The following is a 72,089-nucleotide window of genomic DNA, read 5'->3' on the forward strand; positions in this document are numbered from 1 at the left end:
AAACGAGAATTGGACTTTGAAATAATTTTCCAGACGAAAACTGGACTTTGAAAAGGTTTGCCAGACGGGAACTGGGCTTTGAAATAAATTGCCAAACGAGAATTGGACTTTGAATTGCCAAGCGATGTTGGGCTTTGGTGTCAGATTTTGGGTTTCAAGGCTTTTTGATGTCAGGTTCATGTTATGGGTTATGCCTGATAAATGATATGATATGCATGGCTTTATGCTAGAGCAAAGTGACATGACTAATGCATGATGATTATTTATGACATGACTGAAAATGAATAAAAGTCGGGCAAAACTTTGCTCGAAAAATTAAACCGGATACATTAAAATGATCAGTGTGAAATATACTTATTGAAAAAATACAACGTTTCTTTTAATTTTGAAATAAATTTTCACCGGTTAATAGGCTCAGGCGGGTCAAAATACAACCGAAATAGTCGCTGAAAAATATAACGGGCACACCAATTTAAACTACATGAACCGTAGGTTAATAATACTGGCGTCTGCAATTTTAAATTTGAAACTTTTTATCTACTGATTTTGTCCGTACTTGAGGAAAAATTCAACCGATTTGTTTGTATTTTCAATAAATTTATCCTGACTGATATTTCAGGTATTATTAATGATAAAATGAATGTTATGTTGTACATATGATATAAACTGAAAATTAAATCGAATTTATGAAAATTTAAAATGCCCGAACAAAATTGGGGTATGACAATGCGCACTCAATTTCCAAGAGAATTTCGAGGTTCTAAAGGTGAAGATAATGGTTCGAGAACTAATGAGATTTTCTTGAGGTGGCAGTCACCTATTTTTTTTTCCTTTATTTTTTTTTATATGGTGGTCACATAATCCTGTTTTTTTGTTAAGGATTTTGGTGACCCTTCTTTTCGATTTTCTTTTGCCTTTTGCTTTTCTCTTTTTTTTCAATTTTTCGTGTCTCATTCTTTTTATTTTTTTAAACAATTTCCATGAGATTTGTTCTTTTGGCTTTGTTGAAAGGATCGTGACTGCCATGTTATTGGTTAGTGAGGAACAACCACTATAACTTTGGTTATTTTGTTTACATTATCCTCCATCTAATATTTTCTAAAACAAAACTTTGATAAAGAAAACTTAAGTGAAGAAATATTTATGTTTCTTTTTGCTTTTTTTTGTAAAAAAGGAAGAAAAAAAATGTAGAAAGAGTGAACACAAAAGGATTAAATCAAAAGATGCATGATCATGAAGCTCGTCGTTCGAAGAACAACAAATTTAAACGCAAATAGGTACTCAACAAGCAAGAAAACTACAAATGAAAATGTTGAAATAGTCAAATGATCATCGGCATCGAGGACAAACTCTCATGCTTGATTCATTATTTGGTTGGCCTTTTACCCACTCAGAGATTGAGGTTGATGTGTTTGCCAAGAAAGAGAAGGTGTTTCAGGTTTCATCATGATTTGATATTGAATCCTTCAAGTCTTCTTGTTATTGGGCTCTCGAATTTAACTGTATCTGGAAGATTGTCGTTGGTTCTTCATGTCCTTAGTTTCTTTGGGAGCAGGCTTGCGTGATGCAGTCTTTTTTCCTTCTTTGAAAATTCCTAACTTTTTCCTAGATCTCTCTTTCAAGTTTTTTATCCACCAGAATGCCTCTTTTTTCCTAAGTAGCCATTTTGGGTTTTTGATTTAGCGAGATTTTCTTTAACTCTTTTATCTCTATCCCTAATTTTTGTCGGGACCGCTCTTTCGAGTTTTCAGTCCACCGAGATGCTCCTTTTTTCCTAAGTCGTCCTTCCGGGTTTTCGACTTAGCGGATTTTTTACTCTATATTTTAGGCATAATATTTTTTGACTGCGTCAAAATTCATGGGGAGTGGAAACTGCTCTCCATTCATCGTTCTGAGAATCAAAGCTTCACCAGAGAAGGCCTTTTTCACAATGTATGGGCCTTCTTAGTTTAGGGGTTTATCTCCCATGTGAATCCTTTTGAATAGGCAGTATCTTTTTAGTACTAGGTCGTCTTCCATGAATTCTTGGGGACACACCATTTTGTCGAATTCTTTATTGAGCCTCTTCTTGATACAACTGACCATGACATAAGACTATCATTTTTTTTCTTCTATAAAGTTCAATTTGGTCATACCTCGCTTGGACTCATTGCCCTTTGAAGATAAGGATGAATAAAATTGGCTTTATATGAATATAAAACCTAATTATATATAATACTAGTTGCAATTAAATTCACATGTTGTATTGTAGTCGAGCGGTGGCAAGGCATTTTTGATAGTGAAAATACCTAGGTTCGATGCCTACCACATGTAATCGTTTTTTAAATTTATTATTTCATAATAGTTGTGAGATCTTGAAATTTTTTAATTTCACATTGTTGGTTGCTTATTAAATAAAATACTTTGTTATTAATATTGTTGAAATTGGCATAATAGTGTGAGACCTTGAAATTTTGTAATTTCACATTGTTGTTTGTTTATTAAATAAAATACTTCGTTATGACTATTCTCGAAATTGTTCAAATATTTTTTTTCCTTTCATTAAATGTTATGGATATAAATCTAGGATTGTAAGAGTAGAAAAATACAAAAAATTAAACTTCAATGAGTCAAATTTCTACATAATATTTCTATATCATTTTTGTTTATATATTTAATTGTATTTACAATTTAAATGAAATATGATTTTTTTAATGTATTATGTTCTCATCTGGTAAGGGCCTAATTTTAAAATAGAATAGGGCCTCCAAATTGTTTGGGACGACTATGATATTAAATAGCTCTAAATAGTGGATCATGAACCACAAGAAAAAAAATTCTCTTTGACTAGTAACACATGTGTTATCCCCTTGCCCAAAAATAGTATGTGCTAAAACCTTTTGGACATAATGGAAACACAAGTTTTGAATAAATGATGATTTGGATAATGCAAAGTCATGAATGGTTGTTTTTCTGGTAATTTCTTCCAAAAATTTACCATCATCAAATCCAATTGGTCTTGACTGCTTGGATCCTAAGAATCGGATAAATTAGAGGAACCTGTGAATTAGGAATCTCTCCTCCGACATAATTCTTTAGCCTCTGTCTATTCACTTTTGAATTGTAAGCTTCACCAGGATCCTAAATTTCCATAATATCAATTGGGAAAACCTCTTTAACAATGAATGGACTGGCCATTTTGATTTAAGCTTTCCAAGGAAGAGTCTAAGCCTTGAGTTGTAAAGCAATACATGTTGTCCTCGATAAAACTCTCACCTCACCAGGTTTTTATCATGATTGTTTTTTATTTGTAGATGACCAAAATCGGTCATGATTTGAGTCAAAAGAATATGTGACTTAAACCATTTTTCACATCATGCTCATGATTTGAGTCATGCATTTCATCCATCCAATTTCCATCCCTAGTTGCGCTTTACCAAAGTGTACTTAATCACAAGACAAATAAATTATCTCAGTTCATAGTCCCTCAAGCACTAGTCCTTGAAAAGGACAAACTTATTTTAATTATGGCACATCACCATCCTGAAGTTCAGCGAATTTTCTCCTAAGAAGTGTGGGGCGAGTCCCTCGGGCATCATCTAAGGAAAGTTCCTCAAGAGAAACATGGGGAATTTTGGAAAACCTTTGGAGGTGTCTAAGGGGAATGGGGAACACTTCTAAACACCTTCAGTTTGTGTGGCTCATAATTAGATAGTTGGAGATATTAGGAAACACTTGGGTAGAAAATAGAGTTTGTTCTTGAAAACTTGGGTGATAATTTTCTTGTAACTATTTTGTATTATCTTCGTTAGATCTTGCGATAACGAAGGGATCGTCTTTGTCCTAAGGTTTTCCTCTAGATACTCGCAATTATCGTCATTAGAATGTATAGCCATATCAGGAAAGCTAAAGGAAGATTTACTCTGTTGTAACGTTAGATTTGGAATAAACATTGGATGCGGGTTTTTTTTCGGTTTGCTTTTGGATCAAACGAGGTTTGATCGTGAAAATTCATGGGAATTTGATGTCTATTCCGACAAATGAAGCCAATGTTCCGTATTGTAACCATAACTGGTGTTGATCGATGTTTAAATTCTACTAGGAAACTAGTTATTGCAAAATTTAACGTTGTTCTGAATTAATTCACATTTTACTTAAATGAATTGAAAAAAGTTTGTTTTCGACTCTACATTTCAATGGTTTATATTAGTTAAATTAAATTCTTACTATAGTTGTTTTTTTATGAATTAAGAGCATCTTGACATCCAAAAGAGATACAAAAATCCCAACTATGTTAACACTCCTGGACTCCCTGTTGGATTCTCATTGAGAAATCATTGACGTCCTTTGAGGCAATAAAATGATGGATCCTCTTGGAAGAATCGTTGCCACCCTTGAAGGCGATAAAACACAGATCCTCATGGAGGAATCTCTACCGTCCTTGAAAGTAATAAAATGCCAAATTGTCATAGAGGAATCTTTGTCGCCCTTGAAGGCGATAAAATAATAGATCTTCATAGAGGATTCTTTAGCACCCTTAGAGACAATAAAACGTTAGATTATCCTAGAAGAATCATTTTCATATATATAAAGCGTTAATATATCATTTTAAAAAGTAAATTAACTGAACCATTAATTTCATCAAATACTAAAAAAATATTAATCGATAATGTTATCATCCATACATTAACTTAAAAACTATCGACTATAAATTCATCTTAAAAATTTAACTAACATATCAGCTATTTTTATCATATAGCATTAAAAGGGACTCGAAGCTACTAATCTGGATGGAGATTAGAACACCAACAAATCTGCAGAGTAATTGAGTTGTAGCCTTTCTCTTTCATAGCCCTTAATCTCTTACGATAAGGGGATCAAAAGAAAAATGACAATAGAATCAATCGCACATATAAAAATCATTAAACTATAAACGTAAAAGTAGTAAAGTCGAGGAAAATTCTCTTTCCATCCTTACGTGTGCTCCCACACCATCGTGAAAAGTCCATAATATCCACATTTTATCCATTTCTCATACCAAATTGAAGAGACGCCCTTTTTACGTGAAAATCTAATCCAGAGATGCATCTTCGTATGTGAAAAAAGTGTGTCCGAAGATGCATCTTTGTAAACACCATTTATTCAAATGTTAGTGGGTGGCCTAAAGATACATCTTTGGACGCTTTTCTTTTCATATCACGCGTCAATCACGGGTTTTTCTGGAGATGCATCTCCGGATTTGCTCTACATTGTTTTCGGAGATGCATCTATGGATTTGACTCAGTCAAAAAATTGGAACATTTTGTGAATTTCTCTCTGGCATGTTGTTTATATGTGTCTCTATTTTATAATGCATGTGCAATGGCTGAAGATAACACTGGTCGTATTAGGCTCGGGCGTGTGTCCCAATCTATGTCGGTACGGCATGATAGGACCGCAACAAGGACCACGAGGCCATGAGTTACTAATAACTCGTTTGATGTTGCATCTACTTCACAGACCCGACTGTCTGATTTTCATAGTCAACTCTCTCAGGCATCTCAGGCATGTGATGCAGCAAAACTTGAGGATTTTGAGGGCCCTGTTGACCCTGAAGCCCATGAGGAAGCCCATCAGGATGCCCCTTTAGAGAGTTATCCAGTAGATCCATATGACACATCTTTACTTTATAATTATGCAGAGCATGCTGCTAGGCATGTCTAGAATGGAAAGGTATAATGATTTTCTTTTACAATATATATGTTGTCAACTAATTAAATCCATATTGATTATGTTTTCTTTTTTCATGAGCGTGATTGTTTGAAAATGATTAACCACAACAGGAAGATACTAGTGTTGCCACAGTCCACTAATCATTGGTTCGGCGATGCTATACGTTATTTTGGTCTTGCCGCTTTATGTTCATCTACATATGTGACCATAAACCACGACATGCATACAGCTTTTGCAAAGAGGTGGCACTCAGAGACGTCATCTTTCCACCTACCTATAGGCGAGATGACCATCACTTTAGATGACGTTTCTTGCCCCTTTATCTTCCCATCAGGGAGAAATTACTGGACCACGAGAGGATCGGGCGGCAGGAAGGAGTCGATCTAACGGTCACCCTGTTGGGGGTTGACCTTGGTAAGACGTCGGAGGAGGTAGGTCGCACTAAAGGTTCTCATGCACGGTTTAGATTTTTGGAAACCAAATGGTCATGTGAAGGGGGCTACGGATTTCGTAAGGGATGATGTGCAGCTTGAGTACCGTCGACATTACGCATTGAGGTGTTACCTCTTGTTCTTGGTTGGCACGTCCATGTTTGTGGACAAAGTGCAACGTATGTTGATGTGGTATACCTCAAGTACTTCACAAACCTGACTACGACTCACGAGTACAACTGGGGAGGCGCCTATTTGATTTACTTGTATTTAATGTTGGGCGAGGCTTGTCTTTGAAAGACGAAGCAGTTGACGGGGTGTTGCATGCTGCTTACGGTAATTTCTTGTTACTAATATTTTCATAATTAATTTGTTACACTTGTTATTAATATTGTATTCATAACATTTTCAGGGATGAATCATCTCCCAATTCCCTCGTATCATCGGGTGGGAAGTTGCGCCTAATTACACAGAGAACTAGCAGTGTGTAGCCGCTTTTGTTCCGTACAGGAGGAATTGTGTGTGGTCGAGCTATTCAGAGTCTCTCTTGACCGTACGTATGGTATCAGATGACATTTGCCTCAGCCCATATGAGGGTCACCGCCAGACACGTCAGTTTGACGTCATTTCCTTATACTTCAACTGGTTAGGATGTCGGGTAACTCTTATGTATCTCTATCTGCCCGAGCGAGTGATTCGTAAGTTTGGCTACTTGCAGATTATTTTGAGACATCCACGTGAGTCCGCTCCTCTCGACGTGTGTCGCAGAGATCTATATGACATACTAGATAATTTCGATAGTCATCTAATACTATATGAGTATCATCGAAAGTCAACTCATTTACACTGGGCTTGTGATGAGGGCTACATGGCATGGTTCTATAGGATGGCACGCCCTATCATAACACCAGACACTTTTGGAGAACCACCTAGGTTAGCTAACCAGGAGGTACTTAAGGTTCGGGATGAGGAGGTGGAGAGCGTGACGGCAGTATGTCGACGTGTGCAGAGATAAATAGAACAGCCAGAGTCATAACTCTTTGTGAATGGCAGTCCCCAATTATCCCTAATGACCCTAATGAAGCGCATGGTTTCTAAGTTATGGAGTCCCCAATTGTCCCTAATGAAGCGCATGGTTTCTAAGTTATGGAATGTCGTGCAATACAGACGGCAGAGAAGGCAAGTGGTTAGGAATACCTAATTATTTATATTGTGATGTATTTTTTTTTGGTATTTTCAATGTATTTTCAAACAAATATTATGTATAAATTATCTTGATTTTTTTTATTTATGACTTTTCATCCTCTATTATCTTTAATGTAACTAATTTTTATTTTTATTTTATGTTAATATAAATTGGTTTCACAAAAATTGAATTTTTGAACAATAGTGTAAATCTGATATGATTCATAGAGGATTTTAGAGATACATTTCTAAAATAAATTCCCCTTTATATATACCACATTTTCAAAAACTTTCAAAGGATATTTCAAACATGCATCTCCAAATATACCAAATACCTATACGAAAATGCATCTCCAAATACATCAAATACTTATACGTAAATGCATCTCCGAACTACAATTTGGTCAAAAATGTGTGAATGTGGCGCATTTTGATTGTGATTTGGATGCATCTAAAGATATATCTCCGAACGCTTGAATGACATGTTTTGAATTTTCAAAGATGTGGAAGACGCCAAAGAGCATGTCCCGAATCCAAAGGCAGGTGTAATAACTACACTCTCAGCAAGTAAAATGAGTTATCTACAATAATTTGACGATCCAATGACTATCACATCTAAATATTTAGCAAATCCAAGAACATAAAGCAAACAGCATGCTTCACAAATTATTTTTGCTCTCGTATTATCGGTATGTTTTAAAACCCAAGAGCACCAAGAAACATTGTGACTTCTCATGAGTATGATACAGATTTCAACAACCAGCCTATAGAGCCCTCCTTTTCCAAAACAATTGTTCTACGTTGTACTTTTTCTAGAGCCGTCTTCACTGTCAGCTCCAGCCATTGCCATGCTTATCTGGAATCACAACATTGATATCTAATTCAAACGGTGAAATCAAACCTTGACAGAAAGATTAAAATATATTCAGTGTGAAGAATAAAGAGCTTTTTATAGTTCTGCGCTACCAAAGTTCCAATCAGCACAATACTGAACTACAAACTCTCCAAAAAAAACACAGGAAAACATCAAGTTCCCAAACTCATGGTTGTTCCTCAGCTGAAAAACCTTTACCTTGGGATGCGGAATGCAGTGTTAGACTCAGTATGAACTAGAAACATTGACCTCAGTTAGATTTCCAAGTTCGCAACACTGAAAATAACACAAATTACTTATAAGTTACATAACCGGACAATAATCAAAAGAACTACAAATAGACTTGAGTACAACAAATTATCAAGAGAAAACAAAATATCATTCATTGTAATAAAAAAAGAAATCAAACCAAAGAAATCCAAATCATTCATTATAAACAATTTTTTCTCTTCTATCTCTCGCATTTCCTTGTTTCACCATCTGGATTTCCGCTTAGTTTTCTATTTTGGAAACTTCAAACGGTTTCAAACTGTATCTATAAGCGAGGAAAATGATATTAACAAAAAAAGTGACGAAAATGATATGGGCTTAGTTGTTTTTTCTAGTATCATTTCATCCGGCATGTAAGAAGCATTTGAAGTTTTTGATGTTTCTAGTGGAGGCAATCTAACATATGTTTATGTTTTACTTTGTAGCCGTTAGATGAAAACATAATCATATGCGTTAATCGGTGGAAGACTAACTCTGAGATTGATCAGTAGTCCTATATGTATATTACTCAAACTTAACAAGTGAAAAACAACAGAAATGCTGGTTTCTTGGGAGAAGTAAAGTTTGCTTGTATCTGAGCCAGAGGGCTGATAACTTCAGAAGGTGGGAAAAAATTATTTGAATGTAAACCGAAAGAAACCACAAAAGATTATTTTCTCAAATCAATTTTTTAAATCCACTGAAAGCCTCTGAAACAAAAAATGGAGCTCAGTACTATTGATGTGACCGGTTAAAATAAATCCATCTAAAGATGTGAATACAAAAAGACAAAATAACATAACTTCCAAATACTATTAGTATGTTCGTGTCATCTATATATGTACAGTAAATCCAATATAACTAATCTGTTAGAATCTAACATCCATGACAAGTAGACCAATTGATAAAACCATAAGAATAAGATTCCATCAAAATTATAAGTTCTGACAGCCATTATTTGTAAGAAACTAAAGAATATGAACGTAGAGAAATAATTCTGATGCATTAGTTTACAGTATTATATGCCATTCGTGAGAAGCATAATAAGTATGAGAATATATGATTAAATCTATTCTGAAATTTTAAGATCATGCAATAGCAGCACACGAAAATAAAATATAAGTCAGAAAAAGACACGAAAAAAGGCATTTAAACTCTATAGTGCACAAAGCAACTTTAACTTGATGAACACCAGAGAAAGAAAGAGTTCATATCATGAATCATTGCATTACTCTTGTTCATTTATTAAAGATTGAAAAGCTCGAAATAGTTATATTGCCTAAACAAAGATGATACCTAAATAGGATGTCCTGCTAAAAATTTAAAATCCAAAATTGACTTGCTCGGTGATAACTGCTCCTGAAATTACAAGGAAAGAAAAAAAAATCAATTTCAACTTAGAAATAGAGCAAATTGAAGAAAGTACGCATTCAAAGTAGAAAAATCAGAAGAGAAATCTCGAAGACTAAACAAATAATGAACAATAATATGAGAAAAGAACCAAAAAGTAGACCCATAGGATTTGTTTGGGAGTTTAGGAGCGGAGGGGAAAGCTTCAAAGAAAAGAAAGGATGAAGTGGAAAGAATGAAGAGTTTTGGGAGGGGAGGGCTTTAGGGAATTAACTTTTCTTCTTAATACAAAATCCCCCTAGTATGGGGGAACTCAAAAATTGTATTGGAGGAGGATTTGAGAGCTTTGATAAATTGTCCAAATTCAATCTATCTATGTTGTTATAATTTTTCTAGATATTAAAAATATAATAATCACACGCATTTATTTATCATTATGTAAAAGCACTCTCAAAAGATTTTAAAAAATTATCTATTTTTCTCTTTTCTACTCTCCTCCCAAAGTTCTCCCTTCCCCTATGGAGCCACCTACCATTTATTTCCACGCTCCAGATGTCCAGTCCTGAGCGCGAGAGGTGTGTTAAGAGTCTCACATCGGACAATATATGGCTTGAGCATGTCTTTATAAATGGAGACAAACCTCACTCTACAAGCAGGTTTTATAGGATTGAGTTAGACCCGACCACATTTCTTAACAGATATAAAAACATTATGACCACAAGATGACAAATTAACATGGAGGAGAGTGTGCTTCTGAGAATATGTAGGGCAAGAGAGAACATTGGCAATAGGAAGATGTAAGTCAAAAAGATGCATTACTTGGAGTCCTGCAGCATAATATAAACAAATACCAAAAGATACTATCTAACAAGAGAGACTACAATACCTATAATGAAATAATAGGATATTTTTGGTATAGAAAACAAGATAAGATGCCATCTTAAAGTAATTACCTATTACTGTGCAGAAAAGCTCACATAATCTAACATCACCGTCATTGTCCAAACTGCAATTGTTGAGAATAACCCACAACCTTCTGAAGTAGAGGGATGAGGCCAATCAAAGCAATTTGAAGCTGTTCTGAACTATTTAATCGAATGCTAATTTGTCCAGCCCCGCGATTGTTCAAATTGGCTCGCGCAACAAGGTTTGAATACCGTCCAATGGGAATTTGTGATTGTAAATTGCACCCAACAGCAAGATCTCCATGCCAATCCATAACAGAAAGCCCAAGAGTTGATAATGAGCGTCCTAAAGGATAATTTTTATCTCTCAAGTTGGCCTCCAAACTGCCACCATAAGCAATATCATCACGCCCTGTCATTGCACCACCAGCAATAACCAACTCGAATTGCTTATTCGCAATCAACTTATCTTCGACTTTAACTCCAGCTGACAAGGCATCACCCAAGAGAGTAAATGAGAGACCAGCAGTTGCTTTATTTCTCCTAAAATTACAAAATTTTGTCTCGCTCCGTAGTGTGTAAGCTAAGTCTTTCCCAACAGTCTGCATATCAAAACCTAACGAAGTTGCTTTCCCTTCTCCATACTTAACTGAACTTGCCATTTCCATCTGAAGATTAACATCCTTTTTATCCTTGGTAACTTGACCACTAAAAGACACGGGTATCTTCTCTTTAAGAACAAACAGCCTCTCTACATTTAAGCCTTCATAACCCACATCATGATCCCATCCCTGAGTTTCTAGGACAGGTCTTACAAGCCACTGGTTGGATGAATCAAGACAACGATACCGGTGAGTGGGAGTATCAGAATCAAAGGAAGCAGGCAAGGACATATCAGGCATGGGAACAGGAACAGAAGCTCCACCACCAATTTCTTCCACAACATTTTCACCATAATCACTTGGCAGATCTTTCACTGATTCTGCCATTTCCTTCATCATCTTTCGCTGTATTTTTTCATACTTTAATTGTTTCTTCATGAAGAGTTTTTCTCTGTACTCAACCTCATCCAAATATGCTTTCTTTTGAGCTCTAGAAAGGTTTCTGATTTGGGCCTTTGTCAAAGGTTTAAATGGTGGTAAGTCATCAGGGTCTGTTTCATCACCAGAATCTGATGGTTCATCAAGATCATCATTGAGACTGTCCTCATCATTGAATTGCTCCTCTGGCAATTTTAATTGTGGCCTTGACTGCAGAAGGGAAGACAAGAGAAATGGTAATGGCGGCGCTCTTGCACGAGCTGTGTAGGGCTTTTCATGTGGATTATCTTGTAACTTAAGAAGAGCATTTGCTTCCGCCAGAATTTTTGACGCAAAAGATAAGAGTAACAAATGAGGTTTCCAAACCTGATCATTAGGCAACACTCTTTGGCCGGCCGTATTAATTCTACATGCAGAATGGTTCTCCACCAACGATACAGGATTCATGAGACGCATATCACCAGCTGCTTGGCGAATGGCTTGCTGCACAACATGAGAGCGCTGTGTGACAAACATGTCATAACTGGAAGGAGTACCATTAGGTCCATCAGGTGGAGCAGATGCTGCATGAGTCAAAACCACAATAGCATTGAACCATATGGGTGGTCCAAAAATGTCAGTTATCGTGCGCAAGAGCGGCATATCACTAAAATCCCGGCTCTGCATATCTAACCTATCAAGATACAGCACAATATCTGGTGGTGTTTTCTTAATAAAGTGTTTGACAGAGTGGAGAATCTTCACATTGTGTTGCTGGTCTGACCAGGAAGGTAGAAGTCCCGGTGTATCAATGACGCGGACTTTAATGCCCTGTACTGTTCCCACAACATCCTGAACCTTTTTTGTTCCCACACGAAAAGCATCAGTTTTAAATTTAACCTCATCAAAGATAGAATTGATAGTTGAACTTTTTCCAACTCCTGTCTTTCCAATAACCATTATTGTACAAGAGAAATCAAGTGGCTCTTGACCTGCTGATTCAAGTTGCTCGGCCATTGCACTTGCACGATCAAAGCTAAAAGAGCCAACACGGCCCCCATTCCTCCCTCTAAGTTGTTCGGCGAGTCCTAATCTATAAAGAACTTGTGCTACAACAACATTATGGGGTGTCTGCCCAAACCTATTAGCCAGCCGCAAAAACTTCACCCTAATCATTTGAAGTTTCTCTCGAGTCTCATCATACTCCTCAGCCTCCACAGTTGACGAGTCTTCTATTTTTTGGGACTGTGTATTAGAAACAGTATTATTCACCCGTGGCTGCTGCACTACCCTGGGAGCAGGTTCCAACAAAGAAGTTGCAGGTCCAAGGTCAACAGGACGAACATGAGGAGTGCTAGTAGCAACAGAATGTCCAGATGAGGAATCAAGCTCTCTATTCTGTTCTTTAGTGATCTGATTGGTTTGCTTTTCTTTAGTATTATTCATCCGTGGTTGCTGCACAGCCCTAGGAGCAGGTCTCAATAATGGAGCTGCAGATTCAAGGCCAACAGGACGATCAAGAGGGGTGCTAGCAGCAACAGATTTTCCAGATGAGGAATCAAACTCACTATTATGTTTATTAATGATCTGATTGGATTGCTTTTTTTTGGTACTATTCACCCCTGGCTGCTGCACTACCCTAGGAGCAGGTTTCAACAATGGAGCTGCAGATCCAAGGCCAACAGGATGGTCAAGAGGGGTGCTAGTAGCAACAGGTTTTCCAGATAAAGAATCAAGCTCATGTTCTTTAGTGATCTGAGTAGTTTGCTTCTCTTTCGCATTATTCTCTGATATCTTTTCAGGTTCCTGAACGAAAAATGACTTTTCATAATTTCCTTGTTTTTCTTCATTCGAAATCTTAGACAAGTAAACTTTTGTACTCCCCTCTTCTGGATCAGCTGCAGCAGCCTGAACAGTTGGCATCTCATTAGCAAAAGATTTTTCTGATGGAGATGAGCTTCCAACAGTTTCAGTCACTGCTCTTTCGTCCAAGGCCGGAGAAGATCCTCCTGTTTCAGCTGCAGTAGCCTGAATAATCAGCGTCTCATTAGCAAAAGATTTTTCTGATGGAGATGAGCTTCCAACAGTTTCAGTCACTGCTCTTTCGTCCAAGGCCAGAGAAGACCCTCCTGTTTCAGCTGCAGTAGCCTGAACAGTCGGAGTCTCATTAGCAAAAGAGTCTTCTGGTGGAGATGAGCTTCCAATAGTTTCAGTCACTGTTCTTTCATCCAAAGCCGGAGAAGATCCTCCTGTTTCAATCACTTTTCTTCTTTCAACAACAGATAAGTTTTCATAATTTCCTTGATTTTCTGCCTTAGAAATCTGAGACTGGTAAAGCTTTGCACTCCCTTCTTCTGAATCAGCTGCAGTATCCTGAACAGCCGGAATCTGATTAGCAAAAGAAATTTCTGAAAGGGATGAGCTTCCAGCAGTTTCAATCACTTTGTTTTCATCCACAGCAAGAGAAGATCCTCCGGCTTCACCAATTGTTTCCAGATGCTCTGACTTTGATCTGGCATCATCATCCTCGGTTTCTTCATTACTGTAAACTTTGCATTCATTACTCTGACTATCAGATATTCCCATTTCTTGGCCATTTGTATCCCTGTCGATGATATCAGTGTCAATGGTCTCATCCACCATTTCTATAGATCTTTCAACAGTATCATCTTGAATTTTGTTATGAGGATCCCCTGAAGCATTGCACTGTTCCTCTATCTTTTCATCTCTGAGATTGGGATCCAAGCCACCCTCTTTCAAATACCGAGCATCAGAACCCTGGTTTCTCATCTCTACATCAGATCCCAATTCTGTATTAAACTCATCAACAGCATAATCCACTTTGTCCGTGCTTCCAATTTCCAAAACCACACCACCATTTTGTCTAGGAGTCATGTATTCAAGATCCTCATCTTCACCCTTCTCACTCGATAAACCATTGTTCCCATTCACCAAGTCTCTACCCTCCTGAAATACCATGCTTCCATCAGTATTTAAATCAGCTAACTCCTTCCCCCCACTACAATCATCCCTAATAATGTAAGATTCATCACAAGATACTCCACCGTTGGTCTCTTCAGCACCATCTAAACAAGAGCTATAAAGTTGTCTCACCTTATCCTCAGACACCTCCTTATTATCAATCACCTCAACTTCCTCCTCATTCAAATGTTCAACACCCTCATCAGCAACCCCAATTGAATCTTGAAATTTATCCAGTTCTTCTGTGTTATCAGTGACTCCATCAACCAAAGCTGAAGGTAATGCAGTAACAGTATCAGCAACACTAACATTACCACCAACAACAACATCACCCTGATCATCGAAATCCTTTACCGGATCAATCACCTCCTCGAAAACCCCATCTCCTTCCAAATTCTTCAACTCATAAGATCCCCCAACACTCTCCACTTTCTCCCTTCCTCCCTCTTTATCCATCTCAAATCTTCACCTTGTCACAAAACCCTAGATTTGCCATAAACACAAAAATTAATCCATCATAAATCCTTTTAAAAACATTAAGTAGGCAAAATCAATGCTTTATAATAATTAAACACAACATCAGCCTCAATAATAATTCATTAAAATCAAAATCCAACATAAGGTATAGTCCTACTAGGGTTTAACGTATATATAATTAACTGAAATGAAACAGAAGTTTGAATTAAATTCATAAATTCATAAAGTAAATAAATAACAATAGCGAAAAAGAAAACCTGAGATGGAAGGGAGTGGCTCTTTCTGTCTCTGTCTCGGGGTTGAAAAGAAAAGAGATGAATTCTGCTTCACTTCGTATATTGGTTCATTTCTACAGCAAGTGAATTCAGGATAAGGGATAAGATCAACGGTGGAGATGAGTGAGGAGTTTATAGATGGACGGTGGAAAATGATGCGTAAATATCATTGACGGAAATGGCGCAAGTTATGGTGGGTGAGGGGAACAAAAAGCGTAAGAAAAGATTAACTGCTTTTTTAACGCAGTAATTCGAGACTGTTGTGTTTCACGTGACTGAATAAAAAGTCATTGAAAATACAACAAGTGTTCAGTTCCCAACAAATCTCAATGCACCGATAGGAGATATTTTTGTGTAGAAAATAATATTGTTGAAATAATATTCAAATAATAAATTATTGTATTATATAAATTAAATATTACTTCATTTAATAAAAAAATTATATTGAATAATAATTTATCTAGATTAGATATATTATATATTCAATAAATTTATTTAAAAAATAAAAAATTCCTTTATAAATAGAAGCATTGAATAATATTTTATATTAAATTTATTTCTTATTAGTATTTAATATTACTCTTTTTTTATTTAATTTCTTTAATTTTTCTTTTTCAAGAAATATATATATATATATATATATATATATATATATATATATATATATATATATATATATATATATTCGATAAATAAAAATATTATTAGTTTAATTGTAAATTTGGTCCATTTAATTTTTTTTCCGTTTTAAAATTTAGGTTTTTAATCCATCTTTTAGATATTTTTTTGGATTTTAGTCTCCTCTCAATTTAAACTCAATTTTTAATGATACAAAGTACGTTGTCACATTTACTAAATTTATATTCATGTCATTTATAATTATTATTTATTTTAATAATAATATAAATTATTTTATTTAAATTTGAATAAATTAAATTAAATTCAAAATAAAATAACAAATCAATCCTCTTCAACAATACCTTATTCTTCCTCTTCAACAAATTCAAAGAAAAAAAACTAAAAAAATTATATTCCCTTCATTCCTAATTATAAGACGTTTTGCATTTTTACGCAAATTAAGAAACATAATTAATATTGTATGAGAAAGATAAATTATGTCGAAGTTTATAATATTGTCATTCATTTATTATAGATGAAAGAGAAATTTAAAGATTTGTAAAAAGAAATAATAATAAATAATAGAGAGTGTGTAGGGGAAAGGTTATTAATGTTGCATTGAATTTGTAAAGTGACTTATAATTTGAGACAAATATTTTTGATAAAGCGACTTATAATTTGGGACAAAGGGAGTAAACCCCAAATTGAAACATTCATCTTCTATTAGAATTTTGTTATTTGTCACATATTTAGATAAGGGAATAATTGTGCAGATATCTTGCTAATTTAGGTTTATCATTGACCGTCACATTTTTCTTCTATACCTTTTTGTATTAGAACAATTTTTATAAAGAATATGCTTGATTTGTCCTTCTTTAGCTATTTTGGTATAATCTCCCTTTCTTTCTTTTATGTGCTCTATTTTCTTTTTAATATAGCATTATTAAAAAAACATTCATCTTCTTCGACAAATTCAAAAATAAAATTGAAACTTAAAATGCAAATTAAAAAGTTAAAGCCCCTAAGGTCATTTTTTTTTTTTTTGGAAAAGGCCAACCCATTTAACACCTTGTTGCAGAAAACACCATTAACAAGTACTCAATCTTTTGAGTAAATGAGTTATCGATTTAGTGAATTTTAGGAAAGCATGTTAAACTACCATTAACATATTTGCAACTATGATAAACAAATCGTATAACGAATGATATGAAGAATTTTTTACCCAAATAACCCTATTTTTCAAAAAAAAATCCCAAAATAACTCATTTTTCAAATTATTTCCCAAAATACCCCACTCTGAAGAGGAGGTGCCAGATGAATTGGCGCCTGCTCTTAAACTTAGAGAGGAGGCGCCAATTGGATTGGCTAGTGCATCTAGTGCTGCCAATCCAATTGGCGCGTGTGTGTTAAGTTTTAAAAGAGACGCCAATTGGTCTGGCACCTGTGTGTGTTTCATAATTTTTTAAAAAAAATATTGTACATTTTAGATAAAGTCGAAATCGAACCAATTCATATTAATGTTAATACGCATTTACACAAAAAGACTAATATCGTTGACCGGGATGACCTAACCGACCTCCGGTCCTACATCCCCTAGCTACCCGAACTCGTGGCCCTAACCCACGTTGATGATTCACCCCAGGTGTTTGAGATCTAAGGGCCCAGGAACATCACCACCAACTGCAGGAGATTGCCTGAGATATTCATACAAATCTGCGCAGTCTTGAATATGCATTAAAGGGCTACTGCCATAGTTAAGTTCATGACCCATGCTAGAGTATTTGGGTTATGTTTGAGTTATTAGAGGGCGGTCAGGATGATTGAAGGGAGACATTGGTGTGAATGATGCATCGAGGAAAGGTTGAAATGATTGTTGTGGTGTTTGGTAGACCATATGGTTGTTACATGTTATAGTTTTTTGATGTTTGAGCTTCTTGACTATAGTAGGAGGAGTGATGGTTGGTGTTAAATGATCGCTGAGTGTTTTGGCTAAGGGGGTTATGGTAGGGTGATGTGTTGGGTGTATAGCGATGTTAGGTGTCTTAATGGTGATCTAATTGTTGGTGGTGGTATGGGGTATGCTCTTGGTATTATGGTTGGGTGTTTTGCATGTTAGGGTTGTAGGTTTGTGTGTTTGTGGATCGGAAATTTTGATGGATATGGGATTATGAGTAACCGGTCTGACAATGTTGTTGGGGGTTAGATGTTGAACCTTTTTGTGTGTAAGTTGTCTGGCGTGGGTCGTATAGGTACATATCTTCGGCGATGAACTCAAATCCAACCGATTTGTACCAAACCATATAATTACGAGTTGGTTTTTCTTCGGTTGGCATCACAGCGTCAGTTAAGACATGGTCTTGTCGGTGCTTCTATTTTCGACACTCAGATCTAGCGAAGCTTTGCCATGGGTTAAAGTTTCATTGGTCGTTAACTTTTCGTAGATGTCATTCTCCAAGGTTTATCGGGGGATCTGGGATGTGTTGAAGCATACTGAACTGCAATTTAACACGATCACTATTGTGCATCTCCACAGTGGTGAATCTTATGATAGGTGTGCATGCAGTCCAAACGGATGCGTCTTATTCGTTGATTTCATGGTCATGATCCAAATTTAGATATGGACGCCAAATGAACTGAAATATGGACATATATTAGATTATAAATTTTGATACGTGATTTGTGACAGAAGACCAGATCATATGCATAATTCTATTCGTTTTTTCAAATGCAAGAAATTTGAATTTCTCCTGATCGTAAGTCGGATAGTATCGGTGTTTCAAAAACAAAACCCGTATACATCACACACATATGTCTCATAGTTACAGTGAGCATTGATAATATATTTGGATGCATATGACATTGTAATATTTTTCTGCAGATAAATAGTAAAAAATTTGGTGCAGATGAATTGGTGTTGATTTTATGCTTCAAAAAGTTTGAAGTCACGAACATTCTGGTTGCAACTCTATTGAGTTATATATTACTCTTCAACCAAGTATATCATCTCAGCAATCTCAGATAACTAATCAAGTTGAATCTAATGAATTTGATTCAGAAAACTCAGATGAAGTCGACCTAGAAGCAAAAGCAAAAGTCGTCGTTGATGAATAAGAAGAAGAGACCGAGACACATGTCGATCATATGTTGAACAATAAAATTGAAGATGACGGTCATTCAACGCCATTACCTCCAAGTCATGTATATAATCCACCTCAACATATGACAAACATGGATCTGCATGACTATGAAACATCCAACAGTGTTTTTTATAACCCGTTGGAGCAGTGGTTTTGGTCCCAAGTCAATGATCTATCCATATGGTTATGGATATGCCTTTGGTCTTGATCATCTTGAAATTCTGGTGTAGTCAGAGTTTAGATGTTTTACTCCAAGTAATGACATCTGATCGAACATTGTAACTAATACAGCAAGACAGTTATACAAATTACCACCTAGTACTGATATGCACACATTCACAGATGTCACGACATCTGCTACTATATCACCATAGAATGGAAGAACACCCAGTTCTGTCCATCTGGTACAAAGGCACAGCAGAGATCAAACATAGCACTTACTTCTGTTGAGCCTGCACAGTTATCAGCATGATGTCTCAACATTGATTTGAACATCATCTGTTACAGCATTACAGGTTTACCTTATTTTATAACAGACAAAATTATAACATGCAAAAGGTAAAAACACAAGTAATTGTTAACCCAGTTCGGTGCAACATCACCTACGTCTGGGGGCATACCAAGCCAGGAAGAAGATCCACTATCAGCAGTATTAATTCAGAGTTAAACTCACCCGTTTACAACTCTTCACTTAATCCCTACCCAATGCAATCTATACCTAGGAACTCCTAGATAGAAACCTCCAGTTTCCATTCCTATCACTACAATCACAATGTAATGCTAACCAACTTGAACTTGCTTCACAGCTTCGTTCAAGCACATAATCACTCTTGCCTACAGGCTTGAGTTACAAAAACTCTCAGCTTTTACCACTGAGAAACACATGGTAACCATCCCACAGGTTGGGAGGTTTACCTTACACACACCCCTAAAAACTCAATCTAAGAGGCTTACAAAGACTAGATTACAATCAACTATTTATAACCTAATCACCCAAGTGGATTTGGGCCTTCAGAAATCGCAGCAAACTTCTCCTTTGTTGTTACAACATCAGCAGAAACTTTCTGCTACAAACAAGGTCTTCAATCTTTTAGTTCCTAAAATATCTCCATATTTAGTTCCTAAAATATCTCCATATTGAGTTCCTAAAATATCTCCATATTTAGTTCCTAAAATATCTCAAGACCTCCACAAATAATGCCACATAGGATTCTAACTAATTTCCACATATTAGTGTGCTAACAAATAGGCTATTTGTTAGGTTCCTTAATTGTAGCTTGGTTGTTGGTTTCCTTGATTTTAGCCTGAGAAAAATGCTGAAACAGAAAAACTAAACAACCTACAATCTAGCATATGCTATCAAGAATGAATGTTACAACATTCAGCTTGACATCAAGGACCATATGCTAAGTCTGTTTTTCCTGAAAGCAGACTGTACAAGTTTGTTGAACTGTACAGGACCAAACTGTCCATTCTATAGTAACAGCTTACATTAATACATGTCAACGCATCCAATTTGACATTTACACATTTAGCCTTAAGTCAGTTCTGTTATCCTCTTGGAGAACAAACTAAGAAACATACTGAAGTGTAGCAGAACCCCACTCTGTCTATTATTCAGTATATACTGTCCATGATGAATGTCATAACATCCAGTTTGACATTCATACAGTAGGCCTTATGCCAGGTCTGGTTCTTCCTTGATAACCAGACTGCAAATGAATACTGAGCTCTAACAGAACACCAACTGTTCTATTCCTCAGTAGCTGCTGACAGGGATGAATGTCACAGTCTCCAGTTTGACATTCAATAAATCCTGTATTAGCTAATCCTGCAGTAACTACTCAAGTGTGTCATGACATCAGTCAAGACATTAGAGTACAGTTAGATATTCTAACCTACAATGCAGTCACCCATACACACCATGTCATGACATCAGTCAAGACATTAGAATCCAGCTAGTGTTTTACCATATAATGCAGCCAATTAAACACCTACAAACTCCCCCTTTGGCAAATTTTTGGCTAAAACACTTTGATCCCCATAACAGAGTTCATAGCAGCGGAATCACACACCTAGCAGGAAATAATAGCTAATACACTCAGAGTGGCAGCACACTCACACACATGGAAGTTAAATAAAAACTTCACAAAGCAGCACACATACAGAAGTTACATCTAAACTTCAACACACAGCAGCTGCAGGGGAGGGAATCTGTCACGAGAGTCTGTTGTAGAGACCCACTCTGTTTGTCAGGGGTTATTACTCCCCCTTTTTGTCAAAAATGTTGCCAAAGCCAACAACATAACCAGAGAATAATGACAGAGTTACAGACTTGGTTTTACTTCACAGTTTCAACCAAGTTAGCATCCACTTGATCTTGCTTCACAGCTTTGATCAAGTAATCACCCACTTTTGCTTCACAGTAGGTACACCCATATCAGATTCCATGACTTTGAGTCTGACATCTTGATCCACTCCTGCATGAACACTTTCTTGAACTCCAGCAGGCACTTCTTCTCCCCCTGTCATGAACAACCCACTCTCCTCTTAAAACTGGGAGATCACACATGATCATATCCAACATCCCAAGATTGGACCTTCACATACTTCCTGATTCAAAGAGAATCCAAACCACTTGATGAATGGAAAACATAAGACGCATCTTCATGTCTTCAAGAGCACACCCTCTGTTCAACCCTCTTAGCTGAACACATTCACACTCTGTGTCAATCTCTCTTCTAACCAGAACAGAAGACCACTTCACAAGATGTTCTAACATCAGCTGGGACATCCTTTACATCTGATAGTCTTCAGATATCACTGAGTCACCGGGTTGATCAAGAAAAACCCAGTCATACATTGGGACATATACATTTTCATCCCATTACAAGAGATAGTTTTCCATAGATAGCTCAGAACTCCTACCACAAGCTCCAAGGGATGAATAGAAAACACCTCCTTTTGTCTTCAACTTAATACTTTTCTGCTCAAAAGTAATTTGTTTCAGACTTTCCTCAAGAATAATCAGCTGCCATATGTTGATTATCTTGATTCTTCGAACTCACTTCTGAGGTAGACCAATTGCCACTGGTTGATTACCTCCTTCATGAATCCTCATATGAAAAGGTCAAATGCTGCTTTTTGACCTCCCCAAGTTTATCAGACTTCTCCCAAAGATATTCTGACCTTCCAAGTGAGACTTGAACTTCAAGCTTTTTGAAGTATCCAATCTACAACCCTGTAGACCTTTCTATCTCAAGTTGATGTGCCACTTCACCAACTAAGAATCTGATGTTGAACCAAATGTCACAACATTGTGTTTTGACATCTAGCTGTTGAATTCAGCTCCTTCTTCTGCCACTTGAAAGAACATCCTCCCTTCACAGAACAAGAGTTCAATGTTCTCATAGACTTGATTGTGGAACCAAGTTTGAATAAAAAACCTCCATCCTGCAGGTTTGCAGTTAAGTCATCCAAGCTCACACCTTGATGAATCCCTGTTTCTTCTCCAAAGACATCAGACATTTTGATGTATGAGTCTTCAGAAGGAACAGTTAGAAACTATCCCTTCAGCTATGCCAAGGATTCCTCTTCCTAAAGCAAGGCTATTTCCATGATGTCAAGACTGCTGCCACTTGTTCTTGACTTCACAGTGTGCATAAGCTAATGCACTTCCTTACCTAGATCAGAAATAAACTGATCCAAGTAACCACCATCAAGACTATGATGTCTTCTTCTTCTTGTACATACCAAGGCTGAACATGTTTCTTGCCAGGAAACCTTTTCAGAGATCATATGCTTTTGCTGCCACCAAAGAGATAGATCATAAGCCAATGTATTATCCTTCCTGTGATTCTGCACAGGGTCTTGAAGAAGTGATGTTCCAACATCTTTAAGAACATCAGTTATCTTGAGCTCCAAGGATAATCAATTAAACACTTGTACTTGGCACAAGTAGACATTGATCTTAAATCCTTTCCCAATTATCCCTTCAGATACTTCCACCATAAGAATACTTTGAAAATACTCTTCTTGTGTCAACATCTTCTACTTGCAAGCACCTAGACAATTTTGAAAGTCTTCCCAGATTAAATTCACCCTTAGGAATGAGAGAGATGAATTCTTCCTTGCAAATGTGTCACACAACCACCAGAACCCATGTGACACAGGTCAACAGCCAACCAGACCCTAGGCTGACCAGACTTGAGGAGGTTAACCAAAACTCCCCCTCAACTTAACAATCATGGAAACTCCACACCAATATCCATGTATTGTACAGACATGTCTCAACATGACATACTTCATCCCTACCAGTGGTAACTAACTCCCCCAATCAGACTCCAGCTGACCGTAAGTACTAGTGAGACACACAACACCAGTCAATAGTAGATATGCATTGCCAGAGCATACTACCTCAACCAACCTCTGAATCTTCATATTCTCACTCCTTGTAAGAACTGCCACTTCTGAACGTGGTGTTTGAATAACAAGATTCATGGTTCCAATCCTCTTAAATGATATAGCAATCAGGTTACCCCAATATTGACTTCTAACATTCAGGGGACTTGTCTTCCAAAACAACATAGTACTTCAGGGAACAACTATTCCACCCTGATCAATCTACAGGAGTAAGACACTCAGCAGGAAATTGCACAATGTCACATCTCAACCAGCTCCACTTCTAGAGATCAGACTTCTACAAGTGACCTTCTTGAGCATACACACAGTTGACCCTACCCTTGTCAACTTAGCCCACACAGATGTCTCCTCTTCCAGGTCAGGAGTAGGTTCCAAACAAGAGTATCTCTTTGTTTGACACCTAAAAACATCTGTTCTTCAACCAGCAGCTGCATACTTGTTGAACAACATGTTCTAACATCACATAGAACATTGGTTCCACCTCCTTGGAACAAACCCTCCTTGAAAGACTTCAAGGTCTTCATATACACTACCCAAGAGTGTAACAGAATTAGTGATCAGGTGATTCTTACCATCCTGACGTGAGAACATCATGATGAGTGGACTTGAGGGGACTCAAGTAGCTTTGACATCTTCAGAGGTTATGATGAAATCTTGAATACAGCAGCCTTTCATCCACATGAGGGGAAACAACAGCAGAGTTTGAGTTTTGCCAGGTATTATGCAGCGGAAATCATAATACAACTCAACCTATGAACACATACTTCACCAAATCATCCTCCAAGACCATACCAAGTTTGAATGTGATTCAATACTGGCACAACTGTCCCACACACAGGCCAATTGCCACCCTCCAGAGACAGGTACACACCATTCCTGCCATGAATAGTCCATCCACCTACTTCAAGGGACCATTCAGGGTAATCACAGAACCTTCCACAAGTTCCAGCATCAGTACTGACATAACTCCTTGCAAGATACCAGAAAGTATCACCCATGGATCTCATCCAGAAACAGAACAGGATGCCTGCTCTGATACCAATTGAAATTCTGGTGTAGTCAGAGTTTAGATGTTTTACTCCAAGTAATGACATCTGATCGAACATTGTAACTAATACAGCAAGACAGTTATATAAATTACCACCTAGTACTGATATGCACACATTCACAGATGTCACGACATCTGCTACTATATCACCATAGAATGGAAGAACACCCAGTTCTGTCCATCTGGTACAAAGGCACAGCAGAGATCAAACATAGCACTTACTTCTGTTGAGCCTGCACAGTTATCAGCATGATGTCTCAACATTGATTTGAACATCATCTGTTACAGCATTACAGGTTTACCTTATTTTATAACAGACAAAATTATAACATGCAAAAGGTAAAAACACAAGTAATTGTTAACCCAGTTCGGTGCAACATCACCTACGTCTGGGGGCATACCAAGCCAGGAAGAAGATCCACTATCAGCAGTATTAATTCAGAGTTAAACTCACCCGTTTACAACTCTTCACTTAATCCCTACCCAATGCAATCTATACCTAGGAACTCCTAGATAGAAACCTCCAGTTTCCATTCCTATCACTACAATCACAATGTAATGCTAACCAACTTGAACTTGCTTCACAGCTTCGTTCAAGCACATAATCACTCTTGCCTACAGGCTTGAGTTACAAAAACTCTCAACTTTTACCACTGAGAAACACATGGTAACCATCCCACAGGTTGGGAGGTTTACCTTACACACACCCCTAAAAACTCATTCTAAGAGGCTTACAAAGACTAGATTACAATCAGCTATTTATAACCTAATCACCCAAGTGGATTTGGGCCTTCAGAAATCGCAGCAAACTTCTCCTTTGCTGTTACAACATCAGCAGAAACTTTCTGCTACAAACAAGGTCTTCAATCTTTTAGTTCCTAAAATATCTCCATATTTAGTTCCTAAAATATCTCCATATTTAGTTCCTAAAATATCTCCATATTTAGTTCCTAAAATATCTCAAGACCTCCACAAATAATGCCACATAGGATTCTAACTAATTTCCACATATTAGTGTGCTAACAAATAGGCTATTTGTTAGGTTCCTTAATTGTAGCTTGGTTGTTGGTTTCCTTGATTTTAGCCTGAGAAAAATGCTGAAACAGAAAAACTAAACAACCTACAATCTAGCATATGCTGTCAGGAATGAATGTTACAACATTCAGCTTGACATCAAGGACCATATGCTAAGTCTGTTTTTCCTGAAAGCAGACTGTACAAGTTTGTTGAACTGTACAGGACCAAACTGTCCATTCTATAGTAACAACTTACATTAATACATGTCAACGCATCCAATTTGACATTTACACATTTAGCCTTAAGTCAGTTCTGTTATCCTCTTGGAGAACAAACTAAGAAACATACTGAAGTGTAGCAGAACCCCACTCTGTCTATTATTCAGTATATACTGTCCATGATGAATGTCATAACATCCAGTTTGACATTCATACAGTATCTCCATATTTAGTTCCTAAAATATCTCCATATTGAGTTCCTAAAATATCTCCATATTTAGTTCCTAAAATATCTCAAGACCTCCACAAATAATGCCACATAGGATTCTAACTAATTTCCACATATTAGTGTGCTAACAAATAGGCTATTTGTTAGGTTCCTTAATTGTAGCTTGGTTGTTGGTTTCCTTGATTTTAGCCTGAGAAAAATGCTGAAACAGAAAAACTAAACAACCTACAATCTAGCATATGCTGTCAGGAATGAATGTTACAACATTCAGCTTGACATCAAGGACCATATGCTAAGTCTGTTTTTCCTGAAAGCAGACTGTACAAGTTTGTTGAACTGTACAGGACCAAACTGTCCATTCTATAGTAACAGCTTACATTAATACATGTCAACGCATCCAATTTGACATTTACACATTTAGCCTTAAGTCAGTTCTGTTATCCTCTTGGAGAACAAACTAAGAAACATACTGAAGTGTAGCAGAACCCCACTCTGTCTATTATTCAGTATATACTGTCCATGATGAATGTCATAACATCCAGTTTGACATTCATACAGTAGGCCTTATGCCAGGTCTGGTTCTTCCTTGATAACCAGACTGCAAATGAATACTGAGCTCTAACAGAACACCAACTGTTCTATTCCTCAGTAGCTGCTGACAGGGATGAATGTCACAGTCTCCAGTTTGACATTCAATAAATCCTGTATTAGCTAATCCTGCAGTAACTACTCAAGTGTGTCATGACATCAGTCAAGACATTAGAGTACAGTTAGATATTCTAACCTACAATGCAGTCACCCATACACACCATGTCATGACATCAGTCAAGACATTAGAATCCAGCTAGTGTTTTACCATATAATGCAGCCAATTAAACACCTACAAACTCCCCCTTTGGCAAATTTTTGGCTAAAACACTTTGATCCCCATAACAGAGTTCATAGCAGCGGAATCACACACCTAGCAGGAAATAATAGCTAATACACTCAGAGTGGCAGCACACTCACACACATGGAAGTTAAATAAAAACTTCACAAAGCAGCACACATACAGAAGTTACATCTAAACTTCAACACACAGCAGCTGCAGGGGAGGGAATCTGTCACGAGAGTCTGTTGTAGAGACCCACTCTGTTTGTCAGGGGTTATTACTCCCCCTTTTTGTCAAAAATGTTGCCAAAGCCAACAACATAACCAGAGAATAATGACAGAGTTACAGACTTGGTTTTACTTCACAGTTTCAACCAAGTTAGCATCCACTTGATCTTGCTTCACAGCTTTGATCAAGTAATCACCCACTTTTGCTTCACAGTAGGTACACCCATATCAGATTCCATGACTTTGAGTCTGACATCTTGATCCACTCCTGCATGAACACTTTCTTGAACTCCAGCAGGCACTTCTTCTCCCCCTGTCATGAACAACCCACTCTCCTCTTAAAACTGGGAGATCACACATGATCATATCCAACATCCCAAGATTGGACCTTCACATACTTCCTGATTCAAAGAGAATCCAAACCACTTGATGAATGGAAAACATAAGACGCATCTTCATGTCTTCAAGAGCACACCCTCTGTTCAACCCTCTTAGCTGAACACATTCACACTCTGTGTCAATCTCTCTTCTAACCAGAACAGAAGACCACTTCACAAGATGTTCTAACATCAGCTGGGACATCCTTTACATCTGATAGTCTTCAGATATCACTGAGTCACCGGGTTGATCAAGAAAAACCCAGTCATACATTGGGACATATACATTTTCATCCCATTACAAGAGATAGTTTTCCATAGATAGCTCAGAACTCCTACCACAAGCTCCAAGGGATGAATAGAAAACACCTCCTTTTGTCTTCAACTTAATACTTTTCTGCTCAAAAGTAATTTGTTTCAGACTTTCCTCAAGAATAATCAGCTGCCATATGTTGATTATCTTGATTCTTCGAACTCACTTCTGAGGTAGACCAATTGCCACTGGTTGATTACCTCCTTCATGAATCCTCATATGAAAAGGTCAAATGCTGCTTTTTGACCTCCCCAAGTTTATCAGACTTCTCCCAAAGATATTCTGACCTTCCAAGTGAGACTTGAACTTCAAGCTTTTTGAAGTATCCAATCTACAACCCTGTAGACCTTTCTATCTCAAGTTGATGTGCCACTTCACCAACTAAGAATCTGATGTTGAACCAAATGTCACAACATTGTGTTTTGACATCTAGCTGTTGAATTCAGCTCCTTCTTCTGCCACTTGAAAGAACTTCCTCCCTTCACAGAACAAGAGTTCAATGTTCTCATAGACTTGATTGTGGAACCAAGTTTGAATAGAAAACCTCCATCCTGCAGGTTTGCAGTTAAGTCATCCAAGCTCACACCTTGATGAATCCCTGTTTCTTCTCCAAAGACATCAGACATTTTGATGTATGAGTCTTCAGAAGGAACAGTTAGAAACTATCCCTTCAGCTATGCCAAGGATTCCTCTTCCTAAAGCAAGGCTGTTTCCATGATGTCAAGACTGCTGCCACTTGTTCTTGACTTCACAGTGTGCATAAGCTAATGCACTTCCTTACCTAGATCAGAAATAAACTGATCCAAGTAACCACCATCAAGACTATGATGTCTTCTTCTTCTTGTACATACCAAGGCTGAACATGTTTCTTGCCAGGAAACCTTTTCAGAGATCATATGCTTTTGCTGCCACCAAAGAGATAGATCATAAGCCAATGTATTATCCTTCCTGTGATTCTGCACAGGGTCTTGAAGAAGTGATGTTCCAACATCTTTAAGAACATCAGTTATCTTGAGCTCCAAGGATAATCAATTAAACACTTGTACTTGGCACAAGTAGACATTGATCTTAAATCCTTTCCCAATTATCCCTTCAGATACTTCCACCATAAGAATACTTTGAAAATACTCTTCTTGTGTCAACATCTTCTACTTGCAAGCACCTAGACAATTTTGAAAGTCTTCCCAGATTAAATTCACCCTTAGGAATGAGAGAGATGAATTCTTCCTTGCAAATGTGTCACACAACCACCAGAACCCATGTGACACAGGTCAACAGCCAACCAGACCCTAGGCTGACCAGACTTGAGGAGGTTAACCAAAACTCCCCCTCAACTTAACAATCATGGAAACTCCACACCAATATCCATGTATTGTACAGACATGTCTCAACATGACATACTTCATCCCTACCAGTGGTAACTAACTCCCCCAATCAGACTCCAGCTGACCGTAAGTACTAGTGAGACACACAGCACCAGTCAACAGTAGATATGCATTGCCAGAGCATACTACCTCAACCAACCTCTGAATCTTCATATTCTCACTCCTTGTAAGAACTGCCACTTCTGAACGTGGTGTTTGAATAACAAGATTCATGGTTCCAATCCTCTTAAATGATATAGCAATCAGGTTACCCCAATATTGACTTCTAACATTCAGGGGACTTGTCTTCCAAAACAACATAGTACTTCAGGGAACAACTATTCCACCCTGATCAATCTACAGGAGTAAGACACTCAGCAGGAAATTGCACAATGTCACATCTGAACCAGCTCCACTTCTAGAGATCAGACTTCTACAAGTGACCTTCTTGAGCATACACACAGTTGACCCTACCCTTGTCAACTTAGCCCACACAGATGTCTCCTCTTCCAGGTCAGGAGTAGGTTCCAAACAAGAGTATCCCTTTGTTTGACACCTAAAAACATCTGTTCTTCAACCAGCAGCTGCATACTTGTTGAACAACATGTTCTAACATCACATAGAACATTGGTTCCACCTCCTTGGAACAAACCCTCCTTGAAAGACTTCAAGGTCTTCATATACACTACCCAAGAGTGTAACAGAATCAGTGATCAGGTGATTCTTACCATCCTGACGTGAGAACATCATGATGAGTGGATTTGAGGGGACTCAAGTAGCTTTGACATCTTCAGAGGTTATGATGAAATCTTGAATACAGCAGCCTTTCATCCACATGAGGGGAAACAACAGCAGAGTTTGAGTTTTGCCAGGTATTATGCAGCGGAAATCATAATACAACTCAACCTATGAACACATACTTCACCAAATCAGCCTCCAAGACCATACCAAGTTTGAATGTGATTCAATACTGGCACAGCTGTCCCACACACAGGCCAATTGCCACCCTCCAGAGACAGGTACACACCATTCCTGCCATGAATAGTCCATCCACCTACTTCAAGGGACCATTCAGGGTAATCACAGAACCTTCCACAGGTTCCAGCATCAGTACTGACATAACTCCTTGCAAGATACCAGAAAGTATCACCCATGGATCTCATCCAGAAACAGAACAGGATGCCTGCTCTGATACCAATTGAAATTCTGGTGTAGTCATAGTTTAGATGTTTTACTCCAAGTAATGACATCTGATCTAACATTGTAACTAATACAGCAAGACAGTTATACAAATTACCACCTAGTACTGATATGCACACATTCACAGATGTCACGACATCTGCTACTATATCACCATAGAATGGAAGAACACCCAGTTCTGTCCATCTGGTACAAAGGCACAGCAGAGATCAAACATAGCACTTACTTCTGTTGAGCCTGCACAGTTATCAGCATGATGTCTCAACATTGATTTGAACATCATCTGTTACAGCATTACAGGTTTACCTTATTTTATAACAGACAAAATTATAACATGCAAAAGGTAAAAACGCAAGTAATTGTTAACCCAGTTCGGTGCAACATCACCTACGTCTGGGGGCATACCAAGCCAGGAAGAAGATCCACTATCAGCAGTATTAATTCAGAGTTAAACTCACCCGTTTACAACTCTTCACTTAATCCCTACCCAATGCAATCTATACCTAGGAACTCCTAGATAGAAACCTCCAGTTTCCATTCCTATCACTACAATCACAATGTAATGCTAACCAACTTGAACTTGCTTCACAGCTTCGTTCAAGCACATAATCACTCTTGCCTACAGGCTTGAGTTACAAAAACTCTCAACTTTTACCACTGAGAAACACATGGTAACCATCCCACAGGTTGGGAGGTTTACCTTACACACACCCCTAAAAACTCATTCTAAGAGGCTTACAAAGACTAGATTACAATCAGCTATTTATAACCTAATCACCCTGTCATACCCCGATTTTGATCCTAAATTTTTTCCCCATCAATCGGTCACTTGCATTGAAGGATCTTTTATTCATGTTACAGTCATTTCATTCATGCATGGTTAAAATAATTTTCCACATGTCTTCTGTTCAACTACGCCTTTGATGGCCTTAGAGCAACGTCGAGAAGTGCAACATCTAAGACATGAGAAATTTTACCAACCAGTGGTCTCAAGGACGGTGAAGGAAGCACGCGAGCTTAATATGACTAAGAATGATGGATTTTGTTGGGCTGGAAGAAAATGGACAATTTGGATATACATCAATTTATGATTGATTTAAAAAGGAATAACACTTCATCGGTTTACTCAGCCGCATCGAATAGGCCTTGGGAAACCATATTTTGCGGGTCATCACATGTCAAAACTCTACATTCTAGCTGCTGCTTCTGTGGTGTGCGCATTTGATATTCCTCTTGAAATTCTTTTGCTCTTCATTTCAGCGTTGCCTCACGAATTTACGGATTATGGTGGCAAATTAAGGTCGACTGTGCAAACGATGGTTCTCTGGTTGTGGTTACAAGGATTGCTGTGCCGATTGTCGTATGGATGATTCGAAGCTCTGCAAGAGTCTTTATGACTTCCCACATAGCTTTATTAGTGATCATTGATATTTCTCTAAATTATGACAACGGCGACTTTAGTGCATGGGAGTTTGAAGTAAATATATGGGCAAGAGTGCTTTTCCTTGCAATAACGGAGGAGCATCCTCTGGAACCTATTTTAATGTTCATTCAAAAGATTGGCTCGAATATCTTCTTACAAAATGGATGCTAGACAGTTCATATCCCAGTTGAGGTAAGTGCCAAATTCTGAGCATAAGATAGAAAATGATGTTCCCATTGTTCATACATATTACACGTACAAGATACAAGAATCAAATTCAGAAAAATGAGTTGCTGAAAAGTTGATACAAAAGACTTAGGAAACTGCTCTAAAACACTAATACTACTTCAGAGGATATTTAAGATCCATGGGAAGGCCTGCATACTAACGAGCCTGTGACAGTTCAGCCGGTTTCACTGAACCTCATGCCAAATAATCCTGGCTGCACCTAAAAAGAAGTTGAGCGTGCTCGTAGAAGCCACTTGGGATTGATTGTCCATGTCCCTGCACAGAATGAAGGGATAAGCAGTTTTGTAAGCAAGATGAGTTCTGCGGATATAGCGGGTTATGAAGATGCTAGAAGGAAAAATGATGAAAGCCGAGTTCTCTTTCGGGAGAGTAAACTCACACGCATGTTGCAGGACTCTTCGAGAGGAACTAGCAAAGTCTTGTCAGTTTCGTGCTTGAACCCATCATTTTTTAAGACGGTGTGTACATGTTTAGCCTAGTCTCATCGGACGCCCTTTGATTCCACGATGGAAACTGCAAGTTCAACGAGAAAAACTTAGATTCCACAAAGCGCAAGTGCAAGTAACAAAGTGGAAAACCATATTTTTTAGTGTTTCTATTAAATATGTTTTGGAACGCAACAGCCACCACCAGTCATTCAAATCATGTCATGCAAGTAAAAAAGAAAGAGAGAACACATGGAGATGAAAAGCATACAAAATTGATCACAATAAGTAGAAGACTCAGAATGCTTCCTGGACATATGAACTATCCTTCAAAAGTTTTATGGGATGGAGCAAGAGGTTATATTGCATGTCGCTGTCAAACACATTATGGAACTTTTGATGGTGATGTATTATACAGTTGGGATGCAAAAACAGCAGCAACAGTTCAGGAAACCTGCAAGAAAAACCAAAACAGCAACACAATGTCCAACACAATAACATCAGGCATAGCAAGTAATGGACTTACATAGTCCTACAAAGAAGCTTCAAGGAAGGACCAGTTCATCCTTCAATAAAGCCAAGTCTTGCACGATGCCTAACCTGCAGAGATACCTTGGTCAAACCTAACTCAATCAAGGAAATCAGATGACTCGTTTAAGCCAGTTTTATGGTCACGCTAACAGTACCTTATTAAGTGCTGCTCAAACAACACCAAATACCCAGTTGATTCCCAACATCGCAACCGGTATATTCTTCCTGTCATGCCGTTCTGGAGCAATATGCCAAGAAAGACAGCATTCATAATTCCAACAGAATGTCCCAGAGGATGAAACACGCTAGCTATACTCATCGAGCAAGGTGGTACCATGGTCTTGTATAGGCATGCTGGTTCAAGTTGATTTAGGAAAATTCCAGTTTCCAACTCGCTTGACTAAGGAAGACCTTTCTGCTGCTCAAATCCGAACCTCCAAAAAGAACTGATCCTACACAATGGAACCAATCTTCTTTCATTTTTGGAAAACAACATTTTCAAATCAACAACTCCAACGGATGGATAACCTCCTGTCATTAGACCAGTTAAACACCATTACCAAGCCTTGTCTGAGCCAAGACCTGCAGTAGAGACATGTTGTAAATGCACATATTACTAGATGATACCATATCCAAACAATGAAGTAGAATGGAATGATGCTGTACCGATTTTATGAAGGAGGGAATTAATGGTGTAACAAACAAGTGAAAATCCAATTCTTACCACCATCTAACTGCACAAAATGGAAACATACCTAGCAAATCAGCATGCAGCCGTCACTGTGATTCAAGCACGCAGTTGCAACTTCTCCAATCGCTTGTAGCAGCACACACCAATGAGTAGAGCATTAGTTTGACAGAGTTTCGCCTAAAAAGAAATTAGAATTGTGGCAATGACCAACAAAAAGCGAAAGAGGCACAGCAAAAATGATGCATCAAACAAGAACCAGAAAGCACCAACTAACAAGGAACCGGATTTAACACTTTCTGCATCAGACTTGTTACCGCATCCATTCATCTCACGCAGTTCAGTCAGAGACTCTTGCAATCGGATGACAAGGCTTTCGAACTAAACAAGCTCCAAATATCTCTTTATGAAGAATTCTTTGGCAAATCAATTGCAGCCATTCCTCCTGTACCTGTTGAAGTTTGTAAAGTTAATACAGATGTCTCAAATGCATTTTTTTTTACTGATATTCAAAATCAAAACAATTCAACTGATAATGGATTCACTATACATGGAACTGATACTCAAAAAACGTTGATTGACAATGTTACCAGAAGAAGCAAGGACAGTCCAAGCAATTTGCTTGACAATGTTACAAGAGATGTTACAAGAGGCAGGGACAAAAAATGTTTCAGTGCAGTCAAATAAATCCAAGAGAAGGAAAGAGGTCAAAGTAACCGACTCGCCGGCGTTGAACCGGAGGCCAAACCTTCTGATAAAGCTCTTGAATATTCAAAAATGCTAGGAAAATCATCAAGAAAGAGAGGTAAATCATGTGATAACCAAACTGTTCACAAAAAACAACAATTGGAGAAAGCTGAAGCCGAAAATATTAGTGATGATAAATCAAGCCAATGCTCCGAATTCACTGCAGTAAACAAAATAATGACTGAGTCGTTTAAGTTAAGAGGATTACCCAAATTGGAGTTAAGACAAAAGCAATTAGAAAAAGCCAAGTTCAGATTACCTTTCCGAGTCCAATGATCAAAGAAGGCACTCCAATTCTGAGCATCCAAAAGCATTTCTGAAAACTTCCTCCATTGGACCATTGAGCATCAAACCGAAACCCTAAATCAACAGAGCATAAATAGGGAGAACGAAATCAGTAGAGCACACGAAATAGAGAGAGGGAGGCGACCATAAACACGAAACCCTAATTCAAAAAAAAGAGGAAAAAGAAACCTAATCGAGAAACGGCGAAAGAACTGAGGTTGAAGAGGTAAAGCAGGAAGATTTTAACCTCGCCGTCTCCGTCGTCACCGCCGGAGGTGAGCTTCTTACTTGACTTCTCTTTTGATGCCATGGAATTTTTGCATGTTCATAGTGAGAGAGGGCGATTGAGAGAGGTGAGCAAAGTTTGAAAGCGATTGAGGGAGAGGAGTAAGAGTGACGAGAGATTGAGTGGGCACGGGAGAGATTGAGGACGAGGAATAGGTTCTGTTACAGCACCTTTCACCCTTTTTTTTTAATCATTTATCCCTTTTTATTTATTAACAAAACAAACGTTTAATTTTTGTTTTACGTTTAAGCTTCCTATGTTTTATTTAATAGTGAGTATTAATGCTTTGTCTTTTTTATTCCCTAGAAATTTATTAGTTGTTAGTCCATGAACCCAACAGCCAGGCGACTGGGTTATTTGTCTTGGGACTTTTTTCTTTTTTTCTACTTTTAATTGGTAGTCTAACAGACTACTTTATTTTAGTTTCTTTTTTAGTTTTTATTCCAATCTGTTCTGGTTTATGTATTTCGGTTGTTGTTGTAATAATAAATAATTATGAGTGGCCTAGTGGAGAGAGATTACTTTCATTGCCTTTAGGGGGGTGGGTTCAATACTTGGAGATAGCAAATCTTCATGCTTATATTTGTTATACTTACTATTTTATTTAAATTTTGTATATAACTTCTACTATTTATTTTATTTGAAGTTTCTATCAATCTAATTTAATTAATATTTAGTTGTTTGTATCTTTAAATGTTTACCTTTTAGATTTAATTAATGGTTGAATTTCCGATATTATTTTATTCGATTAGTCGACTTTTGTGTGTTAACTAGTTTAGTTATGTTATTAATACCCATATCCATACTTTTACACGTGTAAATAATCGTACTCAAATTTCATTTGATTTCAAAATCAATTTCAACTTTCCTCAATTTCAAAATACATTCCAAAAATAAACGTGAATCATTTCAAGATCATTTCACAAATCAAACTAATATTCAAACCATTTCTCTTAATAAAAGTCGGAAGAAAAAGATTACCTGGATGGAATGTCCAGTCGTAATCCCGAATATTAGGCTCAAGCTGTAAGAGCTTGCAAGCCGTTAATATTCGTCTTCTCTTTAACACTCTAATATTCAAAAATCATTTTCTAAATAAGGTTGGAAGAAAAAGATTACCTGGAGGGAATATCCAGTCGTAATCCCGAATATTAGGCTCAAGCTGTAAGAGCTTGCAAGCCATAAATATTCGTCTTCTCTTTAACACTCTAATATTCAAAAATCATTTTATTAAAACGTGAAGAAAAAGGTTACCTGGATGGAATGTCCAGTCGTAATCCCGAATATTAGGCTCAAGCTGTAAGAGCTTGTAAGTCATAAATATTCGTCTTCTCGCCAAAATATCCGTAAATACCTCAAATCACCTTCTAAATAAAGCGTGAAGAAAAAGGTTGCCTGGATGGAATGTCCAGTCGTAATCCCGAATATTAGGCTCAAGCTGTAAGAGCTTGCAAGCCATAAATATTCGTCTTCTCTCCAAAAACACCTGCAAATATCTCAAATCATCTTCTTAATAAAATTGGAAGAAAAAGATTACCTGGAGGGAATATCCAGTCGTAATCCCGAATATTAGGCTCAAGCTGTAAGAGCTTGCAAGCCATAAATATTCGTCTTCCCTCCAAAACATTCATAAATATCCGAATCATTTTCTTAGCAATATTGGAAAGAAACAGACTGCCTGGGTGGAATGTCCAGACGTAGTCCCGAGTATTAGACCCAAGCTGTAAGAGCTTGTAGGCCACAAGTACTCGTCTTTCAAAATTCAAAACACCTAATTCTTACTAAATACTTTCACAAATAAGATGGAAATGGAACATGGTGTATACCATGCACTCCTGAGGCTAGGATTCGAGATGTATATCTCGCTCATCCAAGTTCTCGCCATCACTCAAAATACATCCAACCGATCAAACTCTTTTCTCGCTGTCGTGCGACTAATCAAAAACCCTTTTCATAAATGAAAGATATATTGTCTTAAGTGATACAAAACAATGTTTCGGCCACGATTGTTGAGTAGAGATAAATGACGCTTTTCCGAATGTAGATTTGTAAATCCGTTCGATGTGTGGTATGCGTCCACTCCTCATCTGTTTTGGGTAAAACGATGTTTTTCGTCGATTAATACAATATAGCTTTCGCTAAAATCGACCAAAAAACAAACATTTTTCTACCCAGAACTACGTAAGCCTTGATTTCTCTATCTGAGATACGTAGGAGCAGGATTTATAAATCTTGTCAGGCCCACTAATAAAAAACTTAGGTTTAGTCCTTCGTTAAAAAATCCAAAAAACATTTCCCCTCTCTTATATTCTTTCTTTCCCACCTAATAACTTGAAAAGCCTAACATTTCAAACTAACATTAACGCACACAACCGACCTAATGGTTCCCGTTGAGTACAACGGACGTGAGGGGTGCTAATACCTTCCCCTTACGTAATCGACTCCCGAACCCGGATATTGGTTGCGATGACCATATCTTATCCTTTCTTTTGTCTTGGGTTTTATCGATATTTCCCCTTTCCTTTTTAGGAATAAATAAAGTTCGGTGGCGACTCTGTTCAGTCCATCATTGCGAGCGTGCGATCGCGCTTCGCTTTGAAGTCGTATCCCCATTTTTTTCCGAGGTGCGACACACCCAAGTGGATTTGGGCCTTCAGAAATCGCAGCAAACTTCTCCTTTGCTGTTACAACATCAGCAGAAACTTTCTGCTACAAACAAGGTCTTCAATCTTTTAGTTCCTAAAATATCTCCATATTTAGTTCCTAAAATATCTCCATATTTAGTTCCTAAAATATCTCCATATTTAGTTCCTAAAATATCTCAAGACCTCCACAAATAATGCCACATAGGATTCTAACTAATTTCCACATATTAGTGTGCTAACAAATAGGCTATTTGTTAGGTTCCTTAATTGTAGCTTGGTTGTTGGTTTCCTTGATTTTAGCCTGAGAAAAATGCTGAAACAGAAAAACTAAACAACCTACAATCTAGCATATGCTGTCAGGAATGAATGTTACAACATTCAGCTTGACATCAAGGACCATATGCTAAGTCTGTTTTTCCTGAAAGCAGACTGTACAAGTTTGCTGAACTGTACAGGACCAAACTGTCCATTCTATAGTAACAGCTTACATTAATACATGTCAACGCATCCAATTTGACATTTACACATTTAGCCTTAAGTCAGTTCTGTTATCCTCTTGGAGGACAAACTAAGAAACATACTGAAGTGTAGCAGAACCCCACTCTGTCTATTATTCAGTATATACTGTCCATGATGAATGTCATAACATCCAGTTTGACATTCATACAGTAGGCCTTATGCCAGGTCTGGTTCTTCCTTGATAACCAGACTGCAAATGAATACTGAGCTCTAACAGAACACCAACTGTTCTATTCCTCAGTAGCTGCTGACAGGGATGAATGTCACAGTCTCCAGTTTGACATTCAATAAATCCTGTATTAGCTAATCCTGCAGTAACTACTCAAGTGTGTCATGACATCAGTCAAGACATTAGAGTACAGTTAGATATTCTAACCTACAATGCAGTCACCCATACACACCATGTCATGACATCAGTCAAGACATTAGAATCCAGCTAGTGTTTTACCATATAATGCAGCCAATTAAACACCTACACATCTGAACATCCAAATCCCTTGTGCTTCAAGCCATTTGTTGGTCATGCCATTGGAGCATGAACACTATGTTAAAACCTTAATCTTATGTGAAATTCTGGTATCAGATATAAGATGTTGAAGGTAATTTCACGACACTGATATCTGGTTATAAATAATGGATAAACAGAAACAGAATGGTAAATCAAATAACACAAGCAATTGTTAACCCAGTTCGGTGCAACTCACCTACGTCTGGGGGCTACCAAGCCAGGAAGGAAATTCACTATAATAGAATTAGTTCAAAGACTATCCGTACACTTCACCAAGTTACAGTCTTTCTCACTTAATCTCTACCCGTGCAATTTCTACCTAAGCACTCTTAGACATGAGAACCCACTCACTTCCCTTACAATCACACACCCGTGATTTTAAACAACAATCCCTTGTGAAAAGAAAATACTTTTCAATTATAAACTCTTGATTTTACTTCACAGTTTTAATCAAGAAGACACACTTTTGATCTTGCTTCAAAGCTTTGATCAAGAAGATAAATCAGTCCAATTCAATCATCAATGGATGACTTGAATGACCTACAGACACAAACCCTAGCTCTCTCTCTAAATTTCGCTCAGTCTTGGTTGTATGTTCAAACAGGTTTTCTGAGTCCCTTTTTATAGAAACATTGGACATCTTGAAAACCCTAAATCTATTTTCCAATCAAATCTTTTTATAACAGCTGTAAAGATCTCCCTGGAAAATAAGTAAATCTGGTTGAAATCCCTGATAGAATGCGCCAGCTAGCCATATCTTCAATCAACCAATGATTGTCATTAATTGTGAAATCACAAAACACCAGACATTCATACTGAATGTTCTGTGTACAGGATGTCATGACATCGGGTCTGACATCTGGAAAAATCTTGCATAATCCAATTTCCTTTTATAGCAGGTACATCCATATCAGATACCATGACATTGTGTATGTCATCTGAAACAATCCTGCATGAACATGTCTTCCAGTTAAGCTCCAGCAGGTACAACCAATATCAGAAGCCTTGTCATTGTATATGGCATTCTGAAACAATCCTGCTTGCACATGTTCTTTAACTCCAGCAGGTACATAGGACATCACATGTTAAGACATCACACATGACATCTTGTGAACACTCTTTGTTTTACCAAAATTGCTGCCAACACTTAGAATCAACATTATGATCTCATTTCATGGCCTTGTTAACATACATTATCAATCAAATCATTTTCTTGTCAAAAGTCAAACATTCAAGTCATAAACAAAACAATTTGGAAACCAACTTCAAACGATTTGTTAATCCATTTCAATCCATTTCATGTCATTTTAAACCATTACATGTGATTCTACATAAGAAAATACAAAATTTGACATTTTTGACCAAATGTTGACTTTGGTCAACAATTGACTTTTTGGTCAACTTTGACCAAAGTCAACCCAAAATCCAAAAACCCTAAATTTCATCCTAACCAATAATTAATTATCTATTTACAAAGAAAATACAAAGAAAGTTCATTTTTGACCATTTGTTGACTTTGGTCAACAGTTGACTTTTTGGTTAACTTTGACCAAAGTCAACCATCACTTGCCCTTGATCATCCAAACCTTGTCGAGCCTTTTGATGTGATGAGCTTCCATTTTCCATGCTTGGTGAGGTCTTTCTATTGGTTGCTTCCATTGCAAGTAATGCATTTTTGTACACCATGTCACTTTGGCATTTTGGAGCCATTAGTCCTTGGCTTTGGTTGGTCCCTAACAGATTTCCAAAGAGTTCCCTAACAACACGAGTTTGTCTCTTGCCCATCACTCTTGGCTTGAACCTAAAACAATACAACATAACCATGAAGATACATGATCTAGCCAATGGGAGCACACTATGTTAGCCCTACTGCTGCATCAGCCCATGTTACAACCTGTTGTACACAATTTGCCTTGCCTAAGCCATAAGCACATAACCAACTTAACCTACACTTGACCTTGAGTTTGTGATGGTGGTAATGGCTCATGGAAGCAGCATCATGGAAACCTCCCTATAGAAATGATCTAGCATAACCATCGAGAAACTTCATATCCAAACCAAATCCAAAAATCCAGGACTAACCCAAGGCCAAATGTAGACCTTAGCCACCCTGCTGCACCAAGCCAAAAGGCAAACCTCCACCATGTTGCACATTGGCCCTGATAGAAACCAATGCCCTGCAGCCCATACAACATTAGACCACAACCCTACAGTGAATATGCACCAACACAAAACATTTTTCTCAGCATCATTTCTGCAATGAATATTGTGGTTCAAGGCAATGACCAATTGCAGAATCCTCCTGCAACAGTTGGAAAACCATAACATTGCATCATCAGGTAATGACCTTGTAATCATAAGCCTAACAGTCCAATTCAGCTAACAATTGCAATAGCCAACCAATGCTAATTGACCAACCATAACCTATTAACATACCTTGGTACAAAAGCATAACAGGGAGTTAATATGGTAAAGGTCCAAACACTCTTGCATCAAGCCAAGGCAACACAAATTACCCAACCTGTAGCAGAACACAAGCATGAGCCAAGTGAAAACCTGTATCAAAACCAACAGCAGAGGCATACACAGTCAATTGGGACCACAGCATTAGCAAGCAACATACTTCATTCATCAAGCACCTACGTCTGGGGGCTACCAAGCCAGGAAGGAAAATCACTATAATAGAATTAGTTCAAAGACTATCCGTACACTTCACCAAGTTACAGTCTTTCTCACCGAATCTCTACCCGTGCAGTTTCTACCTAAGCACTCTTAGATATGAGAACCCACTCACTTCCCTTACAATCACACACCCGTGATTTTAAACAACAATCCCTTGTGAAAAGAAAATACTTTTCAATTACAAACTCTTGATTTTACTTCACAGTTTTAATCAAGAAGACACACTCTTGATCTTGCTTCAAAGCTTTGATCAAGAAGACAAATCAGTCCAATTCAATCATCAATGGATGACTTGAATGACCTACAGACACAAACCCTAGCTCTCTCTCTAAATTTCGCTCAGTCTTGGTTGTATGTTCAAACAGGTTTTCTGAGTCCCTTTTTATAGAAACATTGGACATCTTGAAAACCCTAAATCTATTTTCCAATCAAATCTTTTTATAACAGCTGTAAAGATCTCCCTGCAAAATAAGTAAATCTGGTTGAAATCCCTGATAGAATGCGCCAGCTAGCCATATCTTCAATCAACCAATGATTGTCATTAATTGTGCAATCACAAAACACCAGACATTCATACTGAATGTTCTGTGTACAGGATGTCATGACATCGGGTCTGACATCTGGAAAAATCCTGCATAATCCAATTTCCTTTTATAGCAGGTACAGCCATATCAGATACCATGACATTATGTATGTCATCTGAAACAATCCTGCATGAACATGTCTTCTAGTTAAGCTCCAGCAGGTACAACCAATATCAGAAGCCTTGTCATTGTATATGGCATTCTGAAGTAATCCTGCTTGCACATGTTCTTTAGCTCCAGCAGGTACATAGGACATCACATGTTAAGACATCACACATGACATCTTGTGAACACTCTTTGTTTTACCAAAATTGCTGCCAACACTTAGAATCAACAAACTCCCCCTTTGGCAAATTTTGGCTAAAACATATATCTGTCCTTTTTGTTCACAAGGCAAACTATCAGCAGTTAAACCACATAACAGTAATTTAATCAGCAGCAGAAGCAAAAACAATTACTAGCTATGGCTACTAGTAATACACACATGCACAAGGGTACTTCTCCTCCCTCTAAATTTGTGCAACAATCAACAGAATTACTAGTTATGGATGCAACTAGTAAGACACACAAATGCACAATGCACAAGGGTACTTCTTCTCCCCCTAAACCTGTGCATTCATCAAATAACAACTCCTGTAACTCCAACACCTGTACCAGCCAGAATGTCACACTGACATCTGCTATAAAATCAACACCTGTGCACCTCTTTCAATAATAGTTGTCCTTCTGATCAGCCGTATCCAACTTCCATATCAAGCACTTCTCCCCCTTTTTAGTCAAAAATTGACCAAAGGTGACCAATCAGACAAAATAAATGTCTGTTAGCATAGTAGAGAAAGTTAAAACTGATGTTATAACATTAAGCATGTTAGAACAGAATATTCAGGAAGTACACAACATCATTAAACATAGTTGTGATAGCTGGAATAATGAACAAATCTAAGGAACTCATTAAGAGCCCTAAATATTACATAACAGGCATCAAGAGGACTGCCACAAAATACAAAAACAAAAACCAAACAAGACAACAACCTTCCAGACAGCAGCCCAACTTCCACCACACCTCCCAGTCTTCAATACAGGCAGGAACCATTAATCAGAAGAAGTATCTCCTTCACCTTCATCTTCATCTTCAGCTACACCTTCAGAGTCTTCTGAGCTTTCAGAACAGAATTGGGATCTTGTATTTGAGTCTTTTCCAGCCTTTTCTCTGTCTTCCCTTTCCAGGCTACAGATGAGAACTTCTAAAGCTTCCTTTCTGGCCTTGGCCACCCTTATACCATTTTCCAATTCTTTGCAGGTCTCTTTTAGTTGGTCAATCAGACTTCCTTTGGATGCAGACTCCCTTCTGGCAGATGTCATGACATCATTGACATGACTTCCCTCAAACAACTTGTAATGGATGGACAAAGGGGATTTTCTCCTTCTTGGGATGTCACTTGTGCTCAGAATCCCTGGTTATTGGCTCAGGATAATGCCACAAATAAGGGAGGGAAAGGCAATGGGTAACTTCACAGCATTTGTAGAAGCATGTCTAATGGTTTATTCAAATATGAACTTGCCAAAATCATAGTTAACCCTTGTTCCAATTGCATGAATGATTCTTCCAAGATTAATGGAGATAGTAGAGGCATGATTAGTAGGAATCCAATTAGCTGAGCCAATCTTGTGCAAGATGGCATATTTAACACTGAGCTTTCCAGCTGATAAGTGATTTCTACTAGGCCATTCCTTAACTTGGCCAGCTGTGATAGCCCTACAGACCTCATTGTCTGTGGTTTCTAGGTCTACTCCTTCATCCATTCCTCTTCCTAGGAACTTGTTGATGACACTTGGGGAGAATTTTACACATTTGCCTCTTACAAATACCTTGCAAAACTCCATGTTGTTCTTATCATGAATATCCTCAGGGATATTAACAATAAACTCTTTAACCAACCCCTCGTAGCACTGAGGCAGAGCAGTCACAGTTTTCATAAGACCAACTGTCTTAATTAACTCCATGACTTCCTTTACTTCACTTGCTTCTTTTCCTAATTCTCTTTCTACTGCTACCCTTCTTTGAGTCACAAACTTCCATTTGGCAGCACCACCTTCCACGTGAAACGAGATATTGTCAAGATGAACAACAACCACTTTGTTTGGAGACTTCTTTACAAGCTTCCTTTTAACAGGGGAAATGTCTGAGACATCATATTCGACATCCTCATCAAATTCAGAACTCTCTCCTTCATCTTCCTGACCTCTACTTTACTCCAAGTCTTGGAGGGACCTATACCAGCAACCCTTTTCTCCTTCCTACCTGTCCTTATCTCAGCCATACTCTTCCTTTTTCTCAGTCTATTAGCTACACTTGTTTTCAAAATATTGATCAACATGTCATCTTCTTCCTTAGACCCTTCTTCCTCAATGTCCTGAGCAGTATCAGGGGACATACTAGGTAAGTTTTTTTCAAGAGAACATAGTCCCTCAGTAACTACTTCCTTTTCTGTTTTAGATGAGTCATCATCTTTCTCAGCTTGGGTTTCTACCTCAGTTGAGGGGTCCCTTCTGGATAGAGGGGTAAAAATATCCTTAACTCCATGCTCTTCATTCAGTATCCTAGTAACTAGGTTACTTATTATGTGATCAGTAGAGTGCATGTCCTCTTTATCAGGCGATTTTTCAGGAGTGTTTCCTTGCTTAGCTCTAGCCATGGAAGGTGAGCTTGGAACGTTACCGGGTATCATACGCAGAGGAGTTACTTCCATCAAATCTTCATCTGAGAATTCCATGGAGGAAGTTCTAGTATGAAAGGATTTTGAGCTAGATGTTGGCGGATGTTGAGACATGTTGCTGAACTTTTGAGAAAACTTTCTTTGCCCTAGCAGAGGTTCTTTGAGAAGTTTGATGAAGATGGAGATAATTGTGTTCAGGCAGAGTGTGCTATTTCCAATACTAGGAGATGGTTCATTAATGTGGCTTTTTCTTTTCATTGGGCAGACAATATTTTTGTTGCCTTTTCCACTCCTCATTAATTTCCATATTTTCTCAAGAACCCAATCACCTAATTTTCCCTTTTCATATTTCAGTTGAACAACATACCACTCCCTTGCAGTTCTGTTGGTTAGTTGCATCTCATGCTGTAGAACTATGAGTTTGTTTTCTACATATTTTCTACATGAGTGATGAAAGCAAGTGATGTACTTGGTCCAATTGTGCTGAATATGATCTTTGGACAAGGGTGTACCATCCAGGTTGTCATAATATAATGTCATAACATCGAGTATGACACTGTATGTAATTATCAGAATTTTCATCCAACTTGGTTGAGCATTGTTGCTTTCATCTGATATCTTCTTAATTTCCTTTGCACTTATAGTCCCTTGTGTCTCAACAAAGCTCTTACTACCTTCAGACTTCATACCACCAGTCATGTGTTCAAGTGTTTGGGCCATCATGACCTTTTCTTCCTTGAGGTTTGACATCCTTATCTGACACTTTTCCTTTCCCTTGAAGATTCTTCTTGCAACTGTACTTATCTTAGAGGGGTTATCCATTTGAGAGCTCCACATGTAGCAGTTGTTGTGGGTTCTGATTCCTTTCATAATTACTTCACTGTCTTTGTTCACAATCAGACATTCAGTTTTAGTGAAGATGATACTCAGACCTTGATCCCCTAGCTGACTGATGCTTATTAGATTTGAAGTCAAGCCCTTGACCAGTAGAATATTGTCAAGTTTAGGAGCTCCAGGACACTCAAGCTTGCCTATCCCCTTTATTTCACCTTTAGCTCCATCACCAAAGGTTACATAGCTTAAGTCATGAGGGTGAAGATCAGTTATCAAGTCTGAGTTCCCAGTCATGTGTCTAGAGCATCCACTATCAAAATACCACTCTTCTTTGTGAGCCATTAGACTTGTAACATTAGTCGTAGGAACCCATTGCTTCTTGTTGATAGGCCTGTGATGTTTGGGTCTGGGTTGATAGTGAGTCTGTTGATAACCATACAACTTATAACAGGAAGACCTAGAGTGTCCAGCTTTCCCACAGTATTGACATCTCCATCTTTGGTGTTTGCTCTTCTGATGATACTGATGAAAGGGGGTAGGGTAACCATACAGCTTATAGCAGAAGGGCCTTAAGTGTCCAAATTTCCCACAGTAATGACATCTCCATCTTTGGTGTTTGTCTTTCTGCTGTTCTTTCTTCTGATGGTGTGACATATGATGTGACATCTTGGAACTGCTCTTACTATTGCTGCATTTAGGTTTAGCTTAAGGTTTGCAGCCAGTGTAACTACTTTCAGCCTTAGTTTTATGGTACCCTAATCCAGATTTGACTCCTGTGATTTGTCCAGTTAGAAGAATCTTGTCTAAGGATGGTTTCCACATGTTCTGCTTTTTCTTTCTCCAGTTGGACTATCTTCTGGCTCTCAACTTGTTGATCTTCATCTAGCTTGACCTTTAGAGCCACAACTTCTGTTTTCAATTTGGAGATGGTTTCCAAGAATTCTACCTTCTCATTCTCAAGTTGAGTTATGTCTTTCTCCTGATTTAAAGACTGCTTGTTCAACTCAACACTTTTATGACACAACTCTCTGTAGGTAGAGGCCAATTCCTCAAAGGTTACCTCACCATCACTTGACTCTTCATCAAATTCCCATCTTCCTGTCAAAGCAGTCACAAGATTTGCAGCCTCTTCAGTATCACTCACATCAGACCATGTGGCAGCAAGACTCATCTTCTGTTTCTTAAGGTAGGTTCCACATTCAGTCCTGATGTGTCCATACCCATTACATTCATAGCACTGAACCTCTTTTCCTTCTTTGGGTTTCTCGTCTGCTCTTGCTTTTCTTCCAGCATTGTTGGATTTACTGATGTCAGACGAGATGTTCTTGACATTTGCCTTGGATCTGACATCCATTTTCTTTAACAGTCTGTTAAACTGTCTCCAGCATTGCAACTTCATTGGCCCACTCTTTATCCAAATCTTGATTGTTTTCCTCTTCTGTGTTGGATACAAAGGCAATGCTCTTGGTTTTCTTTTCAGTTCCCTCAATCAATCCCATCTCAAAGGTTTGGAGGGAGCCAATTAACTCATCTACCCTCATGTTGGAGATGTCTTGAGACTCTTCTATGGCAGTCAGCTTCATTGCAAATCTCTTAGGGAGTGACCTAAGTATTTTTCTCACCAACTTTTCATTTGTCATCTTCTCTCCCAGGGCTCCTGAAGCATTAGCTATCTCAAGGATACTCATGTGAAATTCATGAATGTTTTCATCTTCTTTCATCCTTAAGTTTTCAAACTTGGAGGTGAGCAGCTGAAGTCTAGACATCTTTACCCTAGAGGTGCCTTCATAAGTGACCTTGAGAATGTCCCAAGCATCTCTGGCCACTTCACAGTTATTTACCAGCCTGAAAATATTCTTGTCTACCCCATTGAATATTGCATTCAAGGATTTAGAGTTTCCAAGAGCAAGATCATCATCCTCCTTGGACCATTGTTCTTCAGGCTTCTTCTCAGTGGTGGCTTCTCCTTCTTTAGTAATGACAGGATGCACCCAACCTGTTAGCACAACTTTCCAAGCCTTGTTATCAAGGGATTTCAAAAACGCTACCATTCTAGGTTTCCAATAGTCATAGTTAGAACCATCCAAAATTGGTGGCCTATGAACAGATCCTCCATCTCTCTCCATTGTACCAGAAAGTATTGCCCATAGATCTCACCCAGAACCAGAGCAGGATGCCTGCTCTGATACCAATTGAAATTCTGGTATCAGATATAAGATGTCGAAGGTAATGTCACGACACTGATATCTGGTTATAAACAATGGATAAACAGAAACAGAATGGTAAATCAAATAACACAAGCAATTGTTAACCCAGTTCGGTGCAACTCACCTACGTCTGGGGGCTACCAAGCCAGGAAGGAAATTCACTATAATAGAATTAGTTCAAAGACTATCCGTACACTTCACCAAGTTACAGTCTTTCTCACCTAATCTCTACCCGTGCAATTTCTACCTAAGCACTCTTAGATATGAGAACCCACTCACTTCCCTTACAATCACACACCGTGATTTTAAACAACAATCCCTTATGAAAAGAAAATACTTTTCAATTACAAACTCTTGATTTTACTTCACAGTTTTAATCAAGAAGACACACTCTTGATCTTGCTTCAAAGCTTTGATCAAGAAGACAAATCAGTCAAATTTAATCATCAATGGATGACTTGAATGACCTACAGACACAAACCCTAGATCTCTCTCTAAATTTCGCTCAGTCTTGGTTGTGTGTTCAAATAGGTTTTCTGAGTCCCTTTTTATAGAAACATTGGACATCTTGAAAACCCTAAATCTATTTTCCAATCAAATCTTTTTATAACAGCTGTAAAGATCTCCCTGCAAAATAAGTAAATCTGGTTGAAATCCCTGATAGAATGCGTCAGCTAGCCATATCTTCAATCAACCAATGATTGTCATTAATTATGCAATCACAAAACACCAGACATTCATACTGAATGTTCTGTGTACATGATGTCATGACATCGGGTCTGACATCTGGAAAAATCTTGCATAATCCAATTTCCTTTTATAGCAGGTACAGCCATATCAGATACCATGACATTGTGTATGTCATCTGAAACAATCCTGCATGAACATGTCTTCCAGTTAAGCTCCAGCAGGTACAACCAATATCAGAAGCCTTGCCATTGTATATGGCATTCTGAAACAATCCTGCTTGCACATGTTCTTTAACTCCAGCAGGTACATAGGACATCACATGTTAAGACATCACACATTACATCTTGTGAACACTCTTTGTTTTACCAAAATTGCTGCCAACACTTAGAATCAACATTATGATCTCATTTCATGGCCTTGTTAACATACATTATCAATCAAATCATTTTCTTGTCAAAAGTCAAACATTCAAGTCATAAACAAAACAATTTGGAAACCAACTTCAAACCATTTGTTAATCCATTTCAATCCATTTCATGTCATTTTAAACCATTACATGTGATTCTACATAAGAAAATACAAAATTTGACATTTTTGACCAAATGTTGACTTTTTGGTCAACTTTGACCACAGTCAACCCAAAATCCAAAAATCCTAAATTTCATCCTAACCAATAATTAATTGTCCATTTACAAAGAAAATACAAAGAAAGTTCATTTTTGACCATTTGTTGACTTTGGTCAACAGTTGACTTTTTGGTTAACTTTGACCAAAGTCAACCATCACTTGCCCTTGATCATCCAAACCTTGTCGAGCCTTTTGATGTGATGAGCTTCCATTTTCCATGCTTGGTGAGGTCTTTCTCTTGGTTGCTTCCATTGCAAGTAATGCATTTTTGTACACCATGTCACTTTGGCATTTTGGAGCCATTGGTCCTTGGCTTTGGTTGGTCCCTAACAGATTTCCAAAGAGTTCCCTAACAACACGAGTTTGTCTCTTGCCCATTACTCTTGGCTTGAACCTAAAATAATACAACATAACCATGAAGATACATGATCTAGCCAATGGGAGCACACTATGTTAGCCCTACTGCTGCAGCAGCCCATGTTACAACCTGTTGTACACAATTTGCCTTGCCTAAGCCATAAGCACATAACCAACTGAACCTACACTTGACCTTGAGTTTGTGATGGTGGTAATGGCTCATGGAAGCAGCATCATGGAAACCTCCCTATAGAAATGATCCAGCATAACCATCGAGAAACTTCATATCCAAACCAAATCCAAAAATCCAGGACTAACCCAAGGCCAAATGTAGACCTTAGCCACCCTACTGCACCAAGCCAAAAGGCAAACCTCCACCATGTTGCAAATTGGCCCTGATAGAAACCAATGCCTTGCAGCCCATACAACATTAGACCACAACCCTACAGTGAATATGCACCAACACAAAACATTTTTCTCAGCATCATTTCTACAATGAATATTGTGGTTCAAGGCAATGACCAATTGCAGAATCCTCCTGCAACAGTTGGAAAACCACAACATTGCATCATCAGGTAATGACCTTGTAATCATAAGCCTAACAGTCCAATTCAGCTAACAATTGCAATAGCCAACCAATGCTAATTGACCAACCATAACCTATTAACATACCTTGGTACAAAAGCATAACAGGGAGTTAATATGGTAAAGGTCCAAACACTCTTGCATCAAGCCAAGGTAACAAAAATTACCCAACCTGTAGCAGAACACAAGCATGAGCCAAGTGAAAACCTGTATCAAAACCAACAGCAGAGGCATACACAGTCAATTGGGACCACAACATTAGCAAGCAACATACTTCATTCATCAAGCACCTGCAGGATCAAGCCAAGAGTTATGCCATGACACACCACATATGTTGTTACTATCATGCTTATGAACACCTGCAATGAGCCAAAACAGCAACACATAAGTCCTGAACCATGCTTACCTGCAAGTAGACAAACCAAAGTCAACAACAAGATTCATGCACACATCCCAAAAGTAGGCAATGCAATCACTTCACAATAAAGCAGTTCAGATAGTGCAGTTCACAAAGGTGCATCAAATGATCAGTAACCAAAACCTGCATCAAAGCTACGCCTTGTTCAAAAAGAATCATGTTGACCTGCCTTCAAGCCACAACAGACCATAGTAAATTGTTAGCAAAGCTACCAGCATTGGGCTGTTAAGCTATGTGCATACTAGATCTTAAGACTACCTAATTGTGTTACACCAACAAAGCCAGGTTACAAGACATAACTATCATTCATGGCTGCTACAACCAAGTCACAATAAGGAAGACATACCTCAAGGTCTGCAACAAGCCAAATGGAGTTTCCAAACACATTAAATTTACTTGAATCATGAAGCAAAAGGCATTGGCCCTGTACCCTGCAATAGCCAAAATCAACATGAGTTGTGCACATAAAAGCCACACTTTCCACCTGCTAAACTGAGCAAGAAACCTACATGGTATTACAATACCAAGCCAACTTCATGTTGCAGCAAGAGACTCCAAGGAGAACAGGGCATTGAATACAAACAGTGAAAATTAAACTCATGAAGCATTGAACCAAAGCATCACATTCATCATTTCAAAATACAAACCAAAATACACTTGCATTTAACAATTACCAGTTCAGGAGGTTACTTTTGATCTAAGGACCTGATCTCCCAATTCCAATTTAGTATGTTACCTGCTATAGCCAGTTGGAGTATCAAAGCCATTACACATCATTTCAAGCCAAACCAATGTCACATGAGTTCCACCTACAACATGGATAGCAGGTCACCAAGATCATTTCAACATGAATGTAACCTAAGCCTAACCTACTACAGGCAGTTAAAATTCATTTCATTAAGTCATTAATCAATTAAAACCAACCTAACTAACTGAGTTCTTATTCACTAACTAGCTGAGTTCTCAATTAACTCAGTGAGTCAACACCAACTAATTCCATGCCTTCTCTAACTAACTCCAAACCTGAATCCAAAGCTACCAAATTCCCAAACCTAAGCTCTATTTAAGAAACTCACCTCTCTCATTTTCGGCACCCTTGGAACCTTATGAATCTGTGTGAATTCTCTCTGCAATCTATTCCCTCACCCTCACCAAAGCTCTCTCTCTCTCTCTCTCTCTCTCTCTCTCTCTCAAAAAGCCATTGAAGCTTCACATTGAAGATTTAATTTAGCTTGAGCTTAACCAGCGCTTATAGAGAAAACTGAGACGGGCTTCACTAAGCCCATTAACGATCTTGCTAATTCACCCTGCCTTTTAGCTAACACACCCCCTATTTGGAATGTTTGAAGCTTTGGGGCTCAAGCAGCCCATTTCCATGTTGTTATACGCACATCCCTGTTTGGAATTTTTGTTGAAGCATTGGGCTCAACAGCCCATTCCCATTTTTGCTTCATGTACCACCCAGTTTTGGACTTTTGCTTCCTGCACAAAAACAGCAGTGGGCTCACTTTACAGCCCACGAATGCTAATTCAGCCTACATTACCCTTGCTCATTTCACACCTCCCAATTTAATTGTTTTTTAATTTCTTTTAATTGTTTGTTTACAATTTAAATAGGTTAATTAGCAATATGATTAGAGAAATTAGGATATAAATTGACAATTAGAATTTAGATTTTGATTAACATATTAGGATTAACTAGAATTCCCTTTAGAATTTAATTAGGACTTTTCTTTAGAAATTTTAATTAGGTTTTAGATGCTAATTAGAAATGATTTAGCTTTTGATTAAATTGAGAATTACACCATTTTAACATTAGGATTAGAATTTAATATTTAGGATTTAACCAACTTTAAACCATGAATAAAATTAGATATATTTTTGCAATTGACCATTTTGCCCTTATGGGCTTATTTTTGTGTTAAAATTGCATGCTCCCCATTAGGATTAGAATTCAATCATTTCCTAACGATTTTAGGACTTAACATAGAATTTCAATCATGATTTTAACCAATTTACACATGCTCCCTTAAGACTTCTAACTTAGAATATTCAATCAACTTCTAATGCATGATCCCTTAGGATAGTTTCTAACAATTACTAACCTCAATTAGACCCAAACTTAGTTCCCAAAAAACCAAAACAAAACCCATGATTAAATTGATCAAAAGCAATTTTAATTAATTAAATCCCTTGAACTTGTATAATCCCATAGTCTAAATTGAGTGACCAAAAGACCCTTGGTCACTTAATAAAACTTGTCTTCCAAGTTGTGGAGCTCAAGGCCTCGAGACAAGATCTTCAATCAAGGAATCCTCAGTCACACTAAGCAGCGGCTTATACAAGACAAATCAAAGGTCACACTTGGTAAATACGATTCAAATTGTACGAAACGAGCCTTAAGTAATAAGGAATTATGAGAGGGAATCTCTCCTACCCTTGTGTAGAGCGACTTTGTGTATGGGGTGTATGCCCCAAATATTCAAAGCGTTCGCCCATATTCATAGACTTTAGTACAATACGAATCGATTAAACTACCAAGTCTTCTTCATACAAGTTCAACATCAACACAAAGATCAACAACAAAGGTTCTTCACCAACAACTTGTCAGTCAAGAGAAGTATCATGCACTTCGAGTCTTAAGTAATGAGGAATGGTGAGAGGGAGTCTCTCCTACCCTTGTCTAGAGAGACTTTGTGTATGGGGGCGTATGCCCCAAATATTCAAAGTGTTCGCCCTTATTCATAGACTTTAGTGTGATTCCTATCAATCGTCTGTCAAGTCTCTTATCACTTCACTCTCCATTCCATTCTAATCAATTCAATCTCAATCATCCATTTCTTTTGCCTTTAATCACCTTTTTTTCAGCCCTAGTGGGCTGAACTACGAAAGCTCTGATTTCCTTATTGCACTATAAGGGTACGTAGGCAGGAGAACCCAGTTTCTTCGCGAGCTATCTTATTTATCAATCTACCTAATCTATTGCTACTCCATTCATGCAATCTATACCATCCTTTTGAGATCAATCATACTTCTCCTTGGACTCCTTATCCATCCTTTTAGGACGTCCTGATGACAGTCCAATCTCTTCAATCGAAAGTTGTTTGGGCAAAAAAACCCAAACACTTAATTCAGTCTTTCTTTTTTGCTTTACCTTATAGTGGCGGCCTGCTAGTCCATGTATTGGTAAATGCCTACCTTGCTCTTTGATTAAAAGTCTATCCTTCTCTTGGATCCAAGCTATTATCCTTATTTGATCTCGAAATGTCGATTCCCCAGCAAGTGACACACAACTCCTTGCACTTCAATACCACAATCATTCCTTGATTTGGTGTTTGTCTTGTGAGATCCTATTGCTTAGACAAACACCACTCTCTCTCTATTCTCGTAGTTCCGAACTACGATTGCTCTGACTTTCTTATTGCATGATGAGAATACGTAGGCACGAGGATGTGAATCCTTGGCGAGCATACTTCTAATTATTCCTCCTTCGCCTTAGGGCATCATCCATATCTTTCACGACTCTTTACCTACCTTCGATCATAAATCGTTCACCCAGTGACATAATGTCTCTTTGACATCGAAATACGCTTTCTTTAGAATTCCATATACACCCTTTTAGGACACCTAATGTAGTCCGCCTTTTTACCTATAGTTGTTTGGGAAAACAACCCCCAAACACTTAATTCCTTCCTTTTTAGCCAAAACCCTACAGTGGCGGCCTGCTAGTCCAAGTATCGGTTAACGTTGTTTCCCTCTATGGTAGAAACCTCATTTCTCTTATGGATTCTGTCGCAACCTGAAAAAGGAGATGCGAAAAAACAACCGGCGAGAAAGAAATGACAGAAGAGTCGCCACCGCGCATTATTCATCCCAAAGGAGGGAAAGGAAACGCTCGAAGTAAACCTGGAAAAAGGAAAGGAAAAGACAAGGTCTCGCAACCAAATCTTGGGTTCGGGAGTCGATTATGCGAAGGGAAGGTATTAGCACCCCTACGCATCTGTAGTACTCTACGGGATCCACTTTTGTTGTTCTTGTCTAAAGGGTGTGGGTTTATCTAATGTACTATTTGCTAAAAGAGAGGGTCAAAAGAAAATGACTCGCACGGATATCGCATCCACTGTATACGTATCTCATCTGGATATGAGAATCAGAGTCTTCGTAGCTCGGCTGCCTATGGGCTAAAGAGGAGTGTGCTCGCTAAGACATCGCGTCTTATGCCTACGTGTCTCATCTGGAATGAGAATCAGAGCAAACCGTAGTTCGGCTAACTACGGGTTAAGGGTTGTGTTTTTTAGATGAACGGCGTTACTACGCAATCTACCGGATGCTCGACCTTTGGAGACTTACTCGCCTGTAGTAGAAGGGGTTAACTTGTTCTTAGGAGAAGAAAAATCAATGAGTTTGTTTGGGTTTTAGGAATGCTCATGCAAAAAGGAAGTCCTAGACGAAGGAACAGTGCTACCTTAATTGACATGCAAACGAGAGACTATACGAAGCCTAGCAATCCTATGGGGAGACAACCACACCATACAAAACAAATATGCATAAAGTAAAATGCCACCAAGGGGGCTCAAACCTACATGGGTAGGGCTTTAGTCAAGAGGGGTCATATCAACCTCGACAAACAAGCCATGGAAGGGTGATCACATGGGCTCTTAACCACTGACATTGAACGTCAGGGTGAGCAGATCAAAAGGGTAATGAGGATAAGACCTCATAGCTCTTAACCCTGGACAGGGTGAGCTCATGACAAAAAGTGGGGATTCAGAAAGGTGGAACCCTCTCCACTGACTGACCGGACAAAAGATCTTGGGCTTTGGTTCTGAAGCATCGACACGTAGTGTGATCTTAAAGAACGACGCACTAAATAACGGGGGATTGACTACTAATCCCTTTTATCCGTCAATTGCCTCTTAATGGAGGTCTTCAACACTGGTGCCTCTTCTGGGAGGTCTTTGGGCACAAAAGTAAACACACAAAAACATTGCCTCCTATCGAGGTCTTCCAGCTAAGAAAGCGGTAAAATGCGGGAAAAATAAGGGGATCAAGAGATCTACCACACGGATAAAGATCCGAAGCAACAACAATTAAAGAAACAAGAAACCCAGAGATCTCTCAAGCTAGCACCATCAAAGAAAGCGAGTCAGTACAGGTAATCGGAATGAATCTCCAAATGGTATCCCACAAATAAAGTGGAATACCAAGCAAGCTATCTCTTCAATAGTCATGTGAGCCCTCACAAAAAACTCAACAAACAGGTTAGAGAAACAAGATGGAGTGCAATCAAGAGTTGCCCCAAATCAAAATGTAACCACATGAATCATGCCATTAAAATTCACAAAAAAAGCTCACAAAAAGCAACCAAGTGTAGGAGGCCTAAACCTCTTGTCAAACACATGCATCAAAAGGGTATCAAAATTCAAAGTCAGGGGGCAAGGATCCACACATCAAGGCATGACATACATACTAAAACATGTGCCCACATACAAAACCTAACGATACCCACTCTTCCAAATTCACCCATAATACCTCATACATTCAGAAATTTCAGGTTGAAAGTATAAAGTAGTGGAAATAGGGCATACCTGATTGGGGAGGATCGATTGAAATTGAATTGCACCGTTGGCTTTGTAGAACAATCTTAGGGTTTATATGAGAGGGAATTGGTTCTTTGCAGATGAGTTCCCTTCAGTCTCTGGAGGTTGCTCTGAATTAGTTAGAATCTCTCTAGGGTTTTGTTCCAAGGAAACTTCAGAGTGTTTTCAGCTTTCACCAATTCTCCCTCTCTCTCTTTCTTTTTCCTTTACTGAAATTTCAGAACTTATAACCTGATCTTCGTGGCTTTGTGGGCTCAAATGAGATAGGTCCAAGTCCAAGATTTTTTAATTATATTTTATTTATTTATTTATTTATTTTTTATTTATTTTTCGTTTTTTCTTTTTTTTTCTTTTTTTTTTCTTTTTTTCTTTTTTTCTTTTTTTTTCTTCGTTTTTATTATTATTATTATTATTTTTTCAAAACGCGTGGGCTTCGCCTAGCGAGCATGACAGTTCAAGAAATTCCTCTGAGCGTAGGTGATTCTGGTGGCTTTTCTTGGGACTCGCTAGGCGACCCATTCTGCTCGCCTAGCGAGCATGACAGCTCATGAACAAACTTTTGCTCCTTCAAGATTAACGTTTTGACTGATGAATATACCCCATTTGAACATGTTGGAAGTATCTCAAGCCATTCCCTTGTGTTGACTGATCACCCAGATAGGACCCACAAAGTGTCTTGGATGATATTCAAGCTTCTTGGATCTAATTCCGATTGACATGATGAAATGCAATATGAAATGTTAAATGACCTAAAAATGAATGCATGAATGAGGGGGGGCAAATTTTGAGGTATTACAGATTCCAATACACTTTCACCTTTCGATTCCAAACAATACTTATTCAGTCACTTATCACCAGATGTCCAATTCTGTGACTTTGGTCACTTCATCCATTCATTCCTATGATACATTTGTATACTACCTTCTTTCACTCCATGTGATATACCTATTCTTTGATCCAAATACACTATATCTTTGCACTTTTTCTCGTGTCACCTTGTGAACCAAGAGATGTTTGGGACTGTGCCCAAACACCTATTTCTTTCTCTTTTCGGCTTTATCTTATAGTGGCGGCCTGCTAGTCCACGTATTGGTAATAGCCACCTTACTCTTGGGTTAATCTTTTCACCCTTTTTGGAGTTCAAAAAACATTATTCTTTGGTTCAAGACCATACCTTGATCACACTTCTTTCCACCTTTTGCCTCTAGTTCCTTGAACTACAAAGCTCTGAATTCCTCATTGCACTATGAGGATACGTAGGCATGAGGGCCCTAATCCTCACCGAGCACTCTATCTATTTCCTTTCCTTTCCCCATTCTTTTGTGGGTAATCTTTAGATATAACACCTATTCGAGTGAGAACAATCAAAACGGTTCCCATGGAGTACCATGTATGTTTGGTGTGCTAATACCTTCCCCTTGCATAACCGACTTCCTTACCCAATATATCTCTTTCTCCCGGGTTTTATCGATGTTTTCCCTTCCCTTTGGGGATAAATAAAGTTCGATGGTGACTCTGTTGTATGTTAGAGCGTGCGATACGTTCGGGTATATTTCCTCTAGCTTCACATACGCACCAGGAACTGTTGCAATTATGGAGACATTGCCAGCATCTACGCCAGACGGAGCTTGTGTTGCTGGAAATAGAATCTTCCACCGCCTCTTTTGAGGATTTTAACCATGCATCAAAGACTTTGCATTCTGTAAACCTATTATTCAAATTGATGGAAAATGGTTATACGATAAATACAAGGGTACTTTGCTTGTGGGTGTTACACAAGACGATAATAATAATGTATTTCCCATTTCCTTTTCTCTGGTTGAAGGTGAAATCGCTGGTGGTTGGGGTTTCTTCCTTCGACATCTCAGAACAAATGTCGTTCCACAAGCCAATCTATGTTTGATTTTAGATAGATATGCTTCCATTGAGAGTGCTTACAATAACCATGATAACAAATGGAATGATCCTCCTTTTACCCATGTTTATTGCATTAGACATATCGCATAAAACTTCATGCGTGCAATCAAAGACAAGAACCTTCGCAAAAAAGTGGTGAATGCTGGGTATGCTCTAACTCAGTCGTCATTTCAATATTACTGTGACAAAATTAGATTGTCTAATGCAGATGCAGGAAGGTGGGTGGATAACATACTAGTAGAGCAGTGGACAAGGGCATTTGACAAAGGTTGTCGATGGGGCCACATGAAAACAAACCTTGTGGAATGCATGAACAGCGTATTCAAAGGCATTAGAAATCTACCAATAACCGCATTGGACCTATTTTAGGTTGGCATCTACCTTCGTAACCAGAGATGAAAGATGGAGTGCAGTGTTAATATTAGGTCAAATATTAAGTGAATGTTGTATGAAAGTGATGAAAGAGGAAAGTATCAAAGCTAGCACACACGCAGTTACAGTCTTTGACCGTCATAGGCAAAATTTTAGTGTATATGAAATAATGGATCATAATGAGTGGAGGCCAAATTTATCCTATGCTGTCAAACTAAACAGAAGTTTGTGCGACTATGGAAAGTTCCAAGTCTTCCATATTCCTTGTTCCTATGTCATTGCGGCATGCGCACATACTCGCCAGGATGCTTACAACCATCTATCTGATGTTTACAAGACCATTACTGTCATGAATGTGTATAACAAAAGCTTCTTATTGCTACCAATGGAGTAATATTTACCTACATATGAAGGTGACATAGTTTGGCACAAGGATGAGATGCAAAGAAAGAAAAAAAGGACGACCAAACAACGCGCGTATTAGAACAGAATTGGATACGACTGATAGAATGATAAGACTATGTAGTATATGTCGTCAATCCGGACACAATTAGAACAAATGTCTCAATCTAGAAGCAACATCTGCATCATAATTTAGTACCTCCTTTCAATTTTTATAACCTTGGATTTTTATATATCATTAACTTCTTGTTACAACAAGGTTAACAACAAACATCACTCCAACATAAGCACACTTAAAACAGAATAAGTCTAAATAAACAACACAAAAAACAATCATCGAATATAGATGAAAATACTTAACCATAATATTTAAAAATAACATTTCTAACTGATTACAATAATCAAGCTGATGTCATCTGGTCTAAACATCATTTCCTTAACATCTTTATCAGTTTTTACTCGCACCTAACCAAATATACTATCGAGTCTCTCAATACTTCTATTTTTTTACCTTTTGGTATTTTTCCATCTAACCAATGAACCAGCTCCCTGTTTAGTTGATCGAAACTACAAAGGTTCTAGAAGAGCATCAACATCGGAAGTTTGTCTCTCGAATAAATCACTTTTCCATAGCGGCGACGAACACCAAACATGTTTGCAATATGACGCAATAAGATGTGGAAAAATGAATCACACAACACCTTTATTTATAAAAAAAAAATTGCACATTACACTGAGGCGCCAGACCAATTGGCGTCTCATCTCACTTTATACACATGGGCGCCAATTCGTCTGGCGCTTATGCCTTAAGTTTTTTTTTAAACTGCGGTAGATTGGGAATTTGTTTGAAAATTGGGTTATTTTTGGGATTTTTTTTTAAAATGTGGGGTATTTGAGTAAAAAATTCCGATATGAATATATCTCACGATATACTAAGTTGCATTAAAAATTCTAGGGGTTTGCTAATGCCTGCCTAAATAAAGATGCAACATATGTGAGATTGTTTGTGTCACATGACATGGAGGTTCTTGTATACAGTAAAAATATTGGTCATTATGTTTAAGGGGGTGGAGTTATCAATGCCATTTCTCAACTTAAAATGAGATATATCTTGACTTTGGGGCTTTGAGCGTTTAATTTAAGTTTTAGGTTTCAATTTTAAAATAAAGTTTGTTGAAGAAGATGAATATTTTAATTTGGAGTTTATGATTTTCGTAGTTTTTTTTTGTTGAACTTTGAGTTTGTTGAAGGAAGAAGAAGGTATGGTTGAAAATGATGATTTTTTTTTATATTTTATTTTATTTTATTTTATTTTAAATAACATAATTTATATTATTAAGGAAATAAATAATAACTTAAAATGACATGGATTTAAATTTAATAAATGAGGCAATGACACGTTATCATGTTCAGTGTCATGTCACTAAAAATTGATCTTAAATTGAGAGAGAGACTAAAATCTTGAAAAATACTTAAAAGAGGGACTAAGATCTTGAAAAATACTTAAAAGAGAGACTAAAATACTTGATATTAAAATGGAGGGACCAAAATCAGAAAACAAGAAAAATAGAGGGACCAAAATTGCAATTAAGCCAAAATCATTATATTATTATGTGTATTAATTTTATAGTTATAACAAATAATTGCTAAATATATGTGGCTAAGTCTCACATCATTTATTCATTGGTAGAATATTGGATTTATAATAGAGATGGCTAATACATCTAATGCTTAAGTTTTTGTGTGCATATGTGGTGTCTCTTACTCTCGTGGTTCTGGAGGATTTAACTCATTGTTGTCTCGGCTTCCCTAAACTCCCGAACAAATAATATTATATATATATATATATATATATATATATATATATATATATATATATATATATATATATATATATATATATATATATATATATATATATATATAGTTTGAATAGGTGGGGGAGTAGGAGATAGATTCTACGTTGAATCCTGATTTGGGATATGAGGGCTCACATTTGTGGAGAAGATTATCGTGTTCAAGTATGAGTGATTAATTCTCATATCATCTATGAATAGGTAGATTGTTGGATTTATTATAGAGGTGACTCACATACCTAATGTCTTAATGTTTTTGGCTGAATATCCTGGCCCTGATGGCTCTTCTTTCTCCTTTTTTAAAGTTGGTTTTGAGAAAGTCTATTACTCAGTGAGTTGGGCTATAAATATTATTCTTAGGAGTTTTGAGCTTGGTTATGGCCTTCAGGTAATTTTTGAAGTTACATGTCTCTGATATATTAAGAGGGAGACCTCTTTGTGGTTTTGTTATTTGTCTCTTAAATTTTACTTTATATTTCAGTTTCCTCTTCAATTGCGCATCTTTAAGGATCGATTTTTGGATCCATATTTTAGCATGCATAATTAAAAATGTTTGTGTTTGAGTAAAACATTATGCTTTAAGTCAATTAGTCAGATTCTTGGAACATGAACCATAATTTAAATTGGTTCAAGTTATATCATAAGCAAAATCATAAAATATCTTTGATAACTTCAAAATTTGAGATTTTGGATGTGTGATTTGAATCACACAATCCCTTATGTCAAATCAAACTGAATAGAGAGGAATATGAAGTTGTGTGAGCTTGTGAGTCCAATCATAACTTACACGTGATTTGAATTATGCAATCTGTGAGTCGAATCACAACTTCAACATGAGTTTAATCATACAATTTCCTTCAGCCTCTGCAAAGTTTTAGTCGAATCATTACTTCCACATGACTATAATCATAACTTGTTTGAGTTGAATCGTACCATGTAATTGACTCGAATCACACCAAAATGGGTTTCTCTTTAAGTGCAGATCATGTTCCACGTAACTTTTCCAATTGACTCAAATCACCTAGTGTTATTGACTCAAATCAAACATTGTTTTTTCACCATTTTTTGTTTCTTCCTTAGCATATATAAATCATTTTTCTCTCTTAAACCTTTCACAATGTTAGAAAACATACACTTATATTGATGATTTAAAAACTTACAAACCACTTATTCTCTCATTTCAAAAGAGATTTGAATATTTCTTGAACGCTTGCAAACAATTTATTTCATCTTTTATCTCATTTGTTTCCATTGTTGCACGAATCTGAATCTTATCTTAGAAGATTTGTGATTGATAAGGAGATTTGTTTTGAATTTAACGTTTATTTAAAGATTTATTTAAGATTTGAGAGGCCTACATGAGTGTGTGGTGTTGTGACTGGTTATGACAATTCGAGTAAAAAGAATGAGGTTTTCTCTCCAAGTTGACCTTGGTAGTGTTGTGTGGAAGCCTACAGACAGGGTAGGTTCGGACAAACCAACGCTCAAGATACCGGCAAAATTGTATGGAAATTTCTATAAACAAAGACTTAGGAGCACATTGTTAGAGACGGAAGGTTCAAGAAGCGAATTTGAGTAAAGGTTTTGCAAGAGCGCAATTCGTGGAGTTGTGTACAAGTCAAAGATCTATAAAGAAGAAGAAAAATTTCTAGCATTTTATTTGGACTAGTGATTGTACGAGCTCTTGTAATATTACACAAATCATAGTGGAAGACCAATGAATTTTTAATGCACGACTATTGGAGAGTGGATTAAGCACAAATGTGCCAAACCACTATAAATCCTTGTGCACTCTCTCTTCTCTCTCTCTCTCTCTTTCTCCCCTCCCTCTTTCTCACACACATACACATAATATTTCTCTCTCTCTCTCTCTCTCACACACACACACACACACATACACACACACACACACATACATACACACACACACACATACACACACACACACACACACACACACACACACACATAAACACACATTTAATTTCATAGTTGATCACGTGATTATGTTGTTTCTATTACCTTCTATAATTGCATGCTGATAGGATTTTCTGTTGGTAGCAATTTATTGCATAAATTATAGCTTTTGTTAGAATTGGTAATTCAACCTTATCTTAGTGTGGATTAAATCTAAAGACTTTAATTGTAGAATCTTGTGTGTGATTTAAAATCATTCAATAACATTTCTTGTGGAGTTGAACGATATTGAAATACGATTAGTTTATTTATTTTGTGTAATTAAATAGTCCAACTTGATATATTGTAAACTGGTTAAGTACATTTGTGAATCTTCCAATCGATAAGCATACTCTTATTTACACAAAATAAACTTTATTTTTGAAACTCTTATAAAAACCTTTCCAAACAAATTTTTAACTTGGGAGGTGTATTCACCCCCCTTTAGACTGTTTATTGTACATATTCTCGCCTAACAAATTTTCCTAAGAGTAGTTTTATATGAGTTAATATGGAGTCCGTCTTTTTGGACACTACTTGTGACATTCTTTATTGTAGGATTGAGACTCTCCTTTTTAAGTACTTGAGGCTCCCTGTTAAAACTATTCCTAGCAGAGTGCCACTTGGGAATCTAGTTCATCTTCTTTATAAGAGGCTCAATTCCTAGAGGCACATGTATATTAGATTGGGGGGGGGGGGGGGGGGGGGGAGGGTTGCTTAAATTTGTGATTAATGATATCCCTTTATTTTTCATGTCTTTTCTGAAAGCCTAATAGTAAAGGTGGTTTAGGGTTATAGATTTTCATCTGGTCAACTTAGCTCTTTTAGCTAAGTGGGAAATTGAGTCTTATCTTATGTGCCTTTTGTCTTTGGAGGAATGTCCTAATCACCCGTTATGGTGTCTCTTATTTAAGGGGTGGGGAGAAATTTATGGTTTTTGAAACTCTTCCTCTTGGTGGAAAGGAGTTTCTCTTTTTAGTTATAAGTAGGAATACCCTTTTTACTAGTTTGTGGATGTAATCATTAGGATGGTCGGATATGGGCTTTAGACATATGTTTGATTATACCTTTGGATTATGAATATACCTCTTAAGGATAGGTTCCTTAGGTTGTTTACGATCATAGACTACCCTGAGAGGAGTGCATGAGAGATTGGTAGGTAGATTAATGAGACCTTAATTTGGGACATCAGGTGAAGGAGGCCATTCTTTGTGCACGAGGAACCTCTTGTTGTCAGGGGTGGCAATCGAGAATGCATGCACCCCCTCCCCGTAAAAAATGAGGAGGGACGGTGTGGGCACGGGCCAAAAACCTTAGCCCACCCTACAAGAAAATGAGGGTGGAGCGAGCTGAGCAATGGGGCACTGCACTTTTTAAGCCTAAAATTTCAAAAATTTATGTGTTTTTAAACTTGAGCAAGTTGGTCAAAGTCAACATCTTGTATGAATCTTGATTCACAAGTTAGAAAACTTAAAACATGATTTTTTTGAAGCTTAATTTAAATCAAGCATATGGTTGATTAAAATAAAACATCAATTTGAAATTTAGAGTTTTCCCCTAATTATTTGATTTGAATAAATGATGTGTGTGATTCGAATCTTAGCACTCCTTGAGTTGAATCATAAGGGTTTTTTATTTGAGTCATGACAATCAAATATTTTTAAAACAACCATGATTCGAATCATACTTTTCTTTAACTTAAACCATGAGTAAAAACCATGATTAAAATCAAAATGGTAACCTACTCATTCTACTACCTTGATTCAAGACATTCTTTTTGTTGATTCAAATCATAACCACATGATTTGACTTAAATCATTTTTTCTTTTCCTCACCCTTTTATGCATAATCTCTGGCACTTATATAATTATTTTTGTGTCATTTTTCCACATGATGGATGATGAGAGTTTTCTAGAGAGATATTTTGTGAGCTTAAATCCATATTTTCACAAATCTTGAGAAAAACCCACGAGAGTTTATATTTTCACAAACACTCTTCATTTTTTATATCTTGTAAAAAAAACTTCATACAATGTTGATATTATGAGATCTAAGATGTGTTGTGTGATATTATTTAGATAACCTTCATCATATTCAACCTTGAACCAAGAAACCATTATTGTGGTGCTCGACTCTAAAGATTGAGTTTAAGTGGTATATCAAAGGTACATTATGGAAGCTAATATTTGTTTTATGAAGTTTTGATATGTGTATTAGGATAAAGAATCACTTTGTGTCTATGGTATCTGGAAATTAACATTCAGAAAGAGAAAAACTTATCTATACTCCATTAAAGATTTTGTTAGAACTTAGTAAAGGTTTCTTCATAATGAAATTGGGAGTTGTCCAATCATTCTTATGTAGAGAAAACGCTCAAACAAGGAACTTGTAGGGCTGAGTAAATGTTGTTGCATAAGAGAAGCTTGAAGCAAGAATTCTGTGTGTATCAATATTGTTGGATCAAGATCAATAAAGATCTTGAAAGTCTGCAGTTTCAGAGTTCTTATACAACATAAGGGAAAATCAATTTAGACTTGTGTTGGCTAAAGCAACTAGCTTGAATGTATCAATTGTACCAAACATACTCTATGTATTAAATTTACAAATAGTGGAAGACCCTATAATTTTCAATAATAAAACCATTGAAGAGTGGACTAAGCTCTAGCGAGGATGAATGAGTTAAACCACTATAAATATGGTGTACATTTTTCTTCTCCCTACCTTTTTTACTTTTCTACATAGTACTGTATGTTTTAATTTGTTTGTCTTTTAGAAACTCATGATCTCTATACCTTTACCTTTCTTATAGTGATTTTTTGTATAAGTTTATGTATGTGATGAACCTAGTTTATCAATTATTCTATCTTATAATTATGATTGTATAAACTCTTAATTTTATAGTGGACGACTGTTTGATCTGAATCAATTTTAGAGTGAACAACTCTCAATTTTAGGCGTTTGAGTGCTAACCTTGCAATTCAGTCTCCTTTCCATTCCACTGGAAGCTCAAGTCAACTGTAGCAAAGCACTACATCACCATCCACCTAGTAATTCTAGTTCCACCAGAAAATAATGACGTCAAATGTGGGAAACAAAATCTAACTCCCACATATTTCCACATATAAATCTCCTATGATCCAAAGATCTAAATATCATCTCTTAGAAGTTCAAATATTTCTTTCTTGATCTTCTTACTTGAAATCCTTACTTCCTTTTCCAACAAATCCTTCTTCAAATTCACCAACCACGACGACTTTCAAAGCTACTCGATCTGCCATTTAACAGTGAGGCTCTACCTCATCTGGCAAAGCTATTAAAGGCCTTCCTCATATTCCTAAAGTAGATTATGATTCAATATTGGTAATGACTCCTTCCAATCCTTCACAATAATATCCTTCTTTATTAAGAGTTGGTCAATGAGTATTCCAAACTCTTATGTTCTTCTTATCCATGTAGCAATTTTATAAAGGCGAACCTTCACTTTGAACTCCACCACTACCTATGGTACATGGATAAGAAATGATCTTTGACCTTCAACTATTATAGGTTAACCTCAGGGTGCAAAGGTCTATCGATATACTTAATAGTGTTTATAATTTGGTACAGTAGCAAAATTCATAACTCCTTGTAGAAAGGTAGTTCAGGATTAAAGATAACCTTTAACACACAAATCCAAAGATTTTAATATGCAGGATGTGACCTCCCAAAGAAATCAAGTTTCCATTCTTAAGTAGGCCTCCATCGGGGAGCAACATCGCAAGGAAAAATCCTGAGGTCGATGACTGGCAACTGCCCCCGAAGACACATGAATCCTCCCCCTGATCCTGAAGGGCGAAATGGTAGCCATAGTCCTCTAGAGATTCACCTTCATCGAATAAGGGATAGTTATGAAGAATATTTTATGGTCTTAGAGCAAAAAAGAAACCCTATATCCACTTGCATACTCGATAACAGGATTTTGAGGTCACTAGAGAAACATCTGAAGCTTCAAAGATATGATGGGACCAGAGACCCGGACTAAACAAATTAAGCACGTGGATAACTAATTAGAGTATTATCACGACCAAAGGGAAGTAAAGTGCAAGCTATTTGCACTAACTTTGAGTGAATATTTAATGAATTGGTTCAATACCCTCCGAGACTGAAGCATAAATTCTTAGAAAGACCTATGTGAAGTCTTCATCGCCCATTTCATCTCCGAAAAATGGCATCCCACAACAACGCTCGTACTTATTAGATCACTCAAAATAATAAAGATACCTTACTTAAGTATGTTGAGAATTTAACCAAAGTGGCAATAACTTTGGGGGTCACATATGACGATTTGAAATGTTGGATATACGAGAGAGCATTGAGACCGTAGTGCATGTTTCGAGAGAAACTGGGTCTTGAAGAAACCCATAGCTTAAAAGTTTTATTGAGTAGGGCATGACCTTGCATCAACTCTGAAGAAAAACTATTTGCCTAGGGAGGAGGCCGAGGAGCGCGGAATTTCGAACCTAACCAGGCACTAGAAAAAGATGGTGGTCATCATAGAAAAGAAGGAACATGCTGCCCCTGATCCAGGTTCAATTCTTATGTTCCCATGAATACTTTGAGGGAGAAAATTTGAAGAAGTGCATAAATATTCAGTTTAAAGAGAACGAGATCAAAAATCCCTACCCAATCGAGTAATCATCCCAACGTACAAGTCAAAGTATTATCGTTTCTATAAGAGTCGCGACCATAATACAAATGGTTGCATCATGCTGAAAGATGAAATACAATGAGTGATCAATAAGGGGCGTATGACTAAATACACTTGATATAATAAGAGAGGTGAAAGAGTTTGAGAAGATTCACTAAAGAAGAAGATATCCCCCTTGTATGGAGAAATCCACCAAGAAGATCATTGAAGTTGTTTCCATAACCAAAGTAGAGGATGATACCATCAACGGAGAAGAAGAAGAAGACCATAAAAGGAAGTTTTGGTACATCACTTCTATCATTAGCGGTGTCCCAGGAGTGAGGAACCCATCTAAAGGGACATTAAAGAGAAAGATCGTTGAGTTGATGGTCGTAAACAAGAAGGAGGGGAACACTTCAATTAGGGTGCCAAAAAGGCCATCCTCGAATTTTATGACAATGAAAAAGTAGAGGGATCCCAAGCAAGATATTTCCTTTGGTGATAACAACCATAATTGGAATTTTTGATGTTTCCAAAGTCTTCATTGATGGTGGTAGTTCATATGGTATCATGTACTCAAACCTTTTTGAAAACATGGGGCTAAAGACCAAGAAAATATGGCCATACAAAGGATCCGACCGACAAGCCTTCAATGACCCAGTAACTTGTCCCTAGGGGTACATTGAACTAACAATCACCCCTGGAAAGAGACAAGATACCAGGATGGTCGAATCACAATTTTTAGTAGTTCCTTGCAAAAGCATCTACAACCGCATCTTGGGAAGACCCTTCATAGTGACATTAGAAATAGTAGCATCCTCGATCCACCTCAAGTTGAATTACTATAATGTCCATGATGAGCTGGATTGAAATGCTTATTAAAACTCCAATCCTTTTTACAACTGTGGTGAAAACTTCACCATATAATGTATTATTTGTTGTAATATATGTTTTGTTTATTAAATTTGAGTCTCTAATATATACAATTTTTATGTTTATTACTTTTAATATACTTACTTATTTATCACTGATACTTGCATTTTAAGCTTGTTGCAAAAGAATGACTTCACCATATGAGGATATTCACCGTAAACCAATAAAAGAGAATAATAAAAAGATGAAGGCTCACAATCTGAATACACTCTCTCAATCCATTTACAAATTATCTTCGGCATCTTCAAAGTCATCATTGGTTAGTAATAAACTCTCAATATTACTCTATAAACATTCATTGTTTCGATTTTTGACTAAAATTCATTGATGCATCTTATTTAGTCTATGAAGGGTCATCCTAGGTTTGTACAACCTATAGATCATTAAGTAGCCAGGAAACGCCTATGTTCAACACCAACTCCATTATCTATATGTATGACAACACCAATAGAAATAATTCTTACACTACCAACCCATGTTACAACACCAATAGAAACAGTTGATACACCACCTACTTATGTTACAACACCAACAACAATAATAATCCTTCTGTCAATACAAAGTAGAGAACTAACACCGTCTTTTAAGACATTTCCTCATCATGACATAACTGAGGTAAAGATACATGGAGCCATGATACAAATTGAAATAGCTAAGGAACAAAATTATCGTAACATTTGGCTGGTTCTCTTAGTCTCTAAATCTCAAAATCTCATTCTCCGGAAGCTAAATAATAGATGGTATAATTGTTTGAAATTGATTATAAACTTTAATTTTATTGTTACAAACATTTATAAAAAATAAAACCATTATGCAGTTTGTCTTGTCAATATTAATAACAATTTTGATGGTCTTTTATCATGGGATAACATGTCTTTGCCTTTAACAAATCTATTATTGCTTAATAGACAAGGTATTCCTAGATTTTGTTTTCCAACTTGGGGGGGGGGGGGGGGGACTTGGCCTAGTCCCCCCCCCCTCCCCTCACATCCCCTTTTTCTTTAATCTATTTTTTATTGGGTTTAAAAAAAACTATCTCATTAATTACTACTCCTTTTTTCTTTTATTTTTAAAGTTAAAAGAAATTAGTTTAAAATATCAATTATAAAAATAAATATTTTTTCTCTACCATATGATTTATTATCTAAAACTATCTTGTTATAATTTTTGTATATAATTAATGAAACATAATTTTATAAAATACTCCCTTAATTTTTTTTACCATATATCACTTTCCACTTTCATAAATATTAAGAAATATAATTGATTTTCCACTTTCCATTGTGTGTTATGGGGCAGAAAAGGAATCATTTGTTCGCTCGCATACTTGATAGTATGATCACAAGGTCACTAGAAAAACTAGTTAAACTTCAAAGATATGATGGCACCGAAGACCCAGGCTAGCATGTCGAGCACATAGACAATCAGTTAGATTATTATCAGGCTCACGGGGTCGTAAAGTGCAAGCTCTTTGGACTAACCTTGAATGGACCTACTATGATTTTATTCAAGACCCTACTGGACGAGAGCATAGATTATTAGAAAGATCTTTGTAATGCCTTCACTGTCTATTTTACTGCCCAAAAAAGGAAATCCACAACAATGACTATGCTTAATGGGATCACTCAAGGGAAGAAAGAGACATTGCATGGTGTTGCTGTAAGCCCTAGAGATAAGTACTTTTGGTACTTGTATCGAATTATTTATTAATAATAAAAGGCTTTTTCTTTATTATATTTGTTTAATAAAGTCCCTAGAATAGCTAGTCCGTTTAATGTATCAAGTGTGACTTAATCACGAGATCCCATTAAACATAAGGACACTATTCTTAAAGTATCTGTAGTCGAGCTTTATTGTGAAGTGGAATAACATTAAAGCATTAAGACTACTTTGTATATAGACTGATGATCACATCTCATGGATCATTGATAAGGAGTTATCAAGTCTTAAACATATATATGAATGTTAGGAGTAATATTTATACTGGATTGACCCGCTATGTGAATACTATATAGAATGTTATGCAAAGTGTCATAAGTTATTCTCATGGTGATAGTGGTGTATACCACCCTGTAGCGGGGTTTTCGTTACCTTTTGGTTTATTGACTAAACCAAAAGTCAACATACAATTCGAGTCGCCACCACACTTTTATTTGTCCAAAGGAAAGGCTAAAAAGCGAACAAAATCCAAGTAAGAAGTTTTTCAAATAAAAAACTAATAAAAATGTCAGAGATCTAGGTAAGGAGGTTGGTTATGAAATGGGAAGGTTTTACGCACCCAAAACATCCTTAGTACTCTAAGGGAACCTCTTTTTGCAAATATGTGTTGTAGGTTGGTATTTATGAAAAGATTTGTGCAAAAAGATTGGAGGGATGAGGAGAGAATAAATTATATTTACAAATTTTTGTTGTTTGAATGGATGAACCCATTGCCTACGTACCATCACAAAGGAGGATCAAAACCTCGTAGTTTGGGGTAAAAATTTCAAAGATTGGTGAATTGATTTTAAGCAAAAGCCTTAAGGTCTTTTGTTATCAAAGGAAGAAAACTAAACCTAAACCAAAAATCCACCATGTGAGGAAGACTTCAACATGCTAGTGAGGGGTTAACCCTATAATAAGCATGAAAAACTTATAATCCAATCACCAAGGATGAGGTGAGCTTTACATCAACCACTATGATAACTCAAACCTATGACTAATGTTTTGAAAAGATTTTAACAAGTGGCCATTGAAATCACAAAAACAACTTGAAATGGGTTATATTTACAAGTTAGGTTTATTTTCAAAAATGAAGTCAAAGTTGGATTAGAATTTATTTATAATGAGTATTTATGAAAAGAGTTTTGAAAAGTCAAAGGCCTAAGGCTTAGGTTTCTAATTTGAAATAAAGTAAAAGTTTTGAAAATGATTTTTGGCTTGGTTAGAGTGGGGAGAAGAAGAGAAGGGATATTCCTAAAGCATACAAAGATAAGAGGGGAAAGATAAACCCTTGGAGTTCCTTTTCTTGAAGTCATAGAGATGACTCAAGATGCTCATTTCTTTTGGATTTAGCAAACAAACAAGCGATCAACAAATTGAATTCAAGCTCCTAGGATCTCCATTTGGCTTGGCTCTTAACTTGGCTACTCATGACAATGGTCCTCTTTTCACAATCTTAAGATGGGGTCCCTATCACACAAAAGCAAACATCAGAAAACTCATAACACAATAAAGGGAATGGACAAAGAATAAGTTTGAGAAGAAGTCCTTTGAGATCAACTTTGAATTTTAGCATTCTAAGGCATGAGGCCTAGTTGCTCTTCAATAAATTTTGCATTCTAAATGCATGAGGCCTAGTTGCTCTTGAACTCCTTTAAGCATGGGTAAACCCTAATTCTAAGCCCTTTCTCCTTTTGCATTTTGGTTCACACAAAACAAACACAAAGCAACACAAATAGCAATATATTTATATACAATAATGGGCTCAAATGAGCAAAAGAAAAATGACATAAACATAAAATATGTGCTCAAGTGAGCAAATATGAAAATCAATATGAATAATGAGCAAGAAATAAATGACATTAAAAGTAAATGGCAAGAAATTAAAAGCTCAAATTAAAGTTAGTAGTTAGTAAGGTTATGTTAGCTTGTCATAAGATAATGTAGCGCTATGTTAAGCAATCGTAAGTGGACTAATATAGTAGTCACACCTATCTAAGGCCGGTAAATAAGAATATAGGCAAAGAACACAAGTTAGAGATTATGACTAGTAAGCCAAGCTCCATAAACTTGCCATGCCAAACAAAAGGGGAAGGGCCTTGTATTGGCTTTTGGTTATTTGCTTGACCAAGAAGCAACCTATCTTTGACACAAAATAACTCACTTGATCATGGATCAAGTTGAGTTTGGTTTGGATCAA

The 72,089-nt window shown here is 37.3% G+C and overlaps 1 protein-coding gene and 2 long non-coding RNA genes across 5 annotated transcripts; all 3 read right to left on the reverse strand.

The window, feature by feature from the left end:
- Nucleotides 1–7,767: 7,767 nt before the first annotated feature.
- Nucleotides 7,768–15,599, reverse strand: LOC127075180 (translocase of chloroplast 120, chloroplastic). 2 transcript variants are annotated; one of them, XM_051016662.1, is made up of 5 exons: nt 15,421–15,596; nt 10,734–15,169; nt 9,727–9,789; nt 8,380–8,457; nt 7,768–8,163 (listed from the first exon to the last, which is right to left on the reverse strand). In XM_051016662.1, exon 2 carries the CDS (start codon nt 15,140–15,142, stop codon nt 10,775–10,777), a length of 4,368 nt encoding a protein of 1,455 aa, XP_050872619.1. In that variant the 5' UTR covers nt 15,143–15,169; nt 15,421–15,596; the 3' UTR covers nt 7,768–8,163; nt 8,380–8,457; nt 9,727–9,789; nt 10,734–10,774. The 2 variants fall into 2 exon arrangements, with proteins under 2 accessions (XP_050872619.1, XP_050872624.1); XM_051016667.1 differs by lacking the exon at nt 9,727–9,789 and having other exon boundaries at nt 15,421–15,599.
- A 17,006-nt stretch (nt 15,600–32,605) lies between these two features.
- On the reverse strand, nt 32,606–33,906 carry LOC127115809 (uncharacterized). 2 transcript variants are annotated; one of them, XR_007800884.1, is made up of 5 exons: nt 33,863–33,900; nt 33,636–33,689; nt 33,263–33,559; nt 32,848–33,176; nt 32,606–32,664 (listed from the first exon to the last, which is right to left on the reverse strand). It is a non-coding gene; the product is annotated as an uncharacterized LOC127115809 (long non-coding RNA). The 2 variants fall into 2 exon arrangements; XR_007800883.1 differs by having other exon boundaries at nt 33,263–33,689; nt 33,863–33,906.
- A 44-nt stretch (nt 33,907–33,950) lies between these two features.
- Nucleotides 33,951–35,083, reverse strand: LOC127115810 (uncharacterized). Its single transcript, XR_007800885.1, has 3 exons — nt 35,017–35,083; nt 34,802–34,902; nt 33,951–34,702 (listed from the first exon to the last, which is right to left on the reverse strand). It is a non-coding gene; the product is annotated as an uncharacterized LOC127115810 (long non-coding RNA).
- Nucleotides 35,084–72,089: the final 37,006 nt, after the last annotated feature.

Source organism: Lathyrus oleraceus, chromosome 1, assembly GCF_024323335.1.
Source record: "Lathyrus oleraceus cultivar Zhongwan6 chromosome 1, CAAS_Psat_ZW6_1.0, whole genome shotgun sequence".
NCBI lineage: Eukaryota > Viridiplantae > Streptophyta > Magnoliopsida > Fabales > Fabaceae > Lathyrus > Lathyrus oleraceus.

Coding starts and splice junctions, on each gene's coding strand:
- LOC127075180 (XM_051016667.1), bottom strand. CDS start 15,142: ATGGATAAAGAGGGAGGAAGGGAGAAAGTGGAGAGTGTTGGGGGATCT.